Source organism: Nicotiana tomentosiformis, chromosome 2, assembly GCF_000390325.3.
Source record: "Nicotiana tomentosiformis chromosome 2, ASM39032v3, whole genome shotgun sequence".
NCBI lineage: Eukaryota > Viridiplantae > Streptophyta > Magnoliopsida > Solanales > Solanaceae > Nicotiana > Nicotiana tomentosiformis.
In genome coordinates, this window is record NC_090813.1 from 107,834,883 (window position 1) to 107,906,971 (window position 72,089).

The 72,089-nt window shown below is 37.1% G+C and overlaps 3 protein-coding genes and 1 pseudogene across 3 annotated transcripts; 3 read left to right on the top strand and 1 right to left on the bottom strand.

Annotated features, from left to right (window-relative positions):
- The first annotated feature begins 14,563 nt into the window (after nucleotides 1–14,563).
- Nucleotides 14,564–18,658, top strand: LOC104114482 (DEAD-box ATP-dependent RNA helicase 35). Its single transcript, XM_009624946.3, has 3 exons — nucleotides 14,564–14,864; nucleotides 16,179–17,080; nucleotides 17,599–18,658. The coding sequence occupies exons 1-3, from the start codon at nucleotides 14,862–14,864 to the stop codon at nucleotides 18,461–18,463; spliced, it is 1,770 nt and encodes a 589-aa protein (XP_009623241.1). The 5' UTR covers nucleotides 14,564–14,861; the 3' UTR covers nucleotides 18,464–18,658.
- A 210-nt stretch (nucleotides 18,659–18,868) lies between these two features.
- On the top strand, nucleotides 18,869–22,475 carry LOC117281053 (protein REDUCED CHLOROPLAST COVERAGE 3-like). Its single transcript, XM_070195943.1, is given in 5 exon segments — nucleotides 18,869–19,057; nucleotides 19,538–19,576; nucleotides 19,578–19,657; nucleotides 19,746–19,824; nucleotides 20,226–22,475. Coding segments are annotated over 5 exon segments (1,587 nt in total). The 5' UTR covers nucleotides 18,869–18,883; the 3' UTR covers nucleotides 21,441–22,475.
- Nucleotides 21,483–33,113, top strand: LOC104114486 (pyrophosphate-energized vacuolar membrane proton pump-like; annotated as a pseudogene).
- Nucleotides 33,114–66,072: 32,959 nt separating this feature from the next.
- On the bottom strand, nucleotides 66,073–71,999 carry LOC104101161 (GTP-binding protein At3g49725, chloroplastic). The gene is made up of 13 exons (XM_009608581.4): nucleotides 71,457–71,999; nucleotides 70,499–70,563; nucleotides 70,323–70,385; nucleotides 70,024–70,113; nucleotides 69,802–69,914; nucleotides 69,548–69,616; nucleotides 68,575–68,719; nucleotides 68,435–68,490; nucleotides 68,231–68,281; nucleotides 67,467–67,521; nucleotides 67,323–67,379; nucleotides 67,039–67,158; nucleotides 66,073–66,930 (listed from the first exon to the last, which is right to left on the bottom strand). The coding sequence occupies exons 1-13, from the start codon at nucleotides 71,893–71,895 to the stop codon at nucleotides 66,409–66,411; spliced, it is 1,845 nt and encodes a 614-aa protein (XP_009606876.1). The 5' UTR covers nucleotides 71,896–71,999; the 3' UTR covers nucleotides 66,073–66,408.
- Nucleotides 72,000–72,089: the final 90 nt, after the last annotated feature.

Consider the following 72,089-nt stretch of genomic DNA (forward strand, 5'->3'; position numbering starts at 1 on the left):
GTTTTATTCAGTCTTAAAAGTGATATAGACGTTTCTTTGTTGAGCCAGATATATGTGTTTACCCACCAAATTGTTATGTATCTTAGTTAACCCTCTTTGAGCCTATAATCTTATTTCTTTGGCAACCACATTACAATCCTTACCCATTTATTTGAATTGACCATCTATTGGAACCATTTACCTCTCGTGAGCACTTGAAATTATATGAACTTTGTAAAAGTTAAAGTGTGGGGTGGTTGGTTTGGCTTTTGAGTGGAACTATTGAACTAAGTAGAAAGGTGCACTGTTTTGAAAAAGAAGATCCACTTGAATTAAAAAAGAAAAAAAAAATAAGTGTATGATTGTGAAAAATATTCCTTGATAGTGGTTACTTGATGTAATTGTGCTTAAAGAAGTAGAGAGTTAATGTATATTGATGTGAAGGTGGAGTTATGGTTTGACATAAGTGTGGGATTTTTGAATAGTCAATTGTATGTATTAAAGTGCTTAGGGATGTGTAGTCAATATATCCAAATGTATCCTACCCATCTGCAGCCTACATTACAACCAATTAAAGTCCTACTTTATTCTTGACTAAATAAGCTCCATTAGTAGAGTAGTACACTACGGGCAAGCTTATGGTACATCTTTTGTTGCACATGAATGTTGTTCTAAGAGTGAGCGAATTCTTCCTATCTTGAGTTCCTAATTGTTCTTAAACTTTATTGTTTGTGGAACTACTCTCTATTCTTGTGTGAGGGCACTTGATTCATGAAGGAATGGTAATGTCATTGACCTCTGTGTTAGAGTAAGTGAGCAGGTTGTGAAAACTGCGTGGTGTTGTTGAGTCAACTCTTGAGGCAAGGATGTTACGGTCTTGTGCTTAATCTGTTCTAATATTCTTGGTGTGATGAGTTAGTAGAGTTGCTTAAAAGGGTCATGTCTATGTGAAATGTAGTTTGATTGCTCGAAGACGAGCAATGGTTTAAGTGTGGGATATTGATGGTAGGCTATAATCTCGTGTTTTAGTCGTTTATTGCACTCTAATTCACTGCATTTTACTTATGTTGAGCTTTAATTAGGCGTGTTTTGCACTTATTGTGTGTTTTATGCCTTGTAGAAGTGATTCCGATCTATGTAGATGTTATGGCATGAATTCATGCTATTTTGTAGCTTTGAAATCTGAGTAAAAGCCCAAGAATTAAGTCGGAATCGAGTTCGGGGATTAACGGATGATAGTGGAACGAAAAGAAGAATCGAGCAGGCATACTGCGGAGTGTCTAGTAAAATGCACATAACATTTCGCTCGAAACTCCCTTTGAGCTCAACAATATATCATTGGAAAGATATTTAAAAGGGCTACAACTTTCATGTTTTATACTTTCCCAAATTCCCAACCTATATGACCCAGTTGCGCAGTCGCGCACTAGGCGCACACTTGGGACAGAATGGTGTGCAAAGTGCGCGACCAGGTACACGGTCACGCATGTCCTGTCCGGGAAGAGCCCTATTTCGCTAAGAAAGGGTAGTTTTATCCGGGATTTGCTTTGGGGGAGGATTAAATACCCCAAAACACCATTTTGACACACTTTTGACATACCTTAGACCTAGGGAAGCTTTGGAGAAGAAGGAGAAGCAACAGCACAAGGATTTCATCCTTCCTTCCTCACTCAAATCCGGGTTTGGATAGTATTTATATTTTTCTCTACTTTTATTTCATTTGTGAAGAACTTCTCCATGTCTATGGAGTAGAACCTTTTAGGTTTTGATGGATTTGGTGTATTGATGGTTGTTTGTGGATTTTAACTCTATTTTTATGTATTTGAATCGTTTTTGGAAGATTTAATTATTGTATCTATATTCACTTGTTATTGTAATCGAAAGAGGCATAACTTGTGATATATTTTTACTATATTGTTGGTTGAGTTCATAGATTATTCTAAGTAATCGAAAGAGGCTAGTTGAATCCTTGATTAAACCTAGTTAGAAGGATAATCGGAAGAGGTTCTCCTAAAGACCATTCCATTACGAATTCTTGCATATCTTCACCGAGCTTAAATTGGTTCATATTGTGAGGTTGAGATTTAATCGAGAGAGGAGTTTATACAAATATTTGTACTGATAATTAAGTGAATTCAAGAGATTCACTTGAACATTAGAAGTGAATTATCTAGAGTTAGATCCCGAATAAGTATCTTGCACCTATCCTATCAACCCATATTTTCTTCCATTGATAAATTCATTGCTTACCTTTGTTGCGATTGTCATTAGTCAATAGTTTTAGATTCTTAGTTATTTGTAGTTAGAATTTATATATATCTCAACTGTTAATCCTCCTGGATAGCAATCTAGCTACAAACTATGATAATACTGTTTAAATCCAATCCCCGTGGATATGATAATTATACTATACTATCTTTGACTAGCGAGCACAATTTAAGTGTGTGTTTTGCGCTTGTCAATGACAACACAACTGTTGCAGTGCACAACGATGATTCGGTGGTTCTCTACGTTCACGAGGAGGAGGAATGCATGCACTTAGCAAGCCAAGAGTCAGAATGGGTGGTTGACACAACAACTTCCTACCATGCCACACCGGTAAGAGAATTCTTCTGTAGGTACAAAGCAGGAGACTTTGGAATAGTTAAGATAAGAAATACCAGTCACTCAAAGATTATGGGGATTGGCGACATTTGTATTAAGACAAATGTCGGATGCACATTAGTTTTAAAAGATGTGCGGCACGTATCAGATCTGCGAATGAATTTGATTTTAGGGATCGCTCTAGATCGAGACGGGTACGAGAATCACTTTGCCAATAGGAAATAGAGACTCACAAAGGGATCATTGGTGATTGCTAAAGGAGTTGCTCCCTACACATTGTACAAGACAACCGCTGAGATATGTGAAGATGGATTATATGCGGATGTAGATGATATGCCTGCAGATTTATGGCACCGGAGATTGGGCCATATGAGTGAGAAGGAACTGCAGATCCTATCCAAAAAGTCACTCATCTCATTTGCAAAAGGTACAACTGTGAATTCTTTTGATTATTGTTTATTTGGAAAACAACACAGGGTATCGTTTCAAGTAACTCATGGAAGAAAATCGAATATACTTTATTTAGTATATTCAGATGTTTGTGGTCCAATGGATGTAAAATCAATGGCAGGTAACAAATATTTTCTCACATTTATTGATGATGCTTTACGAAAATTGTGGGTTTATTTCTTGAGAACCAAAGACCAGGTATTTCAAGTATTTTAGAAATTTCATGCTTTGGTGGAAAGGGAGACATGTCAAAAATTAAAGCGTCTCACAACAGACAATGGAGGAAAGTATACTTCAAAGGAGTTTGAAGACTACTGCTCAAGCCATGGAATCAAACATGAGAAGACAGTTCCTGGAACCCCATAACACAATGGTGTAGCTGAAAAGATGAATCGCACCATTGTCGAAAAAGTGAGAAGTATGCTCAAAATGGAAAAACTACCTAAGTCATTTTGGGGTGAAGCAGCTCGCACAACATGTTACTTGATTAACAGAAGTCCATCAGTTCCATTGGAGTTTGACATTCCAGAAAAAGTCTAGACCAACAAAGAGGTGTCCTACTCCCATCTTAAAGTATTTGGATGTAAAGCTTTTGCACATGTGTCAAAGGAGCAGAGAACGAAGCTGGATGACAAAGCTATTCCGTGCATCTTCATCGGTCATGGAGATGAAGAGTTTGGCTACAGATTGTGAGACCCAGAAAGGAAAAAGATCATCAAAAGCAGAGATGTGATCTTCAGGGAAGATGTGGTCGGGATTGATAGTGATCAATCAACAAAGACCAAAAATGATAATGGTACAGTTACTAACTTTGTTACTACTCCTACTGTACATATACGTAATCCTTCCACATGTGAAGAATGGCACACGAAAGGCGTAGATGAAAAGGTTACTAAGCAAAGGGAGAACCCTAGTCCACAAGAGGAAGAAGGAGAGCAACAACAAAAAGAAGAAGGACAACAACCTTTGAGAAGATCTGAAAGAGAGAAGTAGAGTCCACAAGGTATCATTCTTCGGAGTATATCCTCGTCATTGATGAGGGGGAGCCAGAGAATTTCAAGGAGGTGCTATCTCATCCGGAATAAATCCAGTGGATGGAAGCCATGCAAGAAAAGATGAATTTTTTATACAAGAATGATACGTACGAACTGGTTGAACTTCTAAAAGGCAAAAGACCGCTCAAGTGTAAGTGGGTCTTTAAGCTCAAAAAAGATGGAAATGGCAAACTGGTCAGACACAAAGCTCGATTGGTGGTAAAAGGTTTCGAACAGAAGAAAGGTATTTATTTTGATGAAATTTTCTCACTTGTTGTCAAAATGACTTCTATTCGAACAATCTTGAGCTTGGCAGCTAGCCTAGATCTTGAAGTGGAACAGTTGGACGTGAAAACTGCGTTTTTGTATGGAGATTTGGAAGAAGAGATCTATATGGAGCAGCCAGAAGGTTTTGAAGTAAAGGAAAAGAAACACATGGTGTGCAAGTTGGAAAAGAGTCTTTATGGGCTGAAACAAGCACCTAGGCAGTGGTATAAGAAGTTTGACTCATTCATGAGAAGTCAAACGTACACAAAGACTTTTTCAGATCCATGTGTATACTATAAGAAATTCTCTAACAATAATTTTATGATCTTGTTGTTATATGTGGATGACATGCGGATTGTAGGACAAGACAAGAAGTTGATTGCCAAGTTGAAGGAAGATTTTTCCAAGTCATTTGACATGAAAGACTTGGGTCCAGCACGACAAATTCTATGAATGGAGATTGTCTGAGATAGGACAAATAGTAAGTTGTTGCTGTCACAACATAAGTATATTGAATGTATACTTAAACGCTTCAACATGATGAGCGCTAAACTAGTTAGCACGCCTCTTGCTGGTCATATAAAGTTGAGCAAGACAATGTATCCTACAAAAAAGGAAGATAAAGAAAGTATGGCTAAAGTTCCATATTCCTCTGCCGCCATGAGCCTATGCAATGGTATGTACCAGACCTGATATTGCTCATGTTGTCGGTACTGTTAGCAAGTTTCTTGATAATCCTGGAAAAGAACATTGGGAAGTTGTGAAGTGGATACTTAGGTATCTAAAAGGAACCTTAGATGAATGCTTGTGTTTTGGGAGATCAGATCCAGTCTTGAAGGGCTACACGGATGCTGATATGGTAGGTGATCTTGATAATCGTAAATCTACTACAGGATACCTGTTCACTTTTTTCAGGGGGAGCTATATCATGGCAATCGAAGTTGTAGAAGTGTGTTGCACTCTCTATAACTGAAGTAGAGTATATTGTCGCTACTGAAGCTGGCAAGGAGATAGTTTGGCTGAAACGGTTCCTTCGAGAGCTTGTATTACATCAAAAAAAGTATGTCGTCTATTGTGACAGTCAAAGTGCAATAGACCTGAGCAAAAATACCATGTATCATGCAAGGACGAAGCATATCGATGTGAGATATCACTGAATTCGAGAAATGATAGAGGATAGATCTATGCAGGTCAAGAAGATCCATACAAGTGAGAATCCTTCGGATATGCTGACCAAGGTGGTACCAAGAGACAAATTTGAGCTATGCAAAGAACTTGTCGGCATGAACTCTATATGAAAAACTGGAGTTACCTCCTTCAGGTGCATAGGATTGGAGGGGGGAGATTTATTGGGTCCATCCCATGGCCCATGTGAAAGAAGATGAAGCTTCCTTTTGGTTTTGTCAAGCCAACCAATTTAGAAAAGATTTGGACAGCTAGCTTTTTAAGTAAACATTGATGTAGGGCTGCTTATCGGACGGATTGGGCGGTTATATACTCTTAACGGTTTGGCTTATCGGCTATTGGCTTTTAAATATATTAATCTGCTAGCCACCCGATAATATATCGGGCGGATTGGTATCGGTTTAACTCTTATCGGGCGGTTTATCGGATTATTTGTTGACCGCTATGACTCAAAATAAAATTCCTATGCTCAGCAGACTACATTCTAGTCTATAGAATATGGCACATAAGAAGAGAGCTAAATAGAAGAAATAGAGAGATGTGTATTCCAACGTATTTCTCAGTAGAATCATCTCTGGGGATGAGCCTATTAACAACTTATAACTATCAGAAGAAATAGAAGAGAACACTAGGTATAATACATGACATCAAAATTATCTAATAGTAACTAAATGAAATAGTAAATTATAACTAAATGTCTAATAGTAAATTAGTAATAGAGAATAGAGATAGAGTACTGGAAGTGGAAGAATAGTTTTTGATTATTTAATATATATATATATATATATATATATATATATATATATATATATATATATATATATATATATATATCCTTAACGGGTTAACGGATTATCCATTAAGAAAATTAAATAATTCACCCCCAAACCGATAAGCCGTTAATAAAAAAAATTCAATCCGTTCCCCGTCCGTTAAACCGTTAAACCGTTAAACCGATATCAATAAGCCATTAAGCTTCGGTTTCGGTTCGATTTTCGATTTCGGTTCGGTTTTGAACACCCCTATATTGATGTCATTACATACATCAATATGGACATTCTTCAACTATAAATAGGTGCATCTATCTTTATTTGTAAACACACCAAAACAAAGAGAAAGAGAGTGATTTATAGAGTAAGAATCTAAATACTCTGTGAAAAAAAATATAAAGAGTTTGAGCGGTATTGTAGTGAGGTGAAAAAATCAAAAGAGGGTTATTTCTTTTGAGTGTTCATTGGTCTTGGAGTATATTACTCGGTACCACAAATTATAAAATCCTTGCTATAGTGAAATCAGTTACTCCTCTCGGATCGTGATTTTTCCTGATTCAGAAGGGTTTTCCATGTAAAAGTCTCGGTGTCCTTGTTTCTCTTATTATTACCGTTGGTTACAGTATTTTAGTAATCCGCATTTATTATAGTCGTATACCATGAATATTATTTCTGTGGGGTTAATTTTTCCAACAATAATTCTATATGTCAAGGCTACCAGATTATAGCATATTATCAGCTTTTGCACAATATCTCTTAAAGCCATCTAAATATAATCTCACTACGAGAGTCCTAACTCCTAATAACAATGATTCGTGTGCTAATCATGGTCAACGTTCTCCATTAAAAAAGATTGAATAATCTTTCCGGAACTGAACTCTAAACCCATTAGCTTTTGAGAAGTCTAATTTTGCTTCGAATAAATTTAAGTACATCAATCGCAATATAGTGTTTCTAAGGATGCTACATAACATTGTACTATGACTTACTGAGGCAATTTTCCAGAGCGAAAAATGGCAAATTTAGAAACAGTAGAGTAGGAATACTCAATACCATGGCTCTTCAAAAGTTTCTCTAGCAAATACCTGGCTCTTTCCAGATCCGAACTCTCACATTCAATCTCATAATTCATTCCAAATTCATAATGCATTTCGTGAAGCTCCAATTTCAATCCTTTCCACTCATACACCGCTCTCACATTCCGAAACCCACCTAAACAAATCAAACCTTGCTTTTCCCCAATTCCATACTCATCTTTCACCCTTTGAATCACCCGCGAAGAATCAATCAATAAAAGCCGCCAGGGGTCTGAAACACACGCGCGGCCAATATAAAGGTCAATAGTTCTTCATCTTCTTTAATACGACTTATACCATTTGAAATGACGGGTTTAGCCTTGAAGGAGACAATGCATTGAGCATCAAGATAGTAGAAGCGGAGGCGGAGGACGACGAATTTGGATGAGAGTTCGGAGTTGGACCGTTGAAGAAGATGTTTTCCTGGGCGTGGGTTTTGAGGTGGTAAGGTGAAAGAATTGAGGAGACACGTTGGTGAGAAACGACGTTTGGTAAACGGAGCTTGACTTGAATCTCAGTCATTTTGATTCCCGTCTTCGACATGGTATCAGAGCAAGGTTCACAACCTTCGATCTACGTCTAGTCTGTGATTCAATTTCTTCTTCATCGTGTTCACCCGATTTGAAATCGCAAATCAGAAGTTTTTCAATTCGCAATTTCTCCTAGAAATCACTGGTTCATACACTTTCAAACCTCAATCGACTCAAATTCCTAATATTTTCTACATCAATTCATGGCTGGAGACAAAGATACCAATGATACTACCACAATTTTAGATTCAACCAACCCGTTATACATGTACCCATCGAAAAGTGCTGGGACTGTGCTAGTACCGATGGTGTTTGACGGCACCGGCTGTAGATCCTGGAGAAGAGGCGTTCTCAAAGCTCTCTCTGTGAAGAACAAAGTTACATTCATCACAGGAAAGTGCAAAAATCCTAATGCTAGAGAAGCGACCTACGATCAATGGGCACGATGTGAACTTCGTGGATTCTGAATTCACTCTCAAAGGATTTAGCTGATGGATTAAAATACGTGAATGATGCAAAAGACCTATGGCAAGAGCTTGAGGACAAGTATGACCAAACAAATGGAGTAAAACTTTACCAATTGCAAAAGGAAATCAATGACCTAAATCAAGGAACCCTAGATATAACCGGATATTACGCGAAGATGAAGAAACTCTGGGAGGAACTCAATACCTTAAATGCACACGCCCAATATGGCTATCAGTGCACTTGTGGTGCCAAAGCAAACATGTGCAAAGCAGAGCAAGATCGAAGATTAATTCAATTCCTAATAGGACTTAATGAAGTCTACACAGTTGTTAGGGGAAGTATTCTAATGATGAATCCCCTACCTAGTATTGCACATGCCTTTTCCATCCTTATTCAGGAGGAAAAACAGAGAGAAATTAAACCAAGTGGTCGCCTAGCCATGGAATCCACCTCCTTGAATGTAAATGGACCAGGAAATATCAGATTCAGAACCAATTACACTCCACAAGCTAATACTACAGGACAGAACTCGTACAGACCTAATTTATCTCCCAATAGGTCTAAATTGTACTGTGACTACTGCAAAAAGCCGGGGCATACCAGGGAGAAGTGCTATAGGATACATGGATTTCTACAAGACTTCAAGTTTACAAAAGGTAGAAATACAGGATCTGCTGCAAATGTTCATGGTCAGTGTGAAGAAATCCAAACTTGCAATGGTGAAGATACTGACAACAAGAATCACAACCAAAAACTTCAGAACCTGACGAGGGAACAATACAACCAATTGCTGAATTTGCTGGAGAACTTCAAAGTCAATACTGCAGAGGACAATCCAAACATAATCACCAGTGGAGCTGTGAACTTTGCAGGTATTCTAGCTTGCTGTACTTATAAAGAGATAGCTGAAACAACTACATGTAAATGTTCAAATTCAATTGCTGACTTATGGATTATAGACAGTGGAGCTTCAAACCATATGACATATAGAAAGTCTTTCCTCACTAATATTATAACCCTACCTTATCCTTTTCTTGTGACCTTACCTAATGGATATAAGGTAAAAGTGACAGAAATTGGTGATGCTCCCCTTAGTCCTAAACTAACTTTAGTCAGAGTCATGTACGTACCTAGTTTTAAATACAATCTCATTTCAATCCACTCATTAACAGTTCACCTTGATTGCATGGTTAACTTCAACAAATACCTTTGTCTGATGTAGGCCCCTTCAATAAAGAGGCCTCTGGAGATTGGTAAGGCAAGAAGTGGATTGTATTTTTTCTTTTCGAAGTGTCATAGTTGTTCAGATTCTAGTACATCTGCTACTTCAATTTCTGGTTTGCCCCATTCATGTTTTTCCATTCCTAACAACAATGTTAGTAAGAAAAATGATCAAACTCATCCATTTCATTCATTGTCAACTGTAAATGAGTCATCATGTCCATTGAACAATGTAAATACTATCCATTCATGCAATAAAACTGATCCTTTTAGTGTGAGTTCTTCTCTTGTATGCTCTACATCTTCTGGAAATAATGTTGACTACTTGTGGCACAATAGGCTAGGTCATGTACCCTTTGTAAAAATGAGGAAAATATCTACTATACCAGTCATTTTTGCTCCCAAACAACCCTTCATTTGTTCAATATGCTCTATGGCTAGACAAACAAGGTTGCCATTCCCTGAAAGAACCACTTCATCCACCAAAATATTTGAACTACTCTATGTAGATTTATGGGTCCCCTACCACATATCCACATATGATAACTACAAATATTTCCTTACCATGGTTGATGATTTTAGCAGGTCAACCTGGACTCACCTCTTAAGCTGCAAAAGCAACACTTTTCATGCTATTAAAGGATTTCTATCCATAATTGAAAACCAGTTTGGCACCTCAGTTAAAACCATTAGATCTGATAATGGTCTTGAATTTGTCAACAATGAAACCATGACATATTTCCAAGAAAAGGGCATAGTACATCAGAAAACTTGTCCATACACACCACAACAAAATGGTGTGGTAGAAAGAAAACACAAATACCTGCTTGAGATAGCAAGGGCCCTACTTTACCAGTCCAAACTGCCTATAAGGTACTGAGGGGAGTGTATTCTAACAACCACCTATCTAATAAATAGGCTTTCATCAACTATTCTGAATAACAAAAGTCCTTTTGAACTCTTGTATAACAAAAGGCCTAAATACTCATAGCTCAAAAACTTTGGATGCCTATGCTATCCTTGTGTACTAAAACCTCACAGAGATAAGTTTGAACCAAGAGCCACACCTCATGTATTTGTAGGTTATTCTTTTGGTACAAAGGGTTACAAGGTCCTAGATTTGGCCACAAAGAGAATACATATATCTAGATATGTAGTGTTCCATGAAAACATTTTTTCTTTTGCAGTTTCACCTGAAAATTCTAGCTTTCCTTCTATATTACATCTGATGAACTCTAATCCACCTTGTACTCATTCTACTTCTAGGACTCCAAATAGTTGTAACATGTATGATAAGGATGCATCAATTTCTGTCACCAATAGCCATGTATCAGACAATGCTGCACCTCTTTCTTTACCTAATCCAACGGCATCTAACCATGATATGCCAAGCTCACACATATCTCCAGAAAATAGCCCTGTTTTTCAACCACCCACACAAATGCAGCATGTTGAGTCTTAAGGCATTGAGACTAATAGTTCTCAACCAAATCTCTTACAAACAAATCCCTCACAACCTAGAAGATCAGGCAGAACACATACAACTCCTGCACACCTCAAAGTTTATGTGTATTCTTTACCAACCCTCCAACATCATGACACAGAACCTCAACATCACACTACTCCCACATCATTCAATACATTTTGTAACAGTAAACAACATGTTTCTCTCAATGTCTTGCATTCTGAAAGTCAACAATTGCTTAGAAACATTTCACATAATTGTGAGCCATCTTCTTATGAGGAGGCATCCATAAATCTTGCATGGCAAGTGGCAATGACACAGGAATTTGAAGCTATATATGCCAACCATACTTGGGATTTAGTTGAACTACCTGCAGGTAAGAAAGCTATAGGATGTAAGTGGGTATACAAGATCAAGCACAAGACTGATGAAAGTGTGGAAAGATTCAAAGCAATGCTAGTGGTGAAAGGATACACACAAGAAGCATGAATTGATTATACAGAGACCATTTCACTAGTGATAAAGATGACCACAGTCAGAACATTGATCAGCATTGCAGTAAAGAGAGGGTGAGACCTCTACCAACAATATGTAAATAATGCATTTCTTCATGGGGATCTACATGAAAAAGTGTATATGGAGGTTCCAAAAGGACTGATAATACCTAATAGAAATATAGTATGCAGGCTTAGAAAGTCATTATATGGTCTAAAACAGGCTAGTAGGCAATGGTATGATAAGTTGACAGAGTCCCTGCATTCCATGGGGTTCAAGCACTCAACTAGTGATTACTCATTATTCTACAAGAAACAGGGGACTTCAGCAGTCTTTGTAGCCATATATGTGGATGATGTGATTATTACTGGGACCAATTTGGAGGAAATTAAAGAATTGAAGGCATTCCTACATAACCAATTCAAGATAAAGGATCTTGGGAAGTTACATTACTTCTTGGGGCTAGAAATGTTGTATAAGACAGATGGAGTACTAATTTGCCAGAGAAAGTTTACTATGGATCTACTAAAGGAGTATGATTGCTTGACATACTCTCCTGTCAGCTCTCCACTTGACTCTACTATCAAACTGAGGAGTGAAGATGGAGCCTTACTATCTGATCCAGGGTATTACAGGAAACTAGTTGGAAAACTAAACTTTCTGACAAATACTAGATTGGACATAGTCTATAATGTTCAACACTTGAGCCAGTTTATGCATGCACCAAGAGAACCCCATCTAAAGGCTGCTATACATGTTCTCAGATACTTGAAGAAAGATCCTACTTTGGAAATTTTTCTATCCAATGATCCTAACTATACTATCAGTGCGTACTGTGACTCAGATTGAGCTGCTTGTCCTGATTCAAGAAAGTCTGTGAGTGGGTACATTGTGCTACTTGGGGATCGCCCTATCAGTTGAAAGTCAAAGAAATAAACTATTGTTTCATTGTCTTCTGCAGAAGCAGAATATAGGTTAATCAGGAAGGTTGTTGGTGAATTGGAATGGGTGAAGAGGTTGCTCGAATAATTGACAGTCATGTGTGCCAATCCCATAACTGTGTTCTGTGACAGTTAAGCAGCTGTATATATTGCAAGAAACCCTGTATTTCATGAAAGGACAAAGCATGTCGAAGTGAATTGCCACTTTGTCCGGGACAAGATACAAGAGGGGTTAATTGAACTGCATCACATTTCCACCTCCGCTCAACTGGCTGACATCTTGACAAAGGCACTCACATGGGTCAAACATTCAGATCTTCTTAGCAAGTTGGCAGTGAACTTCTCACCTCCAACTTGGGGGGGGGGGTGTTTGAGAATGATTATATTTATGTGCGTATTAGTTGTGTAGTACTAATAGAGTGGTGGAGTTAGTAATAGTGGTAATTTTGTAATTAGGCACTTTAGCATTTTCTCCTTATTCTTTACGCACGTGTATATATACATATTTTATAGAAATGGAAAAAGGGTGAGATTTATTTTCCCAATTCCTCTCTCTTCTAGAACCTTCTCTCTGAAGCTTGGAGAGTTTCATCAATGGAGGAATCTTAGTCATTTTGATTCCCGTCTTCGACAACTTCTACTTCTATGGAGGTTATGAGTTTATTATTAACTGTGAAAATGGCGGAATGTGAAGATCTCTAGAGTGATGGAAAGCTGAGATTTTTAAGAAATCGTGATGCATTTGACATGAATTGGATAAAAGTTAAAAAATTTGAAACGAATGGATGGTATTTTACCTTTTATCTTTTCTATTTTTTCTTCCATCAGAAATCAATGGAATTTTACAATAACAAGAAATATTCTATTTACTTTATTTTCTTTTATCTAATGACTATTTTTTCATAGAATGCTAGTACTCCTATATCACTCTTTTTTTAATCAAATTTGAACTGAGATATCAATCAAGTCATAAAATGCTTTAGAATAGAGTCATGTAAGTGCATATTGGACAAGACTATTTTCGAGTAGTCTGTATTTAAGAAAGGTGACATCACAAATAATAAAGAAATTGAGAGATAAAAACAAGGAGAAAATATCACGAACTATAATAAAAATTTACATAAATAATTGACTTGAGTTTGAGGCATAATTGGATTGTTGTTATAGTAATGTTTTGTTAGATTGACACTTAGTCAAATAAACTCCGGAGAAAAATGAAAAATGTTATATAAATTGAGATGAAAGAAGCATTTGAATTTGAGGTTAAATAAGAGACATTATAAGAATTGGAGACGTAAAGACTATTTTTTCTAGTTAGGTAAACGTAAAATTACAAACAATATAACAATAGTAGAAGAAATAAATTACATGAATAACTATTTAAAGTTTAAAGGTATAGCATGAGAGAAAAAGAATATGATAAAACAATCTAAGAATTATACTAGGGAGGAAAGATATGTGAAAATCTCAAGGAAAAATAATTTTAAAGAAAAGGATCAATATTATGGTTGTGAGCACTTAATTTTTGCCCAATAATATGAAATTACTCCCAGGAAACTTCAAAAATAGCTTTAAATATTTTATATAATTTTAGAAATTTACTATATTTTACTTGATCTGTTTTGTGCGTATTTATGTTTGAGGCATTTTTAGTAGCATTTTAAATCCTAAGAAAAATACAAAAATATTTTAATCTTTACATTTTTAGATTAATTGCATTTGGAAACACCAAAATACGAAAAATACATTAGTCACTTTACATACATTGTTAGTTAAATAAAATAGTTAATTGTTAGAAAAATAGTTAAATAGGTTAATTTTGCAAATTAGTTTTAAATTAGGTGTTGTTATGATAAGTGGTCAATTTTGAAAATAAAACAAAGAAAGGAAAATAGGGCTGCTATGTTCAAATGGGCCAAACACTTCAGCTGCCCAATTACACTAAAGAATCCATCCAACTCGCCCATTTACCCGGCCTGCCCCGTTAAAACATTACAAACGACGCCGTTTTGTATCCAAACGACGTCGTTTCCCTTTGCCCTCACCTACTAAAACACCCCATCTCCCAATCCCCTGATAGAAATCGGATCCCCCCCTTTAGAAAATCGTATCCGCCCCCTTATTCCCCTATTCTCTCAAAGACAGACCCTCACTCTCAAACGAAAATAAAGACGCTCATTCTCACCTCTCATTCATGGACGCGCACACACACGTCTGAACACACACGAAAGAACGGACCTCGTAGTATCTTAAACATAGCAACAGACCAGTTGTCTCCGTCCGGTCGCCGGAATTTAGTTCCCTGCAATTACCGAATCTGAAATTTGCTTCTCTGCAATTAGCCACTTTTTTCGCTATTGCTCAGACCACTCAAATATGGTATGCAGCTTCTTGCTTTCTCATCTTGTTAGTGAAAGATTGGATTTTTACCATTTGGGATTTTACTGAATATTTGATTTTGATTGCTTTAAATACTGTATGGGGTTTTGCACATTTTATTGTGTATTATATTGTATGTACTATGTAGTTTGTTCTGATTTTGGGTCCTCTGCAGATACTGTTCTTTGGTAGGTTGTACTTTTTTAGCTTTTCAAACAAATTTTGACGCTTTCCTGATTCTGTATGTTAAGGATTGCACCCATTTTGTTGCATCAACTTTGGTGCGTTGTACTAGGAAGGGAGATTTGATATTTGTATTTCCGCTTCTTTTTTTTTTTGGTAACAACTGTGAATATTATTACCATACCAGCCAACGTAAACATCAATACACCTAAAGAGCACCTAAACACACATCTACCTTCGAGGAAGGTTAATGTATGAAATTTTAGGCCTCCAGAATAAAACTAAGTACATAGAATTCTTTGTAAGATAGCATTCCTATTTCTAGCTTTTCTCGACACACTAAGGAATTCTACTCTATCTACTATTTCTTTTTTTATCTGATCTATAACTGTCTCAATATGTACATTTTGACTTCTGAAAATGATCCAGTTCCTCGCCCTCCATGTATGGTAAATTATTGCTCCCCAGACTGCTGCTATTAACTTCTTTGTGATCTTATGCCAATGCTTCTTCCTGATTGTTTCCATCACCAGTTTCACCTCTCCAGCTTGTAGCTGGATACCCAACCAGTCTCCCAATGCACGTCGTAGTTTACCAGACCATTCACAATCTGCAAACAAATGTAAGGAAGTTTCTGTACTTTGAGTTGAGCATAAACTGCACGCAGGGCTATCTACTGGAATGTTCAAGTGACTGAGCCTTTCCTTTGTTAGCAGCCTATTTCGCACTGCTAGCCATAGAATGAATCTATGTTTTGGTTGTGCAAAAGCTGTCCAGACTAGTTCACGAATTCTCCACCTTTCTTTCATGCCTATAAGGGCATTATAGCTGAGGGAAATAGAGTATCTTCCTGTTGAACTCAGTGTGTATCTGCCATTAGTAAACCAACTGATCATACTACTTTTGATAGAATTTATTTTCTTCCAATACCAGCTACAATCCATGGGGGGATTATGCATCCATATATTGCTATCATTCTTCATATATAAGCCGTGAACCCATTTAATCCACAGAGAATCCTGTTTTTCAGCCAATTGCCATATTAATTTGCCAACAGATGCAATATTCCAATTCCTGCATCCTTTGATATTCCATTTCTGCTGTTCTTATTATACAGTATTGTGCTTGTAGGAGATGGAGGAGGAAGATGATTATGTTGAGTATATACCAGTTGCAAAGCGCAGGGTAATTGAGGCGCAAAAGATACTTCAACGCAAGGGGAAATCTGAAGCATTTGAAGAGGAAGAGGAGAAAATAAAGCTGGTCGAGGCTAAGCCTAGTTTGCTTGTGAAGGCATCTCAGCTCAAGAAAGAGCAACCTGAGATAAGTCATGCCGAACAAGTGTTTCAACAAGAGAAGGAGATGATTGAGCATTTATCTGATAAGAAGACGCTGATGTCCGTTAGGGAACTAGCCAAAGGCATTACTTATACGGAGCCTTTGCGCACAGGGTGGAAGCCACCATTAGCCATTAGGCGGAATTCAAAGAAAGCTTGTGATGCCATTCGTAAACAGTGGCATATCATCGTAGAGGGGGATGATGTTACCCCACCAATCAAGAACTTCAAGGACATGCGGTTCCCTGAACCAATTCTGAAGAAACTCAGAGCAAAGGGGATCGTTCAGCCAACCCCGATTCAAGTACAGGGGCTTCCAGTCATTTTATCAGGCCGGGATATGATAGGCATAGCTTTCACAGGATCGGGTAAGACATTAGTTTTTGTGTTGCCACTTATCATGGTTGCGTTGCAAGAAGAAATTATGATGCCAATTGCCCCTGGGGAAGGACCTTTTGGCTTGATTATTTGTCCATCTAGAGAGCTTGCTAGACAGACATATGAAGTTATAGAAGAGTTTATAGAACCTCTGAGGGAGAGTGGTTATCCTGACTTGAGGCCTTTGCTATGTATTGGTGGAGTTGATATGAAGTCTCAAGTTGACGTTGTGAAGAGGGGAGTTCATATAGTTGTTGCTACACCTGGAAGACTGAAAGATCTGCTAGCGAAAAAGAAAATGAACCTTGACAATTGCAGGTTAGGACCAACACTTCCTAGTTGATATTTATCTGGAATGTTGCTCATATGTTCTGCTGTTAACTTAAAATAACCCATGAAAGAAATAGGGAGTGTTCAACTGGATGGGATATCTGCTAAATAAAATAAGTATTTGATGAAAAAGCGAAGGGCAAGTATGAACTTTTGCCCCATTTTGTTTTATATATTTGAAAATGTTCTGTTGCTTAGAAAAGTAAATTCAAAACCAACTACTCATTACTTTTACTGACTTCTGATTAGTCCACCATTTGGAGTCATAGGCCTTCATTATTAGTTCGTGCATGTTTGTTTGCTGCTATGTTGGTGGTTGTTCCACGTATTATGTTGTTCTATTCTGTGCCTACCTGCTGCTACAGTTACTTGTATTCACATATTTAGAGGAAAAGATATGTTGTGTGAATATAAGTTATATTGTATATGTAAAACATTTTATGATTCTTGCAGATTCTGTTTTATTTGAAATTTGTGTGTGCTCACCAACTTGTTGCTTCTTGCAGATACTTGACGCTAGATGAGGCAGACAGATTAGTAGATCTTGGTTTTGAAGATGATATTAGGGAGGTGTTTGATCATTTCAAAGCTCAAAGACAAACTCTTCTATTTTCTGCTACAATGCCCACAAAGATTCAAAACTTTGCAAGAAATGCACTAGTTAAACCAGTAATCGTGAATGTGGGCAGGGCTGGAGCAGCCAATCTTGATGTGATTCAGGAAGTGGAGTATGTGAAGCAGGAGGCCAAGATTGTTTACCTTCTTGAATGCTTGCAAAAAACACCGCCTCCTGTGTTGGTTTTCTGTGAGAATAAGGCTGATGTGGATGATATCCATGAGTATTTGCTCTTAAAAGGAGTTGAAGCTGTGGCTGTTCATGGAGGCAAGGATCAAGAAGAGAGAGAATATGCAATTGCGGCATTCAAAGCATGCAAGAAAGATGTCTTAGTTGCCACTGATGTTGCCTCAAAGGGGTTGGATTTTCCTGATATTCAGCATGTGATTAACTATGACATGCCTGCCGAAATTGAAAACTATGTGCACAGGATTGGACGAACAGGACGATGTGGAAAAACAGGAATTGCCACCACATTTATCAACAAGAACCAGAGCGAAACAACATTGCTTGATCTAAAACACTTGTTGCAAGAAGCAAAGCAGAGGATCCCTCCAGTCCTCGCAGAGCTCAATGATCCCATGGAAGACGTAGAAGAAATCACAAATGCAAGTGGAGTAAAGGGTTGTGCATATTGTGGTGGGCTTGGTCATCGTATCCGTGACTGTCCCAAGCTAGACCACCAAAGAAGCCAGCAAATTGCAAATTCAAGGAGGGACTACTTTGGGTCTGGAGGTTATCGTGGAGAAATTTGATTCACATTTTCATTTGTTTACTGTAACATGCAAAATGTATTCACTTATCTCTGTACTTTATGAACAATTTCAGTAATTTTGCCATAAATGTAGTTCTACTTCGTACTCACAGTCATTCGATGTAGTTATTATAATGTTCTTGAATGTAAGACATGGCATAATATTTGCAGTATACATGTTAACTTTGTGCCTCAACTGTATCCACTAAACACTAAGCAGGTGGACACTGGACACAGTTCTTAAATGACCAAAAATTTGTGTGTTTGGATTTTCAGTATCTGGTTGTGGATTCATCAAGGGAAATAAACATTCCTATTTGTCTGGATCTTTATTCACACTGTATTTTAGATATCAAAAGTGTCCTACACATTTTTTGCATTTCCTTCGATTTCTAAATCTGGATTCAGTCTCCCAGAAAAGATGCTCAAACCCTATTGGAAACAAAGTAGCAGTCTAAAATATCAAATTCCCAGTTATCATGCCATAACTATAGTTTTTTCTCTCATGGAAGCATATTCACTGAGTGTGCAACATGAGCAAACTACATTGCAGATTCTTCAAGCAAAACTAGGAGCAGAGGATCTCCGTACTCAGGTGTGTGCAAATTTAGCTACTGATTCCCTCTTTACTAATAGTTACTACTATGGCTCTACAGAGTATTTCACTTCTCAGTTGTTTCGGGAATGCTTCAACATGAGTTAGATGTTTGGGTTGGCCCATTGAATTTTTCCCCAGAGCTTGTTGATATCAAGATAAACTATGTATTTTTCTCTCAGAAAAAACTGGAACTTCTTTGGAATAGAAAGAATCCATCTACAAATTCTGAGCGGCTAAAAAATAATGATGCTCCAGATAGCACTCTCTCTCTCTCTCTCTCTGCATTGTGGTGCTTTCTTTGTAAACGTATTCAGCAAATAACATACTTGCCTTATCTTTTTGTTACATTGGCCATTTCCCAGTAAGAATGAGGTCTTTTCTTAGTAGAAGATAATAAGCGACTTGACTCTTATTAAATCACCAGTCTGTTGCTGCATTTTAAAGTTGGAGAGTTACATGTGCATTATATATATGTAGGATGCTGCTGCATGGCTTGAATACTTTGAATCAAAAGCCCTAGAGGCTAGAGCAGCAGGAAGCTGCAAGAACTGGAGCTCCAAGATTAGATGCAACCATTGCTAGCAAAGGTCATCTCAGGTATTGAAACTTTACCTTTGAATTGGTGTTACTCGGGCTTGAACTATATGCTTGCGTCTAAGGAACCAAAACTTACTTTCTGATGTAGCGTGTCAGATCTATTGGATTACATTAGTCCTGGCCAGGGTTCAAAGACCATTGAAGCACAGAGGAAGCGGCGTTCGAAGGTAGTTCATCACTCAGTATAGTAGTATATGCTCTTCTTACTTTTTAATTCACTGAAACTTCTTACATTGAGAGTAATTCAGATAGAGCTGCAAACTTTTTCTGTACATTTAACTTAGAAGTTGGTCTTAATCCCAAAATCTCAACTGTAAGTTATTTAGGCATCAAAAAGTGAAATGATATTGGAGCTCGACTTAATGGGGAAAATCTAGTCCTGATACTTCAGCACATGATACTGAACCTCATAATTTAGGTGACTCTACGAACACAGATCCTGGGAAAACCTCCTTTTTGGGGAGGGAAGGGATAATTTTGGCTGTGCTCATTTTGAGTTACCGATTATCATTTCTTTCTCAAGCTGCCAAGTAACGCTGTTACTCTTTCCTTCTTTATGGCCTCTTAGGTGTTACCAGTAGATGATCAATCTCAAAAAGGACAGCATGATGGAAGAAGTAACAACCCCTTGGATCATGATGTTACAGAAAATCCTGTGACTCTAGTAGAAGTTAACAAGAAAGAAGACGACTCAGAGAGGGTTGCTACTAAAGAACTTGAAGGCGGTAATAGCACTAAAAATGAGGAATCAGTGGAAATAAATGAAGAAACTAGCTCTGATGAAGGGTGGCAGGAAGCGAATTCGAAAACACGGACGGGGCATGGTAGTGGCAAGATGTTCAACCGAAGGCAACCAGGTCTTGCCAAGATCAATACAAACTTAGAATACTTTTTCCCCGGGGACAGCAGTTCCAGGAAAGAAGTTACTTCACAGGGACAAAAAGTGGTATCTAAGATTGGTTGTGAATTTTCTCCTGTAAAGCAACTAAAAGCTGCTAGCTTCAGTTCTTCTGAAAAGTCAACCAAACTCTCAGCTAAAATGACTGTTGCCGAAGTTTCTCGCACATCAAATATCACTGTTCCCTCTCCTCCTGCCTCTCTTGCTACCATGGCAAAAGCTGCTAGCTTCAGTTCTTCTGAAAAGTCAACCAAACTCTCAGCTAAAATGACTCTTGCCGAAGTTTCTCGCACATCAAATATCACTGTTCCCTCTCCTCCTGCCTCTCTTGCTACCATGGCTTCCAAATCCTTATCATACAAAGAAGTAGCAGTGTCGCCACCAGGTACGGTTCTAAAGCCTTTATTGGAGAAAGTAAAAGAATTAAATGAGGATAAAACTGATTCCCAGATCTGCGTTAGTCCAACTGAAACATCAGAAGAAGATGGAAAGCAGTCGGTGACCATAGAGGCTACACCTGCCAATGATCGAGACGGACAAGGAATCCATGAAGACGAAGGCCAGATAAGTGGATCTGAGTCAGAGAAATCTTCCCTGGAGCCTGAAGGTGTTTCATGTTCAAGTAATGAGGAAATATCTTTACGATCAAATGGGAGCAAGCTATCTGCGGCTGCTGAACCATTCAATCCAGGTGCCTACCATTTGACCAATATGCTGATTTCTGCTGCTGTGACCAATGTGTATGATATTAGAGCCAACCAAGGCATGCTTACTGAACCAGTGGGCTTTCCATCAATTGCTGAGAGAGTTCCTTGTGGTCCCAGATCATCTTTGTACCACAGGACAAGCCATTCTCGCATGAAAAATGGATATGTGAATTACTAAAGTCCTGTTGCTTAAATAAGCTGTTATGATTATCCAAGAATCATGAATCCACATGCACCTGAATTTGTTCCAAGTAAAGCACGGCCGACGAGTGCTGCAACTGAAGATTCAAGAGTAGCTATTGATGCTGATTCTTCGACAGGGTTGAATAACTCGGTCACAATAGTTTCAGCAGAGGAGAAGCTTGATAAAAAGGCTACAATTGACGTCAGAAATGCTAGATCAACAAAAAGCAGACTACATGCTGAGAGGGAAGAGCTAGCTAGGCAAATACAAAATAGCTTCATTGTGAAGTCAAAACAGAACACTTCAGATGGTCCAAGTGAATTTCCAGTTAGTACAAAGAAGTCTGAGTTCTTAGTTAGCGCTGCTAAAGCAAGTGCAGATGATAGCGCAATTAAATTGCAATGTGGAAGTGAAGGGAACAAAGAAGTTTTGACAGAAGCAAATAAATATAGCGGGGCAAAGACAGTTTATGTAAATAAAAATAAGCACGAGGATGGAGGCGGTTTTTTGCCTGTGATAAAGCGTAGAAGAAACAGGCGACAATTTGCCCATGGAATAAATGGATTATACAGTCAGCAGTCAATCTGTGCTTAAGTACACTGAGGAAGGCGATCTCAACTACGAATGCTTCAACTTCAGACAACCTCCATAGGCAACTTCTTCATAATTTGACGCTGTAGAAATGTGGAATATAAACTGCAGTAGGACCACTAATAATTTACTACCCTGAGGGAGGTTGCTTATCTCGTTCACGTAAAATAAAGGAGGAAGAAAAATGAGATGAGGATAGAGAGTGGATCAAGCTGATAGCAGATCTGGAGATGCAATTTTTGATAACCAGCAGTTTTATTCAATTTTGTGCAGTCCTTTTTGGTTGTTTCTTTCTCCATTTTTTTTGTTCTTGTGAACCATTAAAATTTATCCAGCTTTATGTGGATAATGGATAAGGTGCCCTTTCTTAATTAGCTTCCTCATGCTATTGTTACTTAGGAAAATAACTATAAAACAAATGATATTTTGTTGAGTAAATACCATCATATTTCTTGCTTCTGGATAATGGATCTCGTTAAGTCTTTTTGAATTGTTGTTTCAAGATTCTGCTGATATAATAAGTTGATTTTTTTCAGCTAGGAGTCGTTACATTAAATAAACAAAGATATTTAAACTAAAATGCAACTTCGTATAGTACAATCACATAGTGTTTATTAATTCAATAATAGCCAAGATGATTGGAAATAGATTCCATATCCAAGATAAAAAGTCAATAATCATCATTACTAAGAAAGGTAAAATAGAAAAAGATTGATTCCAAGATGCTGGGGCCTGGGATAAAACATACTTTTATTTTATGTATTTATTATCGTGTAAGAATTCCTCTCATTTACGTCCCACATTCAAGCATATACTATAACTTTTCATTATCCCCTCAATTAAAATATACTGTTAAAAGAACGCAGCCCTACAATAACTATAATAAGGAAAGCACATGTTAACTTTCCTCCGCATCCTTGGATGTTGTCTCCTGTCACTATAAAAGCTTCACTCACGGTCCACTCTGTTCCTCGCCGTGAAACTCGTTCTTCACTTTCCATTTTTATTTTTCTGTTGGTGGTTTCCGGCGAGTTCAGTAGTGCTAAGTATGGGGTCGGATTTGTTGTCGGATCTCGGTACAGAGATTGTAATTCCGATTTGCGCCGTCTGTGTCCTCGCTATTACCAGGGGCGGCTCAATGATATTTGTGGCCTAAAACCAAACTTCAATAAGGGACCTAAGATTTTTATTGTAGAAAAAAACTCATAATTTTATTTGAAATTTATTTTTCTAGTTTTTTGAGATGCGAAATTATTAATAATTTCTTTATAATCGATTTCTTCTAATAAGTCTTTTTCAATTGATAATATAGTCAATCCATTTAATCTATCTTGAGACATTGTTGATCTTAAGTAAGATTTTATTAATTTTAATTTTGAAAAACTTCTTTTCGCTGAAACAACTGTTACAGGAATTGTTAACATTATTCTATAAGCAATATAAACATATGGAAAAGAATCAAGTCTTTTTATATGATTAAGTATATCAATTAGAGTATCATCTTCTACATGTATTATTTTCTTTAAAACTTTTAATTCATAAAATAAGTTTAAACTATAAATATCAGAGTTACTATTATGTTTCAAAGAACATTCAAGGTTAATACAATTTTTTTTTAAGTTTTCATCATCTAGAGATCTCAATTTTTAGCCACTAAATAGGAAACCAAAAATATTTTCGTACGCTTCAAATTGTTCAAATCTACTTTGAAGTGAAAGAATAGCTTGGTCTACTATGTATAAAAAGTAATCAACTCTAAACGATTCTTCAAGAGATTTTGTAATTTCATTATCAACATTCTTATCAAATTGTTTCTTTCTATATATTAAACGTTTATTACGAAATTCAGGTTCTATATTCAACTCATATGCAATTTTCTTAGCAGAAATCATGGCAGTTGCAAATCCTTCTTTTCTATATTTTTTAAAAAAAGAAATCAAACCCCTAAGTTGATCTATGGCAATATCAATATGCATATCTTTTGATTGTAAATGTTTGCTAACTGAATTAACTGCAAATAGTATATCATACCAAATAGTCATACCCAATAAAAACTTAGAATTTTCAAACTCATAAGTTGCTAAACAACTAGCTTCGCTTTTAGTTTTTTGATCCTCACTAACTTCTACTAATTTCAATAAAGCATTTCTTATTTATGGAGTTTGAAATCGTATTACTTTAATACTTTCAATACGACTTTCCCAGCGCGTTTGTGATAATGATTTAAGAGTTAGGCTGGGTACATTATCTTTTAAAAAATTTCATCGCTTAGTAAAAGAAGAAAAAGTGAATATATGCGTTGTATTACTCCAAAAAATGATATAGCTTTGGTACAAGAATTAGCCATATCACAAAGTATCAAATTTAGATTATGACAACCACATGGTGTATAAAATGATCTAGGATTTATGTCTCGTTTTTGCACTCCTTGGTGTTTTTCCTTCATATTGGATCCATTATCATATCCTTATCCTCCTAAATTATCAATATTAAGTCCAATATTTTTTATCTCATCTACAATAACTTCAAAAAGACATGTTCCACTTGTATCATCAACTTTTAAAAACTCTAAAAAATATTCAGTAATTCTTACTGGAGTTACAGTGATGTCGACACTCCGTAATATAAAAGACATTTGTTCTTGATGACTTGCATCTGGAGTGCAATCAAGAATGATTGAGAAGTACTTTGTTTCTATAATTTTGTCAATAATTTTATTCTTAATTTCACTAGTTAATAAATTTATCAATTCATTTTGTATATTATGTCCAAGGTAATGATTATGGATTTCATCATGCTTAATTCGGCGAACATGTTCCTGCATGATTGGATCAAATTCTGCAATCATTTTAATTAGGCTCAAAAATATTCCGTTACTTTCTTGATAGATCTTTTCATTTTTTTCCCTAAATGCCAAATTATTTTGTCCAAGAGTTTTTATCACAACAATAATTCTTGATAATATATTTTTCCAGTGCTCTCTATCTCTATTGATTTGTTCTTGAACATCTTTATCAACAGTTTTACTTTTGTGCAATCTCATTTCTAAATCAATGCATGCACCCATATTAATAATATGCTCTTTTGATGTTTCATGAGTTTTGAGCTTAGCACTTATATTTCTCCAATCATTACTACTATCACTAGCTAATTTATTGCTACAAAAGCTAGAAGTCGTATTAAACAACTTACAAGAAAAACAAAATACATTATCCAAATTACACGAGTAAACTAACTATCTTCTTTCATGTCTTTCTCCATTAGCCAATTTTTGAATATAATTTGTAGTAGAAAAATATCTAAAGAATTTATCCTTTTGGAAAATCTATGTTAGTAATTTTAATTGGCCCCTTTTTTACTAATAGATCTCTCAACTTTGTATCTATACTAGTCCATTGACTAAGATCATATATGTTCATAAAAGTATAATTATCCAACTTATTTAGAACTTCTTGTTTTTCTTGAGGATATATGTTAGGTTTCGACAACTTCTCCTCCTTCATCTTCTTCTTGAATTTTATTATTGTCTATCTCAATTATATTAGTGATTTGTTCATCTATCATAAAATCTTTCACATTTTCTGATTTAGAATTTTTACTATTCGCTACAAATTTATAAGTGTTCCCTTTTGGGATTGTACTAGAATTTCAATCATTTTCCTTTTTTGACGTTTTGAACATTCGCATTCATATTTTCTAGTTGGCATATTAAAACATTAATAAATAACTAAAAAGATAATATATACTTACAAAGAAAATATATCCAAAAAAATTTAAAAGTAGATGCAAATAATAAAATATAAAACAATCAAACCTGATTCAACAAGACAACAAATAGATAATTTGATAAGTTTTTGTTACTTCAAAATTCTTGATATAAAAGGCCAAAATACTTGAGAAGAAATCAAACAGATGGTAATTGTGTTCTGCTATTTTATTTTGAGGTAGTAACTGAATGAGATTGAAAATTGGAATGTAGAGAAGGCTTTGCAGAGAAAGATAAAAAAAGATAAAGAATGTGAGCCCATTTATAATAATAATAATGGTACATAAATGAGACAACATTGTGGAATATTCACCACTAAGACATGAATTCCCAAAATATATTACTTTTTCAATTGTTCTCCAACGTACCTTTTCCTTGAAACTTGCATTTTTTTTCCTTTTCAAATAATTAATATTATTAAAACAAAAGGACAAATACATTAAATATCACAAAATTTTGGGCCCATGGGCTTAAGCAATAGCTTTACTTACTTGGCCATTACGCCGGCGCTGGCTAGTACAATGGTACCTCGTATCGCTCGTGAAACTGTCAACCCACCACGGAGGTTCTTCACCGAAGAAGAATGGGTACAATGACAGCTTGATTGAAGAAGAGGAAGGAATCAATAACCAAAATGTCGTCGTTAAGTGCGCCGACATACAAAACGCCATCTCCGAAGGTGAAAAATGTACTCTCTTTTAGATCAATTTTTATTCGTGAAAGACCTAGTTGTACTCATAGTTGTTGTCTATAGCTGCTGTTTTCCTATTCAGTAGGTTTCTTATGGAGCTTAGCGTGTTAGCTGGTAAAGTGGAGTAAAATGAAAAAGCAAGTTGTTAGGATCGAGAACCCGGGTAATACATAATTTAGCTAAACAACGGTATAATGACAATAACAAAGACAATGGAAGTTGATAACAACGACAATTAAAGTAGATAAAGAAGACACCAATTTAATGTGGTTCGGTCAGTGTGACCTATGTCTACAAGCGGAGAGCAGCAATTTAACTATACCAATAAGAGTACAAAAGAGAGTACAAAATTAGAGTAAATACTCTAATTAATCCCAAATACCCTAAGAGAATAACTTCACAAGATCACTCCAAAAAAAGGGTTCACACAAATGCTTTCCAACACTCAACTCTCACACAAAACACTCTTAGTAAAGGAAGAAAGGAAGAAACAAGAAATGAAGACTCAAGTCTTGTTGGTGTGTATAAAATGAACTAATGGTCTTCCCTTTTATAAGCAAAAAAGTCTTGGCCTCTTAGGTGTAAAAGAAGAGATACAACTTGTGCAAATGATATCCACCACATAATGCAAATATTTTTGGGTCCCAAAGAATATTGCTAACAAAGTCTACACTTTGCAAAGATGCTTATGTAAGATGGATTCCATTAGCCAAAATATTGGCCATAATTACAAATTTCCACCTTGGCCTAATTTTGGTATATAGTAAATTTTCTCCACCTTCTCCGCAAAATTCCCAATGGGCATATGTCAAAATTTAATGCCATCAAAATCAGACAAGTTGTCTGATACCGAAACTGTAGTAAGGCCTATAACAGTGGATCCCAATAAAGTATACAACGAACCAGATCTGTGTGCTTTCATGATCACAAGAGCACCATGAGAAACTTTCAGAACTCCACCTTCACCTGTGTACTTGCACCCAAGAGATTCTAGAGTGTCCAAAGAGATGAGATTTTTCTTCAAGTCAGGAATATGTCTAACATCAGTGAGAATTCTCACCATACCATCGTGCATTTTGATTCGGACTGTACCTTTTCCAAAAACTTTGCAGGCAGCATTGTTGCCCATCAAGACAACTCCACCTCCAATAGATTCATATGTGGTAAATAAATACCGATTGTGACACATATGATAAGAACAACCCGAATCTAAAATTCACTCATTGTTAGATTTGAAACTATTATTAATTGCTAAAAAAATAATTCCCTCAGTCTCATCAGCAGCTACACTTGCTTCGACAATGTCAGTATTTTTGTGCTCATTTTTCCTTTCATTTTGCTTTTCTTTATTTTTCAGCTTATAACATTGGGAGATAGTGTGACCTTTCTTATGATAATAGCGAGACTCTAAATTATTGTATCTGGATATGGAGTCGGATTTGCCCCTAACAAACAAGCCAACTTCCGCTTGAGTTCCACTAGCTTCCCCAGTAATATCACTATCTATCTGTTCTTTTGATTTTAAGATAGATTTAATATCCTTATAAGAGATATTATCCTTTGCAAAAAGCATAGTATCTCTTATATGCTTAAAAGATGAGGGTAGAGAACAAAGCAGTAACACGGCTTGATCCTCATCTTTAATTTCAGCATCTATATTACTCAAATCTATAATAATGGAATCAAATGTGTCAAGATGAGAGAGAATAGAGGTACCTTCACCCATACGAATTGCATAAAGCTTCTGCTTCAGGTAAAGTCTATTTTCCACCGTCCTCTTCATATATAAGATTTTTAATTTTTTTCACATGCCTTTAGCTGTGGTTTCTATAGAAACTTCACGTAAAACCTCATTTGAGAGATTTAAAATGATACATGCTTTTGCCTTTTTGTCTATGATGGCAAACTCCTCGTCTGTCATTTTATCTGGCTTCTTCTCCTTTCCTTACAACGCCAAGTCTAAGCCATCCTGAATTATGATAGCTTCCATCTTTAATTGCCACACTCCGAAGTTTGCACTTCGGTCAAATTTCTCAACATAGGTCTTTGTTAGAGTCATTTTGGCTATTGAAACTAACCCGGTTAGATCCGGCTCTGATACCAATTTGTTAGGATCGGGAACCCGAGTAATGCGAAATTTAGCCAAACAACGGTATAATGACAATAATAAAGACAATGGAAGTTGATAGCAACGGCAATTAAAGTAGATAAAGGATATACAAATTTAACGTGGTTCAGTCAAAGTGACCTACATCCACAAGCGGAGAGGAGCAATTTACTATAACAATAAGAGTACAAAAGAGAGTACAAAATTAGAGTAAACATTCTAATTAATCCCAAATAACCTAAGAGAATAACCTCACAAGATCACTCCAAAGAAAGGGTTTACACAAATGCTTTCCAACACTCAACTCTCACACAAAACACTCTTAGTAAAGGAAGAAAGGAAGAAACAAGAAATGAAGACTCAAGTCTTGTTGGTGTGTATAAAATGAACTAATGGCCTTCCCTTTTATAAGCAAAAAAGTCTTGGCCTCTTAGGTGTAAAAGAAGAGATACAACTTGTGCAAATAATATCCACCACATAATGCAAATATTTTTGGTCCCAAAGAATATTGCTAACAAAGTCTACACTTTGCAAAGATACTTGATGTATATATGAGATGGACTCCATTAGCCAAAATATTGGCCATAATTACAGAAGTGCTAAATATTCGCTGTGTGCTTCTATTGTCTTAGTTTAGGGACTCTCACTATCACTATGATTGAAATCAGATGCCTTTATCGTATCTTTTGTTTAGATCATAATTTAGGCAGAGTTCATTCTTTTTTTATAGTTGGTGCAGCCTCAGTACTGCTATCTGTGTATCCATCACACAAGTGAACATAATGATGAAATATTGTACGATTGTGGTTAATGATTAATGATATGCTGGCCACTCGCATTGATGATTTCCTGGCAACTCCATGTCATTTGTAGTCGGCCACTTTAAAAAGTAAAAGAAATGAAATGGCCAGTTCTTATAGTATATTTATGCCCTGGTCAATAATACTTGCTTTGATTAAGCAAACCCTTGTGATCATCTGAGGAGAAGCATTTTTAGGGATTGTCATGCTAGTGTTATGGGCAATGTAGCCTAGGGGGTGTTTTATGTATTTGACTCGCCTTTATCATGTTTCTGTTTCCAATGTCTTTCCTTGTCTCCCTTTTTTTTTTTTGGAAGTAGCTTCCATTATCTCCTGTTTTCACTCTTTGCTCGCACATATAAGCATTGGTGTAGATGACATCCTCTTGTTTGGACATAATATCTTTTGAGTTTACTAGTATCTAATACTAATGTGATTTGCTTATTGTGGCAGGGGCAACATCCTTTCTTTTCACTGAATATCATTATGTGGGTATCTTTATGATTGCTTTTGCAATCTTGATCTTCCTTTTCCTCGGTTCTGTTGAAGGCTTCAGCACCAAGAGCCAGCCATGCACTTACAACAAGGAGAAGATGTGCAAGCCAGCCCTTTCAACGGCCATCTTCAGCACAATATCCTTCTTGCTTGGTGCTGTCACTTCAGTTGTTTCTGGTTTCCTTGGGATGAAAATAGCAACGTATGCAAATGCAAGGACAACTTTGGAAGCGAGAAAAAATGTTGGTAAAGCCTTTATTACTGCATTCAGATCTGGTGCATTAATGGGTTTTCTCCTTGCTGCCAATGGCCTCTTGGTGCTTTATATTACAATTAATCTCTTTAAGCTATGCTATGGTGATGAATGGGAGGGCCTTTTTGAGGCAATTACTGGTTATGGTCTTGGTGGATCTTCCATGGCTCTTTTTGGTAGAGTTGGTGGTGGCGTTTACACCAAGGCTGCTGATGTTGGTGCTGACCTCGTGGGGAAGGTCGAAAGGAACATCCCAGAAGATGATCCTAAAAATCTTGCTGTAAGCTACACGATTTCTTCATGTGTAAACTCTGATTTCCAGACGAGTTCTCGTCTAATAATTTTACCCTTCATGTCTTTGCAGGTGATTGCTGACAATGTTGGCGATAATGTTGGGGACATTGCTGGAATGGGTTCTGATCTGTTTGGCTCGTATGCGGAATCATCTTGTGCTGCCCTTGTTGTCGCTTCCATCTCGTCTTTTGGAATTAATCATGAATTCACTGCAATGTGTTATCCCCTGCTCATAAGTTCTATGGGAATTCTTGTTTGCTTGACAACCACCCTTTTTGCTACTGGCTTCTTTGAAATTAAGGCTGTCAAGGAAATTGAACCAGCCCTGAAGAACCAGCTTATTATCTCAACTGCTCTTGTGACAGTAGGAATTGCAATTGTTACCTGGACTTGCCTTCCATCTTCCTTTACCATCTTCAGTTTTGGGACTCAAAAGGTTGTAAAGAACTGGTAAGTATCAAGTTCTTGTTTTGAAACTTTTTAGTTTTTTGATTAGACACCAATCTCCCAATGTGGCTAGATCAGGCCTGACATTTTCTAATCAATCTTGTTATGTTATGCATTTCAATTTCCATTTTTTTCCCTTATGTTTTGACCTTTTTTCATTTGGTTTTTGAATTTGCGCAGTATGGTTGTCTTTTTTCAGTAGAATCAGTATTGAACAATTATCGTATGTTTTTATTGCACATGCAACTGTTTCTATGCGTGGCTATTGGTCTTTGGACCGGACTTATCATTGGTTTTGTCACAGAGTACTACACTAGCAATGCTTACAGGTGAAAATTAGTAGTTTGTCTTCATACTGTGATTTTCTATTCTTGTTTCGAAGATGTACTTTATTGATCGCTTCGTCTTATGTTTTTTTTCCCGTTGTTTCTATTGCAGCCCTGTCCAAGATGTAGCTGACTCCTGCAGGACGGGAGCTGCAACCAATGTTATTTTTGGCCTTGCTCTTGGCTACAAGTCTGTCATCATTCCTATCTTTGCCATTGCAATAGCTATCTTTGTCAGTTTTACTTTCGCTCCTATGTATGGTATCGCTGTTGCTGCTCTTGGAATGTTGAGCACCATTGCTACTGGATTGGCCATTGATGCATATGGACCTATCAGTGATAATGCTGGAGGTATAGCTGAGATGGCTGGCATGAGCCACCGGATCCGTGAAAGAACTGATGCTCTTGATGCAGCTGGAAACACCACTGCTGCTATTGGAAAGGTTTGTATCTTTTTTATTTGTTTTGCTCTCCTTCCTACACATGTTGCTTGTCCATATTTACGCAAAAGCGTGGCAATAAATTTGTTTGGAAATCAGAATGTTGTCACAATGATGCATGTTGTATTCGATTTCATTTTCATTAATCGGATTTGTGATTTGAATTTCATCTTTTGCATTCTCATAATGGAAGTTTATTCAACATTTCTCCTTTTCGCTAACCCAATATGGGCTCCTCCTTTCTAGGGATTTGCCATTGGCTCCGCTGCACTTGTGTCCTTGGCCCTGTTTGGTGCTTTTGTGAGTCGGGCTGCAATATCAACAGTCGATGTCTTGACCCCCAAGGTCTTCATTGGTTTGATTGTTGGTGCCATGCGTCCCTACTGGTTCTCTGCCATGACCATGAAAAGTGTTGGTAGTGCAGCTCTAAAGATGGTTGAGGAAGTTCGCCAATTTAATACCATTCCTGGTCTCATGGAGGGCCATGCCAAGACTGATTATGCTACTTGTGTTAAGATCTCGACTGATGCATCTATGAAGGAAATTATTTTCCCAGGTGCTCTTGTCATGCTTACACCTCTCATAGTTGGGATTTTCTTTAAGGAGTGGAGACTCTTTCTGGTGTTCTTGCTGGTGCTTTGGTTTCTGGTGTTCAGGTATGATTGTTGATTTCATTATCTGTTTGAGTGTGCTGTTTGCCTTTCTTTAAGATACTTTCTTTTGGAAGAATTGGGCCTAAATCTGCTTCTATCTGTCTCATTTTGTAGATTGCAATATCTGCATCAAACACCGGTGGTGCATGGGACAATGCCAAGAAGTATATTGACGTAAAGACCTCATATCTATAAGCTGATTTGTTTTTTTTTTTTTTTGATTTTTTGTTAGACACTCAGTCTTTTAACTATTGAGTCTGTGCCAGGATGGTACTTCAGAGCATGCAAGGACCCTTGGCCCAAAGGGTTCGGAACCCCACAAAGCTACGGTTATTGGGTGACACCATTGGTGACCCTTTGAAGGACACTTCAGGTCCATCACTCAATATCCTAATCAAGCTGATGGCAGTAGAGTCGCTTGTCTTTGCTCCATTCTTTGCCACTCATGGTGGTCTACTTTTCAAGAGTTTTTAAGTAAAGAGTTGGGAGACTTACGGAGCCCTATTAGTTATTCCTTTTGTCACCAACCTTTCTACTCTGATTACCCAAGCATGGGATTTTTGAGTTAGTTCTTAGCTAGTCACAGGTTTAACTTTTGATGAGAAGATACTTGCGACTAGTTAATTTTGAAGGATTGTAATAAGCAGCGGAAGCAATCCCAGTATCAAAATCACATGTAATCTAGATAACTAGCATAAACGGGATTTCACAGGTTACCTCTTGAAGCGTGAACAAAGCTCCTCTATCATGTGAGCCTCCAATTCCACAGCAATTCAATGAATTCTCCATCATCATCATGATAAAGATTCGCGAACGTTTCACAGTCTTCTACTGTGTTACCCAAATAATATTCGGAAATAGTAATTTTGTGTGGGCGAAATTTTCTAGGAAAAAGGCTGAAAATTTCGGCCACCTTGTTCTACCTCCTCGAGGTGGAAAACCTTATGTATTTATAGCACAAGTTTTAAGGGTTAAAACCCTTTTCCAAAACCTGTTGAGTTTTCTTTTTCACCAGAAAAAAGATTCATTTATTACAAGGCTTCCAATTATGGAATTAATTTTTAATTTTCGAAATTAATATCCACCATAATTAATTACGAATTATTCCACTAAAAATTTGTAATTGCACTCCTTATTCAATTTTGAAATTCATCCATTAAATCTTATTTAACTCCCTATGTTAAGATTCAGATACTAATCAATTAAATTAAATTACTGACGATTTAATTTATTGATTATTTTCTTTAGACTTTTGCTTAACTTATTTCATGTGTCGGATACAAAATCTACCGGTCTGGTTTACACATGAAAACTTATAAGCTTTCATAAAGGTGTATCATCAATCTCTAAACCGAGACATGGATTCCATCAACTAATTGTTACTTTGCCAATGTACATTATTATTATTATCCAATTTACTAGGCATATTGACCCACGAAAGAATCTCGCCTTTTAATAAATCAAAACAATAATAATATACAGAGCTAATAATAATTATATCAAGATTAAGAGTATAAGTACATTTAATGGCTAGAGAGTTTATTTATTATGTCAGTATAAAATACTTATCTCTACTTGGTCCGTTCAATACATACAAAATGTACTAGCACAAGAAGTTGGAATTAAACCATTTCCATAATCAAGATAAATTATATTTAATCTTGTGCTACAATCATCCATGATGGTTTGTCCAATTCCATCATTAGATTGTGAACTCAAACTTTATACTTATAAGAACCGGTGATCTAATCTTCCGTGTATAAGCTAAACTTTATACACTAAATCATCTACTATATAAGCAAAGGACACACACTAATATATGATCTATTTAAAACTTTATTAAAATTGAATAAATAATTATTCTATAATAAATACTATATCCAAACCAAACCCATGGTTAATAGTATATATCCCAACAATCTCCCACTTAGACTTTTAACCATGATAATTATTAGAATATACTATATCTAAATGCATGGTTAATAGTATATGCCCTAATAATCTCCCACTTAGACTTGTAACCATGCATCTACAACTTTCTCAAGCATTCTTTTTACATGACTATTAAAAATCTCCACAAAATAAGATTTTGTTAAAGAATCTTGCCAAGTTATTTCTAATGCAATCTTTGTCCAGTAGTGCTTTGTCGTAACTATCTAGTTTGATATTAAACTCTTTAGGGATCCTGTTATCGAAACTATCCCAAGAGTGTACACCAAATTACCTTCATTACGTTAGGGATCCTGTTCTCCCACTACGACGAAGTACTACTAATATTACCTTCATTACGTTACGACATTGAAATATTAGCGACTTCTTACTATAGTGTTCACTGTTCAAATATGACTCTCACTCGATAAAAGCATGTCTATTAACGTTCTCCCACTACTTAAATGCAATGGAACACCAATTTGTACATGTGGGTTTTGATGTTCTTGAACATCTAGTTATTTCTTTGTCCAGTTCTTGTAAAAATAGTTTACTTCTAGGAACATGGTTTATTAAACAATCCTTATCTAGAAAAATGCATTTGTTTTAACAATTGTCTTATTTTCTTTAGGACAATAAAATAAAACTCCATTCGTTTTCTTAGATATTCAATAAACATGCACCTGTCCATTCTTAGTTCCAACTTACATATTCGCTTTCCCTTTCAGCACATATGCGGGACAATCCTATATTTGAACATGCCACAAACTGAGCTTACATTCACTCCACAGTTCTATAGATGTCACATGTACTAACTTAGAAGGAACTAAATTCAGAATGTAATTTGTAGTTTCTAGGAAATATTTCAAAAACGAATAAGGCAAATCTGAATAACACTTTATTAATCTATCTATGTCCAAAAGAGACTTATTTTTTCTTTCTACTACACCACTCTATTATGGAGTTTACAGTATAGACAATTGAGATGTAATCCCTTATTCTGATAAGTAACAAAACAACTCTTTAGAGAGGTGCTCGCCACTACAATCAAATTGTAGTAACTTAATATATTTCCTTGGTGCTTCTCCGTTTCAAGTCTTAAAAACCTTGAATTACTTAAATCATTAAGACTTACGATGCATCAAATAAATATATTAATATTTTGAGTAATCATTTATGAACGTCACAAAATACTCAAAACTATCTCTTACGAGTATGTTCATTTAACCATACAAATCAGAAGGGATTCATTTGAGCTTATCACTAGCTTTATTTTCTTTTGAAGGGAAATATCCTTTAGTCAAATTTCTTCCAAATAGGATCCACAAGTTGGTAGTGCCTATACTTTCAATGAATCTTAAAGTCCATCCTTGACCAACTTGAAATCCTATCCAGATTAATATGACTTAAACAAAAGTGCATAGATAAGTTTTACTCAATTTTGAAGAACATATTCTCTTATGAGGTAGACTAATATTATTCTGTTCCGGAGAGACATTAATATACAATAACAAGGTCATGCATTAATGTACCACAAGAGATAAAATGTTTATCAAGCTCAATAACTCAAGAGTTATTCGAAAAATAAGACAAATATCCATCTCTTATTTTGCCCAGAAACCGGAATTAAATCCCTTCTAACAAAAGGTACATATATTGCATCCTTTAGATTAATGTCTTATCACTAAAAAAAAATTTTAACAAGTAATACGACAAATTGTATAAAGTCATTATGGAGTTGAGATAAAAACATTAAATAGATCTTAATAAGTCAAAACACTGAATAATAAAATTCAGATTGCATTCAATATTTATATACATACATGCATCTCGAATAATAAATTTCGATGGGAAAAGAATCATTCCTGCAAAGTATATTATATAATGCAAGAATTATACAATCCAAAAATAAATAGAACCAATTCAGATGAAGAGTATACTATTATTTTCAGTCAATTGTATATAACCTTTTAATACGAAAATTTTAAACACACTACACATATGTATTCATGCATCTTGAATAGTAATTTTGATGGGAAAAGAACTACTCATGCAACATACATATGTAATGCCAGATTATTCACTTCAATAATTAAAACAGACCCAACTCAGATGGAGAGTATACTGTTAATTTAAGTCAAGTGAACATCATTATTAATAGCTCTAGTTCCATTGATCCAACATGTATATTCCGATGGAGAGTAAGTACATGATATCAATTACTAGTATTTCACTTAGTGAGCTTGCAATAAATTTATCCGATATGGAGGAAGACCTAAAGTCAACGCGTAAATTTATTACTCGCTTGAAATTAATAGTGGAAGACCATATAAATATATTTCTATCACCACTTAATCATGATTGTATTTTAGTTACAAAATTGATTCAACCCTTTAAACTCAGATAGAGAGTTAATACAGGTTATCAATAACTAGTAACTGTATCCATTGAGTTCATAATAAATTTATCCGATATGGAGGAAGATCTAATGTCAACGCGTAAATTTATTATCTCACTATAAATAAAAAATAGAGACCATGGGGGTTAATTCCTATCACCACTTTATCACAACCACGAACTTTTCTCTGAGGATTAAGTTTCATAATTAAATAAAATGCTCAATACCCCATTTAAAAAGTAATAAAACGCTATATTTAATGTTTTTCACTGCATAGCAGTGAGTATTGTTCACTAGGCTGTTTCTGATAAACCTACCAAATTTCAGACCAATCGGAGATCGTTAAAATCACAATCTCCAAAAATTACGACCAAATTTGGAAAATTATCATTTTAAGCAATTTTTAAGAATTTAAAATATGACCTACATTCTTATCATGTACCAATTCATGTCAAATCAACATGTGTTATCATGTTCCAGATTAGACATAAATAAAATGATAGAAAGAATGACTTTTCGTATGTAAATCACACTTTAATCCGCCAAACCTCAAAAAAACTCATTTAAACGATCTCGAATCATCAAAATACGATGTGGTTCACTGCATAGCAGTGAGTTCTTCTTAACTGATCGTTTTCGATGATCCTACCGAATTTCAGGTCATTTGGAGATCGTGAAATTCACGATCGCCAAAAAACTAGACCAAATTCAAATAAATTATTTTTGGCGTATTTAGGATTAAATCCATGTGATTTGCATTCTTGCTATATATCACATCAAGTTAAATCATCATGTTTCAGATTTAACACAAATATATCCGATATATAAAGAATAATATTTTCATATTTATAATAAATTTAATTTAATAAACTGCTTGAAAACCCATCTAAACGACCTCAAAATGCCAAAAAACAGCATGATTCACTGCATAGCAGTGAGCTTTTCTTACTAGATCGTTTTCGATGAACCTATTAAGTTTCATGTCAATCGGAGTTTGTCAGATTCATGACCACCAGCCTATAACCAAACTCGGAGAATAACCGTTTAAGCAGTTTCATGAATTAAAATAAATATGATATTGATTTCTATTCTCCTTATAATTATACTATGAGCTCAAGGCATATATTATGTTCTTCCTATTTCTAGGATACATAATATCTCCTTTTACAATAAATTATCATTTTATTAAATACACAAGAACCTAAGATATTATATTTTCTCTCATTCGGCGAAAAACCTAATATCTCTTCTCATGAGTGGAGTTGGTCTCACTAGTACCCAAGGATAAAACTCTTTTCCTAGTTAAGAACCTCCACCACTAATGTAGATTTATCAAGGATAATTTTCACATGGTACATTAAGCAGATTTTAATGACTCAAATAAATAGACCATTTTGTGGATCCTACTTATTAATCATAATACTCAATCCATGAATAGACACAATTTCACATGTACAAATTTATTAAGAATTTTTCATGAGTTCAAACAAACAAACCACTTTAATGGTAACTATTTATTACTCACAAAATTCTCAATTTACGAGTAAAGATACATGTACCTCATAAAATTATTTTACGACAGATTATGGACCACAACTTAAAAGCCATGCCAATAATATAAAACTCATACAAAATACCGTTATATTTCACTTAATTACAACCTCAAACCAGAGAATAAAATTTTTTATCGAAAATCCATGACTAGTAATCACATAGGACATGAAAACATAAACTAAAATTTGAGAATTTTTTTTATGCACAAATATACCAAACGCTCCAATCATTAGTCATCTTAGATATCAAACAGAGGATTTCACTTTCTTACAAAATAATTATATCATTACACAATATCAATTATACCTTGTAAGACCTAGTCAATAAAATCCTACACTTCTATTATTGAATTTAATACAACAACACGTCTATTTACTAATAGCCAATATGTAAACCTATTATATCATCAGTATTTAATCATGGAGACTATGGGGAGCCACCCCCACCACCATTGAATTAAAATTATTAAAAAATAATTTCCAGAAAATAGAAAAAATCCAAAACACAGTCCAAACGACCTCAAAATGCCGAAAAATACCATGATTCATTGCAAAAGCAGTGAGTTTTTCTCACCACGTCGTTTTCAATGGACCCACCAAATTTTAGCTCAATCGGAGTCCGTCAAGTTCGCTGACCTCTGAAAATACCGGCAATTCGGTCAAAATCAGGTTTTGCGTTTTTCTAGGATTTATCAAAAAAAATCCAGATCATCCCAATCAAATATAAATAAAAAATAGATATCTCATGATTACAAGAATAATCCAAATTTTTGCACAGTTAATTCATAAAACAACAGTGTAGTGTTTCAGAAAACCACATATACATGTAATTAAAAAACGCACATAAACACGATATTCTTGTTTCATGAAAAACATAGTTATCTAATTAGATGTGAGTGGGCTCTGATACCAATTGAAGGATCGTAATAAGCAGCGGAAGCAATTCCAGTATCAAAATCACATGTAATCTAGTCAACTAGCATAAACGGGATTTCACGGGTTACCTCTTGAAGTGTGTACAAATTCCTCTATCACGTGAGCCTCCAATTCCACAGTAACTCAATGAATTCTCCATCATCAGCATGATAAAGATTCGCGAACGTTCCACGGTCTTCTGCTGTGTTACTCAAATAATATCCGGAAATAGTAATTTCGTGTGGGCGAAATTTTCTAGGAAAAAGGCTGAAAATTTCGGCCACCTTGTTCTACCTCCTCTAGATGGAAAACCTTATGTATTTATAGCATAAGTTTTAAGGGTTAAAACCCTTTTTCAAAACCAGTTGAGTTTTCTTTTTCACCAGAAAATGGATTCCTTTATTTCCTATTATTTAGGCACAACAGGGACCACATAATTTAATTAACAAGCCTTTCAATTATGAAATTAATTTCTAAATTTTGAAATTAATATCCATCATAATTAATTACGAATTATTCCACTAAAAATTCGTAATTGCACTCCTTATTCAATTTCGAAATTCATCCATTAAATCTTATTTAACTCCCCATGTTAAGATTCAGATACTAATCAATTAAATTAAATTACTGACGATTTAATTTATTGATTATTTCCTTTAGACTTTCACTTAACTTATTTCATGTGTCGGATACAAAATCCACCGGCCGGGTTTACACATGAAAACTTATAAGCTTTCATAAAGGTGTATCATCAATCTCTAAACCGAGACATGAATTCCACCAACTAATTGTTACTTTGTCAATGTATATTATTATTATCCAATTTACTAGGCATATTGACCCACGAAAGAATCTCGCCTTTTAATAAATCAAAACAATAATAATATACAGAGTTAATAATAATTATATCAAGATTAAGAGTATAAGTACATTTAATGGCTAGAGAGTTTATTTTATTAAGTCAGTATAAAATACTTATCTCTACTTAGTCCGTTCAATACATACAAAATATACTAGCACACGAAGTTGGAATTAAACCATTCCCATAATCAAGATAAATTATATTTAATCTTGTGCTACAATCATCCATGATGGTTTGTCCAATTCCATCATTAGATTGTGAACTCAAACTTTATACTTATAAGAACCGGTGATCTAATCTTCCGTGTATAAGCTAAACTCTATACACTAAATCATCTACTATATAAGCAAAGGACACAGACTAATATATGATCTATTTAAAACTTTATTAAAATTGAATAAATAATTGTTCCATAATAAATACTATATCCAAACCAAACCCATGGTTAATAGTATATATCCCAACAAATTTGTGCTAGTCTTGAGATAGAGAGTCTATTAATTTTCCTCGTACGTCAGTAGACCTAGTTTTTCAGTTTTTTCTGTAATATCATTACTCACGTTTAGTGAGACGTTCTACCTTTATTCTGTTACACAAGGCAGGTTTCCAATTTTGTGCCTTTCATTTGTAAGTAATGAAAGACAGGTTTCTAAATGTTTAGTTTTCTAGTTTTGTCTGTAATATCATTACTCACGTTTAGTACTACGTCCTAAACCTGAAAACAACCCAAGAAGAAAGAATTCTTCAATAGAAATCAAGAACTTTGACACTGTAACATGCAACGAGAAAGAAACAAGAAAAGGATAACACAAGAAAAGGGTAACATAAGAAAACAGGCAAAGTTCTGGAATCCGGATGACCGGGGCTTTCCTGATACTTGACAATTTTATGAGTAATCCCGAAATATGTACTCATGATGACGTAGTTAAGGATATTTGAGCTTGGAAGTTGAGATAAACTAAAGAAGAAAACAAGAAAATGTTAATACTGCAACCTAAGCAGCTCGCCGGCATCGAACATTTACACGAAAGGTGCAATTTCTGGGCTACTTATGTGTTCTTTTCCCCTTTAAATGTGCTTATTATGCGTGTATCTACGAAGATTTAAATTCTAAGGCCGTCTGTCCAAGGCAACAACAGAGTTAACAAAACTATAGTTGCTAAAAGGTGTCAAAAAGCAAAGAATATTTTCACAAGCACCTAACCTAGTTAAAGGATATCGTAGTACGATTATAGGTATCACATACACATGCGCACACACATTCTGATAATGACTTTACATGTCTGATGTTCAATATGAGAACTGAGAGAGAAACCTGTATACGGTCAAAATCGTGCCGATTTTGTATGGTTAATTGAGATCGAGATGGCAGACCGAGGTTCAATCCCAAGTTATATTGGATCGTTACATGAATAAATATTGCCTAGCTCGTGATTCAGGGAACGATCGAGATCGAGACCAGCTAAGTTCGAGACCGACAAGGATAGGGATCTAGCGAGATCGAAGGAAGCTTGCTAGGTCGAATAACAGAAAGCCGAGGAATCCGTGACCGGGCGAGGATTGTGGCAGAGATCTCGGCATATATCGAGTCAAGACCGATTGATTAGACAATCAGAAGATTTCCTTATGTATTTAGAATTGTACCATATGTAGAACTTCTCTACTATATAAAAGGGGTTCCAATCATTTTGTAAACACACTCATAACAAAATAATATATTACGTTTTTTCTCTTAAGCTCTTTTATTTAGTTGTTCAGTTCTTACTTTTCAATAACATACTCAGTTGGTTTGAGGGCGACCTAGCTCGAGGGCCGAAGTTACGCGTTACATTGGTTTGTTTCATTTCATAGTTAATTTCTAACTTCAATTCTTATATTTCTCAGTTTGTGCCAAGTGTAATCACATATCCTTAAAACTACTTACAAATTTAATTGTTATCCGATTTTGAGGCTAAACAGTTTAGCGCCCATCGTGGGGCTAAGGGTAATAGTGATTGCCTGGTGCTAATTTTCATAACACACACTGCTTTACACTTATTTTTGTAAGCATTTTTTATTCTAGGATCAGCATGTCGAACTCTCAAGCAGTACCCACACACATCGACAATGGTCTTGGTTTTCATGGCGAAAACGATAACGTAGCCGCCCCAGGAAACGAAATGCTTCCAGTTGATCTCGAGGGAATACCAGTTGCAGACCCCATCGACGTCAGTTCCCTTGTTGCCCTGAATGCAAATCTGGGTGTCGACCCCAAAAATAGCATCTGCAGAGACGTTCGATCAGCCGGTCAGAATGCACAGGGCAGCGAAGAAGGCGGAATCAGCCTTCGAATAATATTCGAAATGTTGCAGGCTCAACAAGTTGCAATAGCACAACTTCAAAATCAGAACCACACACCAAGTAGGGTCGAACCCGAGCCATCACAGGAAGTTGTTCACAAGGCCGAACCAATGCCGGGGAGGTCAAATGTGAATGAATCAGGGACCGACCCCGCTATCATGAAAATGTTTGAGGATCTCACAAAGCGAATTGAACCGGGGGAGAAGAAGATTGAAGCGAATGACAAAAAAGTGGAAACGTATAACTCCCGAGTTGATCAAATTCTGGGGGCACCACCGATTTTGAAGGATTTGGATTCAAAGAAGTTCGTACAAAAGCCCTTCCCCCCGAGCACGGATCCTAAGCCCATTCCGAAGAAATTTTGCATGCCAGAAATTCCTAAGTATAATAGAACTACCGACCCCAACGAACATGTCACTTCTTACACATGCGCAATAAAGGGGAATGATCTTGAGGACAATCAGATTGAGTCCTTATTGCTGAAGAAATTCGGAGAAACTTTATCAAAGGGGGCGATGATATGGTACCATAATTTTCCACCTAACTCCAATGATTCTTTTGTCATGCTCGCTGATTCCTTTGTCAAAGCACACGCCAGAGCGATAAAGGTCGAGACTAGAAAATCAGATCTCTTCCAAGTAAAACAGAAAGACAACAAGATTCTTAGAGAGTTCGTATCTCAGTTCCAAATGGAGTGCATGGATCTGCCCCCAATTGTCGACGATTGGGCCATTCAGGCTTTCACTCAAGGCCTAAGCATACGAAGTTCGGTAGCCTTGCAATAGTTGAAGCAGAACTTGATCGAATATCTAGCTGTAACCTGGGCCGACGTACATAATCGGTACCAGTCAAAGATTAGGGTCGAGGATGACCAGTTGGGGACTCCTTCTAGGTCCGTTTATCCAAACAAGACTATCGACAGAGTTAAAATGGATATTGACCTATAACGACTCGGCCGGTAGTTTTGAGTATTACAATCCCATTTTCCCATTTACTACTCAAATTGTACTTTACAGTTGTTGTGTGACTTGCCGGAGTAATTGGTTCGGGTCCAGTGAGGTTTTGGAAGGAATTGGAACAGTTAGTTCCAAAGTTTAAAACTTAAGTTAAAATAGTGACTGGATGCGGACTTATATGTAAACGACCTCAGAATTTAATTCTGATGATTCCAATAGCTCCGTATGGTGATTTTGGACTTAGAAGCGTATCCGGAAAATTATTTGGAGGTCCGTAGTAGAATTTGGCTTGAATTGCTGAAAGTTGAATTTTTGGGAAGCTTGACCGGGGGTTTGACTTTTTGATATCGAGGTCAGAATTCGATTCTGGATATTGGAATAGGTCCATAATGTGAAATGTGACTTGTGCGCAAAATTTGAAGTCATTCCGAATTGATTTGATGTGTTTCGGCACAAGATGTAGAATTTGAAAGTTCAAAGTTCGTTGATTTTGAATTGAGGAGTAATTCGTCGTTTCGATGTTGTTATATATATTTTGAGGCCTCGAGTAGGTCCGTGTTATGTTATGGGACTTGTTGGTATGTTTAGATGGGGTCCCGAGGGATTCGGGAAAGTTTCGGATGGCTAACGGATCAATTCAGACTTAGGAGAAAAAAAGCTGAAGTTTCTGCCATCTGATGCAATCGCACCTGCGGAAATTCCATCGCAGGTGCCAGCTCGCAGAAGCGAGCTTGGAAAGCGCAGATGTGGGCAGGGAGTGTGAGGCATTGGTCACAGGTGCGAGGGAAATTCCGCACCTGCGTGAGTGCAGATGCGGAAGATTGCGCGCAGAAGCGAGATGGCTGGAAGATGAGGAGTCTCGCATCTGCGATGTCTTTCCCGCAGATGCGGCCTCACAAATGCGATGGTTTCCTCGCAGGTGCGCAAACTGGGCAGGCAAGTGAAGTCTGCAAATGCGACGTTTTGCTCGTATAAGTGAATGCGCATGTGCACAAATCTTGTCCGCGGATGCCGAAATCGCTGGGGCAAAACCTTAAATTCGAAGGTTCAACATTTTCACCCATTTTCGTATTTTGGAGTTCGGGTTGGGAGATTGTGGAGAGGAAATTTCTCACACAACTTGGGGTAAGTGTTTTTAACTCCCTTGTGATTATATTTCATGAATTAATCTTCATTTTTGGTGTAAGATTAGTGAATCTTCAAGAGAAATAGAAGAAAATTTCTATAACGTCACAAAACGAATTTTTCAAGTTTGAATACTGATTTGGAGTTGGATTTGAGTAAAATTTATATGGTTGAACTTGTAATTGGACGGGTTGTCGTATTTTGTAAGTTTTGTCAGATTTCGAGACGTGGGCCCCATGGGTGATTTTTGGGGCGCAATTTTGAATTTTTGGAAAATATTAGTATTTTGATATGGAATTAATTTTTATAAATTGTGTGGACTGAATCAAATTAATTGTGTTAGATTCGAACCATTCAGGAGTTGATACGCGCATAATGGGATTTATGGAGCATTGTTTAACTTGCTCGGCATTGGATTTGGCTTGTTCGAGGTAAGTAACTCTTCTAATCTTGGAGTTGAGGGTAAGAAAACTGAATATATGTATTTCGTGAATTGTTGGGAGGTGAAGCACATGCTAGGTGACGGGCGTGTGGGCGTGCACTATAGAAATTGTGACATAATTATTTCTGTGGCATTTTGTAGTTAAATGAGCTTGGCATTTCCATGCATTTTATGAGTTAGAGAAATTAAGCTGAAAATCATATTAAAAATCATGATTGAGGCTATGTGCCAGTATTATTGGGACCCACATAGGTCATATTGCTGTGAATTATTTATTTTAAATTGAAAATTCATACTCAGTCATATTCATTTCATTGCATATTATAACTCAGTTTTATGACTCTATTTTGATGCATATAAATATTTTGGGCCGAATGCCATGTTTTACTGAAATGCTTGAGTGGCTTGAGAGGTTTATGACTGAGTGAGGCCGAGGGCCTGATTTGTGAGGATATTTATGGGATCGGGCTGCACGCTGCAGCATATTGCATGTTTGATATCGGTCGAGGGCCTGATTGTGAGGATGAGTGTTGATTGGGGTTGCCCGCCTGCAGCATACTTTATTATTATATCACATGAGTTGTCCATGCAGTAAGTGAGATTTCCGTGCAGATTATAGCGCTTGGGCTGAAGGAGCCCCTCCGGAGTCTGTACATACCCCCAGTGAGCGCAGGTACCTACTGAGTGCGAGTGCCGAGTGCTGAGTGACTGGGAGGCATGAGTGATTGTGAGGTATTCTCGAGTGGCAAGAGTGATTGTGAGGTATGCCCGAGTGGCACGAGTGACTGAGGTTTTCCCGAGGGACTGTACATGAGTGATGTTCTGCCCGAGGGGCTGTTTATGATTTTATCACTAAATTGCATCGTATTGGCATGCATACATGACATACATGCATAAAGATGTATTTTTCCTCATGCTGTACAACATCACATCATTCATGATTTCTCACACATTTTGACAGATGGGCATAGTGATGCTTTTGTTCTACACGGGTTATCCGGAAGGAACATGAAACATATTATTTATTATTGAAAAGATTTTTTGGAGAAATTTATTATTTTCAAACTATTCATATTATTGGCAACTTCGGCAAACGATTTGGGTTTTCACTTATATATTTGAAAGAAAGAACTACTATTTTTGAAATCATTATTTGGCTGAGTATTTTATCCCTGAGTTACTTCTGGTATTATTTGCTTTATGTTATTATGGATTGTTGTGGACTATTGGTTTTGGACCTAACATTGGTGGAAGCTCGTCATTACTTTCAACCTACGGCTAGGTTTGTTACTTACTCAGTACATGGGGTCGGTTGTACTGATACTACACTTCTGCACATTGTGTGCAGATGTTGGCTGCTGTTGTTGCTATGCTCGATGGTTGCGGGATTTGAAGATGTACATGTGTTCCTATTGTAGCTGCCTCTTGTTCAGGGTAGCCTTAGATTTATAAAAGCTCTATTTATGTATTATTCAAACAGACTATGTATTTATTTCATTTCCGTTTTGTATACTCTATTCTTAGAAGCTCATGATTTGTACTACCAATTCTTGGAGATTGTATAAGATCAGGATCTTTATTCACTTAAATTGCTTTAATAATTATCATTGAAATTGGTTAGTTGGTAATTGGCTTACCTAACGGGATGGGTTAGGTGCCATCATGACTAGTTGGATTTTGGATCGTGACAAGGTGGTATCAGAGCTCTAGGTTCATAGGTTCTACAAGTCATGAGCAAGTGTCTAGTAGAGTCTTGCGGATCGGTATGATGACGTCCATACTTATCTTCGAGAGGCTACGGGGAATTTAGGATATATACTTCCCATCTTTCTTTCTTTGTCGTGTGAGATTGATTCAGCTTGAGACATAAACTCTTTGAATTCCTTCCACGTATTCGTATGCGCACATGAGCGCACAATATCAGCTGTACATCGCCGGCTTGTAATTCTATGAACGAGGTTCGAGGTGAGTATTCTGTGTTTTGGTGAGTATTCTGTACAGTTGGACTCATATGTCCGATAATAACCCTACATTGGAATTTGTGGCTCGATGAGCAGAGAAATGGCTTTGTGATGAGTATGATGTAACTGCAGGATGTGTTAAGATGATTTGAATGTGACGAGAAGTGTTTCCTTCATATGTAAAAGGAAGGCCATTGGATGCTTGATTTTTGATTTGATGTGACGTACAGTCTCGAGTGTAAATGTTTTGAAAGATCTTTCACGTGTTTAAATTGTGGGACATATTAAATTCTCAAGTCTGGTTAACGAGTGTGGATTCAGAAAGATTTAGTGATTGCGTAGAAATTATGGCTGCGAAAAGATATAACAAGATGCCAATTTGAGGCTGAGCAGATGGGTTATCTCCTGCAGAGTAATCTACATAGGTGTGTTCCTTATAATGTTGAGTGGGGAGTATGTGTTGAGATTTGAATTTGAATCTGGTTGAGAAAGTTGAATTGACTCTCAAGAGAAATAAATGCATGCTTAGCGGATGATAGAGGTATTTTATGGTTGGTGTTGCATGAGCTTGAGAAAAATATTCGTTGAACTCACTGTAGTATCATGGCAGTAATACGGTATGGGTGTTGTGATTTATTGAATGAAATGAATTATGGCTTTGAGCCAAGTGGGGGAACCTGCTGCATGCGACTTAATTTCATGGTTATATATTAAATTTTAGTTTTGGTCTGAGGCATACTTGTGGGTTAGCTATGACTTGCAGAAGTTGAGATCGAGGATGACTCGAATAATGAAATTTCTGGTAAGGATTATATTGCACGTATGAGTAAATGAAATTCGCGGGATGAGTGGGTTGTTATTAGTGAATGATGTAGTGCGCACGGAGTATGAAATTGATATGTGGTGTTAAAGTAAAGTTGCTTCTTTGAGTGTTGTGGTGCTAATGTGTCATGTGTCTTTTGGCCCATTTTGGCGGTGCGATTAGATTTGAGCAAAGTGGGTGACTCCCGAGAAAATTTCAGTGGGTTTGAAAATTCTATATAGCAATTGAGAATTTCTCCGGACTTGTGTATGGATAAAACCTGAGATTTGTATTTGATGGTGCCTGGACTACGAAAGTTCTGTATGACTAGGGATTCTATATTTTAGTATAAGGAAGGTGAGAAGAACAATTTCAAATTCACATAAGGTATTCTCAGAGTGAGTGTTATAGTTGTGGTATTTTTGAAGGTGCTTAAGAAGAATACAGTTGCTTATGGGCCGTAGGGCATTGTGGTTCTATGCTAAGGTTTGTAGGGTGAGTTGTGGTTAAAGATCATGGTATTTTAGCAAGAAGAAGTATCAATCTGAAGAAAAATTCGGAAGGGACTCGGAGAAAATAGGACAACTGGGTAGTAGGTTGGATCAGTATGGTAATGGATATGATCAGTTCTTTGGGTGCTTATGATGTAAGGGTTTTCTATAGGTGCTTTGTGGCAATACACCTGGACTTGGCGACCTGCGTGGCTTGGTCGAGTTAGAGAAATTTAGTTTTAAGGGCTTGATTATGTGCAAATGGATTCCAAAGTATTCTTGATGGTTTCTACCGGTGTGGAGAACGTGTTGTGTATTGTGATTTTCTCCTGGAAAGAAGCAAGATAAAGGTTTCTAACTAAAATGGTATGTAAATTATTGGTGACTCAAAGTTGATAATAAGATTTTTGTGCCTTTCACATGATGGAAAGATAGATGTTATGTGTTGTACGAAAGCTAGATTTTCATGTACAAAGTGGCAGTATAGTCTTGAAGAGAAGGTAACGAATGTTGGACAACATGGATGGTTTCAAATAACTAGATGAATACTATTACTACTTGGTGTTGTATGAGAAAGGGGCGGACTTCAGAAGGCGCATTGTATTTTGACTTACGGATGTATAAATTAGTATTGCGGTACTCACATGGTTGATAGACTGCTGATATTCAAATTTTGTCAAGTGGCATGGAAGAACTTTTAAAGTATTTCTCGTGGGATGATCGTGTATGAGAGAGGTGTTAGGCATTTGGGCGGTGGAGATGGAATCAAATATGGTGATTCGCGTGTTCTATGGATTTGGAGATTGGGAGTTCCCAGGAGCAGATTGTTTCGTGGTTGTGGACTGTGAAGTTGTGGCCGGAGCTAGCCGGATGATAAAATGTGATATGATTCAGTCATTATGGATTTTCGGAGGGATTTTTTTTTATCTATTTGTGGGTAACCCGAGTTGATTTGGGGGTCCATAGGTAGGCCCAATTAAGATATATATTCTATACCGAAGCCGGAATGGTTGGCTCCATACTGCTATTATTGAGGGATGGGTCATTCGGTTGGTGTTGAACTTATTTGTGTTCTCAAATGATCTATAAGTTACTCCTTTATGACACAAAGAGTTGTGATTCATTAGTTATGTGCACAAATGGTGCGGTTCTATTTGAGCTTTATAGCGGAATTTGAGTGTGATGATTATTTGGGTATTGCATGATCGATAGCGTAATGGTTATGTCCTTTCAGGTTTTGTGTGGTATTTTTGTCATTTGCCTCTCCGTCGTTATTAATTTGGAGTAGGGAGGCTCGGAGTATATAATATGAACCTCGTGTTAGAATCGGGTGATGGTTCTACGGTGTATGATGAATTTTCAGCGTTTTGTTGTGGAGGTACTTGTTAATCTGGCACGGCAGTTCTCTCATTTGAGTCATTTTCCCATGACTGGGTACATTTGAATTGTTTCGTATTGGTGCACGGATGGCACGGGTTGTGTCTTTGAGTTATATTGGTGAGGCATGTCTATGGAACAGTTGTGTTTAGTAATATAAGGTCATTGGACCTAGAATGGGTACTATCAGGCTTGATTTCGGTATATTCAGGAGTATAATATTGAAAGTCGGCTTAGAAAGGGATTATGGTTCTGGTTGGGGCGAGAGGGCTCCGTGACTTGTTGATCTGGTAAGTAGTCATGAAATTTCGCGTGTTTCTTTTATTATCAACAGTGTACGAAGGTTTTGGGATGAGGTTTGGTTCGATATGGGTTTAATACTAGTATGTGGTTGGTTTAGGAGTAGTCACTGCGATCAAGAATGGTGCTACGAGCATGCGAGTTGTGTAATATGTTGGTTGATTATATCCGTCGTTATAGTTATAGCTCTATGCAACTTGTTCGGACTTATACAGTGTGTAAATGTAAGATTTGTGTCTTGAAAGAAATTTTAAAGGTTGGAAATTAAACTCCAAAGGTTTATGGGCTAAGGTTAAATTAATGATTTTCAGTTGTATTGTGTGGTCAGGCCTATACAGAATAGGGTAACGTGAGATCACCCCGGGTACGTGTGTGGTAAGATGGAACAGTGATTTGATGGCTTGGAAAGAACTCTTGGCACGTTCGAGGACGAACGTATGTTTAAGTAGGGGAGAATGTAACGACCCGACCGGCTGTTTTGAGTATTACAACTCCGTTTCCCCATTTACTACACAAATTGTACTTTCCAGTTGTTGTGTGACTTGCCGGGGTAATTGGTTCGGGTCCAGTGAGGTTTTGGAAAGAATTGGAACACTTAGTTCTAAGGTTTAAAGCTTAAGTTAAAATAGTGACCGGATGCGGACTTATGTGTAAACGACCTCGGAATTTAATTCTGATGATTCCAATAGCTCTATATGGTGATTTTGGACTTAGGAGCGTGTCCGGAAAATTATTTGGAGGTCCGTAGTGGAATTTGGCTTGAATTGCCGAAAGTTGAATTTTTCGAAAGTTTGACCGGGGGTTTGACTTTTTGATATCGAGGACGGAATCCGATTCTGGAAATTGGAATAGGTCCGTAATGTAAAATGTGACTTGTGCGCAAAATTTGAAGTCATTCTGGATTGATTTGATATGTTTCGGTACAAGATGTAGAATTTGAAAGTTCAAAGTTCGTTGATTTTGAATTGAGGAGTAATTCATCATTTTGATGTTGTTATATGTATTTTGAGGCCTCGAGTAGGTCCGTGTTATGTTATAGGACTTGTTGGTATGTTCAGACTGGGTCCCGAGGGGCTCGGGCGAGTTCCGGATGGCTAACGGATCAATTCGGACTTAGGAAAAAAAAAGCTGAAGTTTCTACCATCTAATACAATCGCACCTGCGGAAATTCCATCGCGGGTGCGAGCTCGCAGAAGCGAGCCTGGCAAGCACAGATGCGGGCAGGGACTGTGAGGCATTGGTCGCAGGTGCGAGGGAAATTCCGCACCTGCGTGAGCGCAGATGCGGAAGATTGCGCGTAGAAGCGAGATGGCTGGAAGCTGAGGAGTTTCGCATCTGCGATGTCTTTCCCCCAGATGAGGCATTGTAAATGCGATGGTTTCCTCGCAGGTGCTCAAACTGGGCAGGCAAGTGAAGTCCGCAAATGCGACATTTTTCTCGCACAAGCGAATGCACAGGTGCGCAAATCTTGTCTACAGATACGGAAATCGCTCGGGCAGAACCTTAAATTTGAGGGTTCAACATTTTCACCCATTTTCAAATTTTGGAGCTCGGGTTGGGCGATTTTGGAGAGGAAATTTCCCACACAACTTGGGGTAAGTGTTCTTAACTCCCTTGTGATTATATTCCATGAAATAATCTTCATTTTTGGTGTAAGATTAGTGAATCTTCAAGAGAAATAGAAGGAAATTTCTATAATGTCACAAAACGAATTTTTCAAGTTTGAATACCGATTTGGAGTCAGATTTGAGTGAAATTAGTATGGTTGAACTTGTAATTGGATGGGTTGTCGTATTTTGTGAGTTTTGTCGGATTTCGAGATGTGGGCCCCACGGGTATTTTTGGGGCGCAATTTCAGATTTTTGAAAAATATTAGTATTTTGATATGGAATTAATTCCTATAAATTGTGTGGACTAAATCAAATTAAATGTGATAGATTCGAACCATTCGGGAGTTGATACACGCATAATGGGATTTATGGAGCATTGTTTAGCTTGCTCGACATTGGATTTGGCTTGTTTGAGGTAAGTAACTCTTCTAATCTTGGAGTTGAGGGTATGAACCCTGAATATATGTATTTCGTGAATTGTTGGGAGGTTACGCACATGCTAGGTGACGGGCGTGTGGGCGTGCACTATAGAAATTGTGACATAATTATTTCTGTGGAATTTTGTAGTTCAATGATCTTGGCATTTTTCATGCGTTTTATGAGTTAGAGAAATTAAGCTGAAAATCATATTAAAAATCATGATTAAGGCTATGTGCCAGTATTATTGGGACCCACATAGGTCATATTGCTGTGAATTATTTATTTTAAATTGAAAATTCATACTCAGTCATATTCATTTCATTGCATATTATAACTCAGTTTTATGACTCTATTTTGATGCATATTAATATTTTGGGCCGAATGCCATGTTTTACTGAAATGCTTGAGTGGCTTGAGAGGTTTATGACTGAGTGAGGCCGAGGGCCTAATTTGTGAGGGTATTTATGGGATCGGGCTGCACGCCGCAGCATGTTTGATATCGGCCGAGGGCCTGATTGTGAGGATGAGTGTGGATCGGGGCTACCCGCCTGCAGCATACTTTTATTATTATAGCACTTGAGTTATCCGTGCAGCATGTGAGTTCTCCATGCAGATTATAGCGCTTGGGTTGAAGGAGCCCCTCCGGAGTCTGTACACACCCCAGTGAGCGCAGGTACCTACTGAGTGCGAGTGCCGAGTGCTGAGTGACTGGGAGGCATGAGTGATTGTGAGGTATGCTCGAGTGGCAAGAGTGATTGTGAGGTATGCCCAAGTGGCACGAGTGACTGTGAGGTTTGCCCGAGGAGCTGTATATGAGTGATGTTCTGCCCGAGGGGCTGTTTATGATTTTATCACTAAATTGCATCGCATTGGCATGCACACATGACATACATGCATAGAGATGTATTTTTCCTCATGCTGTACAACATCAAATCATTCATGATTTCACACATATTTTGACAGATGGGCATAGTGATGCATTTGTTCTACACGGGTTATCCGGAAGGAAAATGAAACATATTATTTATTATTGAAAAGATTTTTTGGAGAAATTTATTATTTTCAAACTATTCATATTATTGGCAACTTCGGCAAACGATTTTGGTTTTCACTGATGTATTTGAAAGAAAGAACTATTATTTTTGAAATCATTATTTGGCTGAGTATTTTATCCCTGAGTTACTTCTGGTATTATTTGCTTTATGTTGTTGTGGATTGTTGTGGACTATTGGTTTTGGACCCGACCTTGGTGGAAGCTCGTCACTACTTTTAACCTACGGCTAGGTTTGTTACTTACTCAGTACATGGGATCGGTTGTACTGATACTACACTTTTGCACATTGCGTGCATATGTTGGCTGTTGTTGTTGCTATGCTCGATGGTTGCGGGATTTGAAGATGTACCTGCATTCCTATTGTAGCTGCCTCTTGTTCTGGGTAGCCTTAGATTTATAAAAGCTCTGTTTATGTATTATTCAAACAGACTATGTATTTATTTCATTTTCGCTTTGTATACTCTATTCTTAGAAGCTCATAATTTGTACTACCAGTTCTTGGGGATTGTATAAGATCAGGATCTTTATTCACTTAAATTGCTTTAATAATTATCATTGAAATTGGTTAGTTGGTAATTGGCTTACCTAACGGGATGGGTTAGGTGCCATCACGACTAGTTAGATTTTGGGTCGTGACATGACCGGGAACCGCGGTCAAACAGAGATTGATATCAGCCATACGTTGGAGATCGGAGAAACAACGGGCCTGGATGCAACCCCGGTCGAACTGATAGAAGAAATGATCAAGGGCTCATGGGTAACAAAAGTTTCGACAGAAATGTCGAACCCAAATAAGCACCATGACTATCGGAATACAACTTCAACATTGATGCATCAGTTATTATATCGGCCATTGGGCGCATCAAAGACACTAGGTGGCCCCGACCTCTACAGACTAATCCGGCCCAGTGAAATCCTAATCAAATGTGCAAATATCATGGCACCCATGGTCATAAAATAGAAGATTGCAGACAGCTGAGGGAGGAGGTAGCCCGTTTGTTCAATGGAGGGCATCTTCGAGAATTCTTAAGAGATCGGTCTAAAAACCATTTAAAGAACAAAGATTCAAACAGACAGAATGAGCATGAAGAGCCACAACACGTGATCCACATGATTGTTGGAGGGGTCGATACTCCTCAGGGGCCCGTATTCAAATGCACCAAGGTGTCGATCACGAGGGAAAAGCGGACTCGAGACTACGTACAGGAAGGAACCTTGTCTTTCAATTACGAGGATGCAGAGGGGATCTTACAACCCCACAACGACGCACTGGTAATATCTGTCCTTATGAATAAAATTCAAGTTAAACGTGTTTTGATTGATCCAGGTAGCTCAGCATACATTATTCAATCGAGGGTCGTAGAATAGCTCGACCTACAAGATCAAATTGTGCCCGAAGCCCGAGTACTTAACGGTTTCAACATGGCAAGCGAAACTACTAAAGGTGAGATTACTTTGCCAGTGAACATGGCTGGGGCCATCCAAGAAACAACGTTCCATGTGATCGAGGGTGACATAAGATACAACGCCCTGCTCGGAAGGCCGTGGATCTATAACATGAGGGCAGTACCCTCGACCCTTCACCAAGTACTAAAGTTCCCGACATCGGAGGGAGTCAAAATAGTGTACGGAGAACAACCCACCGCCAAGGATTTCTTTCCGAGAAATGGAGTAAAATGATTGGCAATCGAAGCACAAGTTAAAATCATAAACAAGTAACACATCGTTTCTTATTGAATTACTTTTTTCCAAAAATGACAATACATAATTTTCACTCACGAATATGTAAGAATGCAAAACACATTGAAAATACTTACTAAACATAGCATTAGCTAAAACAGTCACATATGAGCATCACTTGAGTTCATAAGCTATTAGGCAATTCTATTTTCAAAGTCAATTTTAGAATAGTTGAATCAAAGCTCATTTCATAATCTTTCTCACATCATCTCATTTCATGGGCACCATTGGCCACAAGTATAACTTTCACTCTTGGCACGTTGGCCACACTTTATATCCCCAATTCACTTATTTCACTTCCAACCATCTTTGTAGGTTATCAACAATAAGACATTTCCATCAACACTTTAGGTACACATATGGGGAATTAAGAGTCTTAAGCATATTGAGTTTTCTCACACAATTTGACATCATAACCTTCCATTGAAACACCACTCAAAGACATAGCATTTTAATACACATATCATTCTTGAACACATTCCCAAAAGATAACATAATGTGATAGGAACATTCAGAACACGTTTTGAATACATAATTCTCGACACTTTGCTTATTTGGGACATTCAAATTGATTGGAAACAAACCGGAACATAGAATAAGGAGCTTGAGACACCCATACTTGAAACTTACAGGAATATCATTGAATTCAATTCTAAGAAGGAAGTTTAGCCAACATACCTCGCTTTGAGCTTTCCTTAAATTACTACAACGTCCCGGAAATTCTAGAAATCCCAATCTATTTTGAGACATAACAAAATTGAACCATAATTAGGAAGATATCCATGGTCTCAGCTCATTTCAGCATTTTATCAAACACTAGGTGTTCAAATTTAACTACAAAGTTCTTCTACAAAATTTCCTTCACTCCACAACCCTATCTTTACTTATTTCAGCTCAACAATCTTCCCACAAACCTTATTAGTATAAGCATGTATAAATAATACTCTTACACTCAAGAATCATACTCCCAATCAACCATCTTTTATCCAAATTCGAAATTGAAAACTAGGGTATGGAACCTTACCTCTTAGATGAAGATCTTGTGAGATTTCCTTGTTGGATTTCAAAGCTTGGGCAAGATCTTGATGAACAAAACACTTCATCTACTTTCTCTCTCTATAACACTCTCACTTCTCTCTAAAAAACCTCAGATAATTGCCCCTAAATAAGCCCCAAAGTCTATTTTAAAAAATGGGGTCGGGTTATGAAAATAGAAAAATTAACCCTCCGAAATCAGGTCTGCAGTCGCATAATGGACCGCAGAATGGCTATGCGGGTCGCAAAATGCACCGAAAAATCAGTGCCAATAACTCGGTTGTACTAGTCCATTCTGCAACCAGTTTGTGGTCGCAAAAGCACTTTCGCGATCGCATAATTATTCTGCGATCGCAGAATTGGTCGCAGAATCTCATATTTCCAGCCTTTGGTAATTTGGTCATAACTTCTTGTAGGAGTGTCCAAAGGATGAGCGGTTTGAAGAATTAGAAACTAGACTTAAAGGGCTTTAATTTGATAGGTAGATCATCACCTAAGTAGTTATTGTGTGGTAGAAGTATGCATTTGAAGTGGGATCTTGTGCTAACTCACTTAAAACTTTATCTCAACATAAAATTTTCAACTTGACTTAGCCTTGGGGCTCTTCTTAGATCATAAACCATTCTTAATGCACATCATACATATATTATCGTGATCAATTGATATCATTCATATAATAGTCTTTGTCTACACACAAAATAATATAATTAGCGCACATCAACTTTCTTAATAGCGCTTAAGTACTTCGAAATATTTCGGGGTGTTACATTCTCCCCCACTTAAAAACATTCGTCCTCAGATGTTTTAAAAGTCATCTCTAATAATAGAGTTACCATCCTTTTACCTCAAACCATTATGCATAGGCACTTATGACTACATGAGTCTTATTCTTCCTATCCAAAATCTCAACTTACTTAGGGCCCTTAAAATTTGGCTATCTTTACAAATTCTTAAAATTTCGGCAGAGTTTCCCCTGTAACTAGGCCTATCCACCTGTCAGAGAATCCCAAAAATCAATCCTAAACAACATATAGATAATACCACTTTGCACCATGTATATGAAATCAACAACTATGACTCTCGAGGCCAACTTTATCATCTTTCTTACCTTTAGTCGTATCATTGGCTTTTCCTTCCTCCATTACGAGGACAATTGGGTCCCTCACATATTATGACTGTCGTGTGCGTCATCCCTTTAATCCTTAGGCCTTTCTCATTTCGTAGCACGATGTGCAACATTCCTTGGTATTAACAAGGGAACTTCGAGACTAACTCAGAACCTTTACGCATGATCGAGGATAGAAGAAGAGAAATATTTCCTAAATGTCGTTGTAGCCTCCCTATTATAAGTGTGACCGGCAACTCACTGATAAGAGGGACTCTACTGACACAGCTCCACGACACCTTAGGACTCCTAAACCATGCTCTGATACCAAGTTTGTCACACCCCAAAATCGAGGAGCGACCGGCGCTCAACCGAGTAAACCCAATCGAGCAAGAATAATTTACATTAACCTCTCATCATTACTCATGCATGGTTTACCATAACATAATAAGTTCTTGACTTTCATATTAATTACACTTGGCTCAATGGCCCATATTTTCTTTCTCGTGGTGGTTACACAACTCTATAAATAGTTGTAAATACTGGGAACATAAATACATGACACAACTCAAATCTTTAATTACATGATCCATAGTGTACATGGAGTTTCTATGACAATGGATACCTATATACATAAAACGAACTAGACCCAAACACCCCTAGAACTGTAGCGGGCTCACCATAAGCTGAGTAGTGAAGAAGATCCCTATCAAAGATCCATATCATCCTGTAGAAGTATACTTGCATCTATTAAAAGATGCAGTGCCCCCGGCAAAAGGGACATGAGTACATGTAGAATAGTACTCGTATGTAAGGCAGTCAAAACAACATATGAAAATACGGTAACTCAAATAAGAGGCAAATAAAGTACATCAAAAAACTACAAAACATCCAATAAAATCATATTTCAAGTCTTATTATACTTGCATCATTCTAACCTTCTTTTAGGATCAACTGCGTCATATGAACTATACGTGGAATACATAACATAATGTAATTGTATCAACATGTACAAACAATGACAACAAAAGTGGCACCTTCCTCCCTTATTTTACACATACACATTTCGTAGATCGTCCTTAGTGTTCACATATCATATTATACACCTATGTGTCTCATAGACTGTTCACAACGTTCACTTACACGATACAAATACACCTATTCAAGGGCTTGGAAATACAACATGAATATGATGAATCATGATAACAATAAATGGGCTTAGATAGTCGTTAACGTCAAGCAAATTTATTAAGAGCTTCCATTCAAATTTATCGTTATTAAGTCAGGGATCCTTTATAACCACCCTTACACAAAGCGGCCCCGCCGCCTCACCCCAACATATTTGGGTGGAGGTGTATCACGATACCACAACCTCTACACAAAGCGACCATTCCGCTTCACCCCAATATATGCGGGTGGAGGTGTATCACCAAACCACAATCACAACACAAAGCGGCCATGCCGCCTCACCCCAATATATGCGGATGAAGGTGTATCACAATACCACAATCCCAACACAAAGCAGTCATACCGCCTTACTCCAATATATGCAGGTGGAGGTATATTCCACAATACCACAATCCCTACACAAAGCAGTCCTACCGCCTCACCCCAATATATACGAGTGGAGGTGTATTCCACAATACCCCAATCCCTACACAAAGCGGTCCTACCACCTCACCCCAATATACGCATATGGAGGTGTACCACAATCCCTACACAAAGCGGTAATGCCGCCTCACCCCAATATATATGGGTGGAGGTGTAATCCTAATCACAATACCATATATAAACTCAAAGCAACATAGTTTGTCATTACATTTAGCGTCGTAATTACTCATATCATTGGAATACTTCATGTTCACGCTCATCATGGAGAAACACAACTCATTACATTAGCGCATGTATGGTAAATCAATAATTTGATTTCAATGGCACATGGGTCCAATTCCTTTTCTTAAGGTTCATCATCATTTAACAAAGGACATTTCATTATTCACTCCCTTGACCTCTTGAGGTCATTATCTAGGTTCATGACTCTTGGGGATTAACAATCGGAGTTATTTACATACATTATTTCAGAAGCATACAACTATAGTTGAAACCATTGGGACATACAACACTTCGAAATTCTCATTTAGGCAACGATCACATTTCATGTTCATGCTATCACTTACTTGTACTTGCCATGGGTGATCATAGAACATTAAGAGCATTTAGAACATTTAGGAACATCATAGTCTTTACTCGCAAGAACGTAGGGGCTTATAACACATTGGAAACAAAAGTACAAATACGTACATCTCATAACCTTTCACACCCTATATCACTTAATTCGTACTTTCAACCACTTACAACATTATTATTTCATTGGCTCTCTTAGCCATACATATGATTCTTCTTTCATGGCACAATGGCCGTATTTCATATTCCACACTTTCATATCTTTCCTTTCATGGATCATCATTCTAAATATCAACATATACAATATTCCGTAAATCACAACTTTAGGTTCATTAGTAATGAAGACTTTAAACACAATGAATTTCTTTCCGAGAAATGGAGTAAAATGATTGGCAATCGAAGCACAAGTTAAAATCATAAACAAGTAACACATCGTTTTTTCTTGAATTACTTTTTCCCAAAAGGGACAATACACAATTTCCACTCACGAATATGTAAGAATGCAAAACACATTGAAAATACTCACTAAACATAGCATTAGCTAAAACAGCCACAGATGGGCATCACTTGAGTTCATAAGCTTTTAGGCAATTCTATTTTCAAAGTTGGAGTGGTTGACTAGGTTGCTTAATATTATTTTTAAGGGGAAAAGGATGCCGGATGAGTGGAGGTGGAGTACGGTGGTTCCATTGTATAAGAACAAAGGTGATATCCAGAGTTGTAACAATTATAGGGGTATCAAATTACTGAGTCATACCATGAAAGTGTGGGAGAGGGTGGTTGAAGTGAGGGTGAGGATGGTAGTGTCTGTATTCGATAACCAGTTTGGATTCATGCCGGGTCGTTCGACTACAGAAGCTATACACCTTGTTAGAAGGTTGGTGGAATTATAGAGAGAGAGGAAGAAGGATCTGCACATGGTGTTTATTGACCTAGAGAAAGCGTATGACAAAGTTCCTAGAGAAATTCTCTGGAGATGCCTGGAGGCAAAAGGTGTGTTGGTTCCCTATATTATAGCGATTAAGGACATGTATGATGGGGCTAAGACTCGGGTTAGGACAGTAGGAGGCGACTCTGAGCATTTTCCGGTTGTAATGGGGTTACACCAAGGTTCTGCGCTCAGTCCGTTCTTATTCTCCCCGGTGATGGACGCGTTAACACACCATATTCAAGGGGATGTGCCATGGTGCATGCTATTCGCCGATGACATAGTTCTGATTGATGAGTCGCGAGCCGGTGTTAACGAGAGGCTGGAGGTTTGGAGACAGGCTCTTGAGTCTAAGGGTTTCAAGCTGAGCAAGACGAAGACGCAATATCTGGAGTGTAAGTTCAGCGCTGAGCCAGGAGATGTGGGCGTGGATGTGAGGCTTGATTCACAGGTCATCCCGAGTAGAGGCAGCTTCAAGTACCTTGGTTCGGTTATCCAGGGGGAGGGGAGATCGACGAGGATGTCACACACCGTATTGGGGTAGGATGGATGAAATGGAGGTTAGCATCTGGAGTCCTGTGTGACAAGAGAGTGCCATCGATACTCAAAGGTAAGCTTTATAAAGCGGTGGTTAGACCGGCCATGATGTATGGGGCTGAGTGTTGGCCCGTTAAGAACTCACATATCCAGAAGATGAAAGTAGCAGAAATGAGGATGTTGCGGTGGATGTGCGAGCATCATAGGATAGATAAGATTAGGAATGATGATATTCGGGAGAAGGTGCATGTGGCTCCCATCGATGACAAGATGCGGGAAGCGAGGCTTAGATGGTTCGGACATATTCAGAGGAGAAGCCCAGATGCTCCGGTACGGAGGTGTGAGCAGCTGGTTACAGAGGGCACGAGAAGAGGTAGAGGGTGGCCTAAGAAGTATTGGGGAGAGGTGATCAGGCAGGATATGGCGAGGCTCCAGATTTCCGAGGACATGACACTTGATAGGAAGATATGGAGGTCGAGTATTAGGGTTGTAGGTTAGGAGGTAGTTGAGTTGTGCCTTACTTCGTAACATGGTGGTACTAGCCATATAGGGTTATTGTCTAAGATAACTAGTGGGAATGTTGTGGCTTACTAGTTCGCTTTTCTGTGCAGGTCCTATTTACTAGCTATCGCTTTTGCTTTATATCTTTCTTCTAGATTTCATGGTGTTCCTATTTTTTTTATGACTGTTATGGTGATACTAATATTTACTAATATTGTCTCCCTTTCTTTGCATCTTTCTTCTGGATTTCATGGTGTTCCTATTTATCCTATGATTGTTGTGATACTAATATTGTCTCTTTTTGTCTTTTTTTTTTCTTTTTTTAATTTTTTTTAGCCGAGGGTCTTTCGGAAACAGCCTCTCTACTCCTTCGAGGTAGGGGTAAGGTCTGCGTACACACTACCCTCCCCAGACCCCATTAGTGGAATTTTACTGGGTTGTTGTTGTTGTTATTTTCAAAGTTAATTTTAGAATAGTTGAATCAAAGCTCATTTTAAATCTTTCTCACATCATCTCATTTCATGGGCACCATTGGCCACAAGTATAACTTTCACTCTTCGCACATTGGCCACACTTTATATCCCCAATTCACTTATTTCACTTCCAACCATCTATGTAGGTTATCAACAATAAGACATTTTCAATCAATATTTTAGGTATACATATGAGCAATTAAGAGTCTTAAGCATACTGAGTTTTCTCACACAATTTGACATCATAACCTTCCTTTGAAACACCACTCAAAGACATAGCATTTTAATACACATATCATTCTTGAACACATTCTCAAAAAATAAAATAATGTGATAGGAACATTCAGAACACGTTTTGAATACATAATTCTTGATACTTTGCTTATTTGGGACATTCAAATTGATTGAAAACAACCCGGAACATAGAATAAGGAACTTGAGACACCCATACTTGAAACTTACAGGAACATCATTGAATTCAATTCTAAGAAGGAAGTTTAGCCAACATACCTCGCTTTGAGCTTTCCTTAAATTACTATAACGTCCCGAAAATTCTAGAAATCCCAATCTATTTTGAGACATAACAAAATTGAACCATAATTAGGAAGATATCCATGGTCTCAGCTCATTTCAGCATTTTATCAAACACTAGGTGTTCAACTTTAACTACAAAGTTCTTCTACAAGATTTTCTTCACTCCACAACCCTATCTTTACTTATTTCAGCTCAACAATCTTCCCACAAACCTTATTAGTACAAGCATGTATAAATAATAATCTTACACCCAAGAATCATACTCCCAATCAACCATCTTTTATCCAAATCCGAAATTGAAAACTAGGGTATGGAACCTTACCTCTTAGATGAAGATCTTGTGAGATTTCCTTGTTGGATTTCAAAGCTTGGGCAAGATCTTGATGAACAAAATACTTCATCTACTTTCTCTCTCTATAACACTCTCACTTCTCTCTAAAAAACTTCAGATAATTGCCCCTAAATAAGCCCCAAAGCCTATTTATCAAAAATGGGGTCGGGTTATGAAAATAGAAAAAATAACCCTCCGAAATTAGGTCTGCGGCCGCATAATGGACCGCATAATGGATATGCGGGTCGAAAAATACACCGCAAAATCGGTGCCAATAACTGGGCTGTACTAGTCCATTTTGCGACCAATTTGCGGTCGTAGAAGCACTTTCGCGATCGCAGAATCTCATTTTTCCAGCATTTGATAATTTGGTCATAACTTCTTGTAGGAGTGTACAAATGACGAACGGTTTGAAGTGTTGGAAACTAGAGTCAAAGGCTTTAATTTGATAGGTAGATCATCTCCTAAGTAGTTATAGTTTGGTAGCAGCATGCGTTTGAAATAGGATCTTGTGCGAACTCACTTGAAACTTTATCTCATCATAAAATTTTCAACTTGACTTAGCCTTGGGGATCTTCTTAGACCATAAACCATTCTTAATGCACGTCATACATATATTATCATGATCAATTGATATCATTTATATAATAGTCCTTGTCTACACACAAAATAATATAATTAGCGCACATCAACTTTCTTAATAGCGTTTAAGTACTTCAAAATTTTCCGGGGTGTTACACTTGCCCTCACATATATTTCATGTGGCTTTATGAGTCTCCCGTTAGTAATGGAGGGCATATACGAGCCCATTTATTGACGGCAATGACAGAATAGAGACCAACTTTTAACAGAGGGCTAGCTTGTCCTATTTTGCATAGTAAAGGGGTATTGTATGCCCTTTTCCGTTTAATATATACTACATATAGATATTAGTATTAATGGGGAGTAGGTGAAGTTTTTAACTTTGAAGTTGATGGTAATTGTGAAGATTCATTTTTCCAATTTTGTGACATGTTAATACTTATTGCCTCTGTTTCAATATTGATGATATATTTTGATGATATATTTCGTTTATCAAGAGTCCATTTAATAAAATTTTGAAGTTAAATTAGTTTAGTTCACCTCAATATTTTAAAATTAAAATTTAAATATTAAAAAATTATACGAAAAGTACTGTAAGTTGCAACTTTTCTCATATCAATATGAGAAAAAAATATTTTAAAATATTGGTCAAACTTCATACTGTTGACTCTCGATAAACTAAATATTTTATCTAAATTGAAATGAAGGATGTATTTACTTTTTATTGAAATACACGCCATTGGTTTAACCATAACCTATCTACACCTCTTGCCTTCGACAAATAAGGTTGGTGTGCTCTAATTTAATCATTCTTGTAAGTAGAGGCGAAGCTATGTTGGCCCAAGGGTGGTCAACTGACTACCCTTCGCCGAAAAATTATACTACGTATAAGGTAAAATATTACTTGTTATTGATTAAAAATAGACTTTGAATACCCTTGAAAAGTGCTAGATATGTCCCTGTACTATTGAAAAATAGTTATTAGTATCCCCCGTTATACTATTCTTCACTATCTGCCCCTGTCGTTACCCATTTTAATATTTCTGCCCCCACATTTAACGGAGTCGTGCCCTGCATACACGTGGCAGTTTTTTAAGTGTCCAGACCTATTTTCCATTTTCAACCTAGTATCCATACCCGTAACTCCAGACCCATTTACATTACCTTTTTCACTCTCCTTAACTTCATCATTAGTGCAATTTATAACTTTTCCTTATATCTATCTCTTCCCTTTCTTTGCATTAGGTTTTTCTTTTACAAAATTCTCTTTCCTTGAAAACTAATATTTTTCATCGGCCTAAGCTAATCTAGTGCGAACAAAATTAGCACAGACAATTTAAGAACACAAAAACTAGATTTTAGTTAATATGTATTAATGCTAAGCTAAACTAACCAAGAGTAAACAACGAAATGGAGTTAGAACACATTAAAGTGCAATTGTAAAATTGCAGCAATTTTCAGAATTATGCAAAGTTCTTGAAGATAAACAACTGCTGCATTTTGAGCTGTCAAAAGTCGACCAAATCTCGACCAAATCTAGTTCAAATTTGTCCCAAATAACCTTCCAATCTAGTTCAATCCCAAGACCTTCAAGGTTCAACAATGACATTTATGTTTTTTTAAATTTTGTAATGAGATTCTTCTTCTTCAATCCAAGTTTCAACAGTGTACTAACAACTGAAGCTTGATAAACAATACTAATTACAATAGAAAGTACCAATTCGAACAAACATCAACGAAATTAAAATACCCAGTTCATCTTTTTCGAGTTCAAACATCAAACCCACATCTAAATTTCAAAGTTTGTTCATCAATAGTGGATCTAAAATTTTCGCACAAAACTCAAACTACCAGCATCACAAAGAACTTGAAAGTTATTCAAGTGTTCGAATACCAAATCGTCCAAACAATGAGCCACGGTTTGAGTTTAAGTTTTCAGCTCCCGATTTAAAACACAACTAACTCTTAAAACTCAAACTTGAAATTTCTACTACGGTCCCGATTTGAAACACAACCAACTCTTAAAACTCAAACTTGAAATTTCGGACCCGTTTGGCCATAGATTTTGCCAAAATAAACTTGGGTTTTATTTGGCAAACACATGTTTGGCCATAGATTTTGCCTACATTTTGGCCAAATCCCAAATCCCAAATCTCAAATCTCAAAACCAACTCAATAGCTGATTTTGGGCCAAAATATCACTATTATATTTTTAAAAAATTACCCTAAACTTTTATATTTTATAAAAGAGCCCACCATTTATTATTTTGTAACGATGTTGCTTCGTCTTCTCGGTCATCTGATATTGTATCATATAGTTCATTATAAAAATGATAATTTTGTATCAAATTTATTTATGTTCAGGACTATGGTTTGCGATAATATAATGAATGTTATTGATAATGATACCGTTGGATATTTGTGATAGTTTTTAGAACTTGTGGGTATAAGTCATGTTTCATGTTTTTTCAAACCAAACTTCACCCAAAACAGATGTCCAAACACATTTTCATCTTCAAACCAAACTTCACCCAAATCAGATTTTTCAAAATAAATTTGGGAATCTATGGCCAAACGCTAGCTTCAGCTCCCGAAGTTAAAGAATTATCTAACTTTTTTTTTTTTTGAATCCAGCAGCCTTAGATGGGCTGAAACAGTTTCCTCCGTATAAACGAAGGAGAAGAACCATATATATGGATTAGATTTAGGGTTCTTTTGGGGTGGATTTGGATATCGGGTCGGGGATGAACGAGTAGGGTAAAAGGGTAGATGGTTAAATTGTTTAAGATCGTGCCACGTGTCTTATAGAAAGAGTCCGTTAAATGTGGGAGCAAAAATATTAAAATAGGTAACGGCAAAGCAACACATCTGATTTCAAACGAGAACAATATTTATTTATTAATTAAATTGTCTTACACAAAAGTTGAAGTCATGCAACATGCCTGGAGGCTGAAAATATAGCGTCAAATTTGAGGTATTTTTTTCTTTCTTTCTCTAGGGTACAAAAGTTCAAACTCCATTTTAATACTTTTTCATTAAAATAATAAAACCCAACACGTGAACCTAGGGAGGAAATTTAATAAACACCCACCTTCAACTATCCTCAGCAAACATGGCTTCAGAGTCGCAACATCTAACCTGTCATTTAGTTTTGGTCCCTTCACTTGTTCAAACAACCATTAGTTTTCCAAATTAATACACTTTCTTGTTTTGATATAAAGATTTTTAAAAAGAACAAGAGGGGAAATTAAACTAACAAGTAATAACAAAACCAAAGATTAACCAACTGGCTAACTTCCAAAAAAATCGTCAATTTGGAATTTAATGCAATTAAGAATGCAATTCGATGTTTGATAGGCAGTTCTGGATATTCAGAGAATAGAAACACCAGATATAGGACAACCATAGTGTAGCATTCACAGTAGGAGTGAACTCATCCCCAATAACCAATGACCAAAGGCAGCTCCAATCCATGTTCCAATCTTCTATGTCAAGGAGATGCATGTAGCTACTAGTCACAAATCCTCCTAATTGTGTTAAAACTTAATTCCTCTTTAGTCGTGGATAAACACAACTGCCTTGAGATGGAATGCTTGTCTTGCTCTTTATATATACTATTGTTCAACTGCTATTCTGCTATCCTCTGTGCGTGGTGGTCTCCATTTGCGGTTAAAGATATTCTTCTCTATGGTTTTCTGGGGCTTCAATCTTTCATCAAGAAGCTCCAGCAACTCTTGCAATCCAACACCTGTTAAGGCAGACGTCTTGACATGTGTATCTGTAGCAGACTCAGAAACGGACTGGGTTTCGCTACTAATAACATCCGACTTCATAGAGTGGTTGTTTTGCTGGACCTCAGTACTCCCACAGCCCACCGAGGAACTATTATAATCAACCCAGGAATCTTGTTCATCACCTGAGACCAACCATTCATCAGTGTAGTTACCTTGTTGATCATCTATAACCTGTCCAAGCTTTTCTGATTGCTCAAAGTCCTCATTTTCATTAGCACCATAATCAGGGAGGTCCTCTTCACACAAGTTATTGGATGCAACATCATTGTTTTCGTCTGACCAGCTAGAAACTTCATGCTCGTTGCAATAACCATCTCCAACGAAATCCTCGTGAAGATCAATCTACATAAATATAAAAGTACTGAAGCAATGCATCTGGATCCATGTATTAGAACTTCCGATTATCACCGCCTGTCCTTAAATTTTGGGAATGGTAGTTATTTTCCCTACCTTATTCCAAACTTCAATCATATTCTGGAGCTTATGCTCAGAGACTCCTATCTGCCCAAGAACCTGCAACACTGCTTCCCGCTGCTCCTTTAGGTCTGGTGCACTTGAGTCCAGCACATGCTGCAACAATTAAGCAATCCGTCAGATTAGAAGCTTCTAAGTTCAAGCAACTTTCCTTCAGCTCAAGGATTTGCAATTTTGAGTTGAATAGTTGTGTGGAGCTATAGTCGCCAGCACATAGTAAGTTAACAAAATCAAAAATGTAATTAGACAAAGAAGATAACCACAAGGAGGTCGGCTTCAACAACTTCTTCCAATGTTGCATGAAAGGCTTCAACTAGCTGCAAAAACAAGAAGTCTCCAAGTGATTCTGAAGGTCTTTGATGCCATAACAAGAGGAGGAGCGGGTACTGACACTATCCACTCACCTGTGTTGGCAAATCCGATATGAATCCCACAGTATCACTGAGCAGCACTTTCCTTCTGCATATGAAGTATTTAATCAATTGACCAAAAAAGGGCCGAGCCATCAGCCTTGGGGGACGGCATAAATCACTTTTGCAACTTTAAAATTTAGTAAAGTCAATTATTTAGACATCCCATCTACTTAAGAAAATCTCATGGACCTCCACTCACTGAGAGAAATATCATAGAACCTACTTGTATAACAGTAGAGGTCTATTTGAATACTCGGAGCAAGATAGCCTCATTTTTTAAAATTGATTGTTAGCGAAACTTCGACTACTTTTTCCAATAAAAAGTTAAATGAAAATACAAAAGTTAACTGCATGGAGAAAACAGTAAGTGAACTCATTAAACTTGAAGTCCATCAGCAATTAACTTTTAGTCATAAGCTACAACGTATAAAATTTGTCAAATTTCTCTCTCTTGGCTCTCCTATAGATTTTAGGTAAGACATTACCATTGTAACACAAAATTCGAATAAGAACTTTAATTTTTATGACACTATTGCTTTTAATAGCACAAATAACAGCGGCAGAGGTATGTGTAACAAAACATTAAACTTGAGGAGAAATCTTAGATATTTTCTTTGGGAAAAGTAAAGAAGATATCCTAGATATTTCTCAGATTAAAAGGAAGTCCACTTATTTTTTTTGAGAATAAAGGGACGTCCACTTAATTTCGCTAAACTAGATGGAAGGTCTTACTAATTCACCCAATTTTGTATTACCCTGATGGGAGAATGACACTTCTTAACTTGGGGTCCACTGTGGCAAACAATCTGCAAATGAAGAGCCCAAATGTCAGATAGTGTCATATAACTCATCTTGCCAGCATAAGATATAGAAGGGCATGGTGGCAAGTTAGGAGTTAAAAGCTTAATAGACAGCCAGCATCAGAATGAAAGTACAGACTAGCAACTGCTTTACCATACCGATCATCGCAGTAGAGATAACTGTCCGAGACTGCACTAACTAAGGTAGATTTCCCCTGTTAAAGAAACAAACTCAATGAATACCGAGAGATTGCATTAATATCAAACTAAAGGGATTCATGTAGTTCTGATCAACCTACAGCATTTGTGTAACCAACAACAGCAACTGTAGGAATTTCTTGACCATCTGGTCCTCCATGCCTCTTGCGAGCAGCGCGTTGCAAAGCTCGTGTGCGACGAACCTCTTTAATTTCAGATAACAACTGATTCCTCCGTTCTAAAATTCTGAAACCGAAGGCAGTTAGAGTAGAAATATATCATATGGATACAGGCATGAGCTAAACGATATTGGACCATCATCAGGCAAGTGGTGACAATACCAAAGGGAGTGTTTAAAGTATATACTAGAAAACCTATACTATTGACTGAAAATAATTCACCAATCAAAAAAGAAAATTGGAAAAGGAGTGATACATATTTCTGTTGACAAACTTTTCAGGGAATAATCATATATTATCACATTCTATTTTTCTAGTTACTAATCATTTTCATTTTTCTTGACAAGTAGTTCCATAAAATAGACATGTGATCACTAAAAATACGATAAGTTTATAGCCACTGAAAGGAGTAATAGTTGCTATTATACATACTAAATCACTGTCCTTTAGACAGAAGACAAAATGCAACTAATCCTATTCCATGCTTGAGGTTCATTCATCCAATCAGCTTCATTATGCATCAAAGTCTCTAATATAGTAAGTCAGGCTCATATTCATTTGACTCTCAAATAACCTTCCTAACAGTTAACAGAGATGCCTTGCATAATGACGTATAGACAGAGTTGTGTACGCATAACATTCACATTCAATATATTGCTATAGCTAACTTGACAGAAAGTTTGACTTCCAGCTTTGTCTACAGCAATAATAAGAACTAAGCCTCAGTGCCAAGCTAGTTGGGCTTATGAATTCCCAATATCCATTTCGCTCGATTTAACATTAGAGGTTCTCTACAATTTCTACAGATAGACTAAAACCTTTCCAGCTTTATCTGTCCACAAAAGATTTAGAATAATAAAATAATACATCTTCTCAGTCAGAGTGAGTGACAAACCTTCGCCGCTGAAGCTGCAATTCTGTCTCTCCAGCACCACTAATGAAACCACGTCCCCCACTTCCTCTCCTGCAAGTGAAAATGGCATACTTCAGATACTTCGGGGCCAGCAAATGTTGTTTCCCAAACTTTAGCAATCATCTTAATTACAGAGAAAATATTATTGATAAGTGGATACGTGTGACCAGAAATCAATTCATTGAATTTCCAAAACATCCTTTAATATGGATTAAGTCAGCAAGCAATAAAGTTACCCTCTGGCACTAACTACTTCAGCTTCTCCAGCTACACCAAAAGCATAACGTCCACCAGGACCACGTAAACGAACAAGCCGGCTTTTCTTGTACATAAGTGCAGCCAACTCAGCCTGTAAGTTAATGGAAAGTCAAAGGGACTGCGGAGAACTAAGTATTCCCTATAGGTCCAGAAACTATCATGTGAGAATACATCGAACACCATAGCAGAGAGTAGTTCACCTGTAGTTTTGCTTCCTTCGTCTGAGCATGTGCATTGAAAATCTCTATTATAAGGCCCACACGGTCCAGAACAGGTTTACCCCAAGCCCGCTGCCAGTGAAAGGACAAAACATAAACAGAAAAGGAAAAGGGAAATACAGTAAGCCCTTTGCCAATGGATAATTGTGGCTATGAGAAACATGTTTGTCCTAAGATAATAAATATACTAACAAGTACAGCAAGTTAGCAACTTTTCCAATGGCTCAATTAATTTATTTTTTCACCAGAAAATGAATAGACCAACAAATACAATGACTTACCTCTAAATTACGCTGCTGTATGCCAGTGAGAATTGCATTTACAAAAATGGCATCTATCCCTTCCTGCCAACAAAATGGTGGTGACCAACATCAACCTGATCAGCCGCTAACAGTTCCATAATACAGGGAGAGATTACTGAATTTACTAAATTGCATCCAGATATTAAATCCTCTACCTTACTTTCCAGAGCATTTACATGGCATTTAACATTATCCACAGTTCCAGGTCCGAAAAACGTATCTGTCATATCATAGCAAGCACAATGCACAAATCATTTCAAAATTAAGTGATGGATAAAATAATTAGCAATAGCTAGCCATCCTTCCTACTGATAACTTCAGGAAGACTCCAACTCTCCACCTCGAACAACAATTGGGCTCTTATGAAAGGAAGAATATCAGAGCATACGTGACCACCTGAGTTACTATAGGACAAACATATACTAGAGACAACTATAAACAATACTTGCTTTGAGTGTTATATTCTTCTTCTAATATACTCCCTCTATTTCATTTTATTTGAACCTGTTTATATTGGCATGGAGTTTAACAAAGAAACACTTTTCGAAACTTGTGGTCTTAAACATGCTATAAGTTGTGTGGCTATAGGACTTTTGAAACTTGTGGTCTTAACAATGACATAACATTTGTGTGGCTAAAAAGATTGTTATTAAGGGTAAAATGAGAAAGTTTATGTTAAAATAATAACGGGTCATTCTTTTTGGGACAGACCAAAAAGAAAATAAGGTCACGTAAACTAGAACAAATGGAGTCCTTTATTCCCTCAGTTCAAGCATATTCTTGGACAACGCAAGCATATTAAGCTCATTTCTAAATTGTTTCCAACTTGCGAGATGAGTTTAACCTTGCAGATCCAAGTTCTCGGTGTTACAAGCTACAGTTGAGCTAACTCTTGCTACACTCCCCACAAATTAAGCTTCCTATTTCCTACAGAATTTTAATGCATGTACTCCTCGGTTTCATACAATTGATCCCAACTAGTTTGGAATTGAGTTGTAGCAGTAATAGTTGTTGTTGTTATTGTTGCTGCTGCATTACAGCTGGGTATCAGCTAAAACGAAAAGTATTACTCCTACTAAACAAAACAGGGGAACAATGGTAGGGAAAACGCACCAGCGCGAGTTGATCGAGCAGCAGGGTTTTGGACGACAAGATGAGGGGGCAATTGTTTATCAAGGAACTCAGTATCATATAACCCATCTCTTTGCTCCTCAAGGGAGTTAGCCAGGTTCAGTGCCTCCTCAAGCTTAGGCTTGAGAATGGAATCAGGCCGAAGCCGAGGCTGAACAACAAATAGCTTTGGAGGACTCTTTGGGTCCGTATTGAACTCATCTCCTGACCCATCTTGATGCTTCTGTAGAAGCAGCGAGCTACTAAGCGATGACACAGAATGGAATGAAGACTTTTCAGTAAACGGTGGTGATGGGTTAACGGGCAAGTGGGTTGATTGAGCTGGTAGAGAGATGGAGAAATGAGAGAAGTGGCGAAGGGCTTGAGGAAGGGAAAATTTGGGGGTTGAGGAAGATCGCAAGTGAAAAATTGTTCGGAACATCGGAGACGACAGTGTTCCTTAGGCGTTCTCTGCCGGTGTCAACTGACATTTTACGCCATGAATAGGTAATAACAGTTGCTGCCGGTGGAGTTGCGTACTGAGTTGGGCCAAAACCGTAGTTGAGACTTATGGTTTTGTTGTCTGGACGGCCCAACCCTTGTTGACAGGCTTAAATTTTGTCATGTGGCTCTCAA

What these genes read in the sequence shown, in the direction of transcription:
- LOC104114482 (XM_009624946.3), top strand. An exon ending in ATGAACCTTGACAATTGCAG is followed by an intron (nt 17,081 to 17,598) that starts GTTAGGACCAAC and finishes TGCTTCTTGCAG; the next exon opens with ATACTTGACGCTAGATGAGG.
- LOC104101161 (XM_009608581.4), bottom strand. Translation starts at nt 71,895, where the DNA reads ATGTTCCGAACAATTTTTCACTTGCGATCTTCCTCAACCCCCAAATTT. An exon ending in TTGCAGCTTCAGCGGCGAAG is followed by an intron (nt 68,720 to 69,547) that starts GTTTGTCACTCA and finishes CTTCGGTTTCAG; the next exon opens with AATTTTAGAACGGAGGAATC. An exon ending in AGTGTCATTCTCCCATCAGG is followed by an intron (nt 67,522 to 68,230) that starts GTAATACAAAAT and finishes CTTCATATGCAG; the next exon opens with AAGGAAAGTGCTGCTCAGTG.